Below are 72,089 nucleotides of genomic sequence, written 5' to 3' on the forward strand. Positions count from 1 at the left end.
CTCCAAACACAGCGAGTTGAGTTGATGCTAAAGAGCTCGATTTTGGTCTCATCTGACCACAACACTTTCACCCAGTTCTCCTCTGAATGATTCAGATGTTGGCAAACTTCAGACGGGCCTGTACATGTGCTTTCTTGAGCAGGGGGACCTTGCGGGCGCTGCAGGATTTCAGTCCTTCATGGTGTAGTGTGTTACCAATTGTTTTCTTGGTGACTATGGTCCCAGCTGCCTTGAGATCATTAACAAGATCCTCCCGTGTAGTTCTGGGCTGATTCCTCACCGTTCTCATGATCATAGAAACTCCACGAGGTGAGATCTTGCATGGAGCCCCAGACCGAGGGAGACTGACAGTTATTTTGTGTTTCTTCCATTTGCGAATAATCGCACCAACTGTTGTCACCTTCTCACCAAGCTGCTTGGCGATGGTCTTGTAGCCCATTCCAGCCTTGTGTAGGTCTACAGTCTTGTCCCTGACAACCTTGGACAGCTCTTTGGTCTTGGCCATGGTGGAGCGTTTGGAATCTGATTGATTGATTGATTGCTTCTGTGGACAGGTGTCTTTTATACAGGTAACGAGCTGAGATTAGGAGCACTCCCTTTAAGAGAGTGCTCCTAATCTCAGCTCGTTACCTGTATAAAAGACACCTGGGAGCCAGAAATCTTGCTGATTGATAGGGGATCAAATACTTATTTCCCTCATTAACATGCAAATCAATTTATAACTTTTTTTAAATGCGTTTTTCTGGATTTTTTTACTGTTATTCTGTCTCTCACTGTTAAAATACACCTACCATTACAATTATAGACAGATAATTTCTTTGTCAGTGGGCAAATGTACAAAATCAGCAGGGGATCAAATACTTTTTCCCTCACTGTATATATATATATATATATATATATATATATATATATATATATATATATATATATATTAAACCCTGTTGTATATAGTAATAATTACTTTTTTAAGCAATGTTCTGCTTTTGCGATCAAAAGATGTTTTGAAATTGAAGTCCCTGCTTTAATGATTACATATATATTGCATAAATGAATATGACAGCTGTTGACAATCAACAGCAGGATTAGAGAAGTTGAACAGCAATACGTTTTGAGTAATGCCAGGTGTCTAAAATGTTGATTGTGTAACGTCCGTATTAATAAAGTAACAGAAACAAGGAAACGCTTATGATTATTGTGAATTGTCATAGTAGTAAAGCCATAAATCCTGAAGCCTGGCCCGCCCTGCAGTCACCGGGAAATGAAACTTAAGATCTAAGTCATAGATAAAACTGTACAATGAAGGAGGTGCTTAACATGTGATGCTTTCAATTGACACAATTATTGGTGGATTTTAATGACACGTTGTTCCTAGTTTGAATGTTAAAAAAGAAACCTTTTGAAAACAGGAATGAGAAATGTTGAATGTGTGCAGAGCAATACAGGTCATCGTCAGCAGACAGCAGTGCTTCGTGCAGAGAAGGTAAACAGGGCGCACAGTATGACCGCGGCTGAGCAACATGTCTGTGAGTGTGAATACCGTCTTATCTTCGATGATGCTTTCACTGTAGGTTTGTTTTACGAGTTGTGAACTGTGAAATATATGTTTATCGGCTGTGTTTCAGGAAGCGACAATGTATCCAAGGTAGTTGAAAATGAAAGGAGCCTTTTCCGTTGATATAAGGGGGTAGTTTAAATGCCACAAATAGCGTTATATGCACTACCAAACCAATTCATGTCATGTACGGAACGTCGGGTTATGCTTAGTTTTATTAAAATATATCTAATTTGTACAGTAATTAAATACCTGACCTGCACATAACCCGGTTAAATAAACTCAATCTCTGGGACGTAAAATATCTCGCTCAACATATCCTTGTCTGGTCCACATGCATATGTATAATTTATATTTGTGCACAAGCCTTGTGCGCTTTATTTCCTGTTGATCATTGAATACGCAGCCATTGCACATAATTGCAGGATGTCATTGCAACTTTTGTTTGTAGCACAATGTCCCCCAGTTGTTTTACATTTGAGCACCATGACGTGCTTTTGTTGAGTGGCTTCTCTATTCACCAATCACTTGTCTGTCTTATTTCTTCTTCATTTTTGTGGTACATTTATTGTGAGACGTTCGCCTATTCGGAATATTGTTGGAAACAAGTGTGTGTCGTGCTCTTAGTATAGCTAAGATGTTTAGTGAACAAAGTAGGTGTTAAATTACAAATATGCACTCAACGTTAGAAGAAAGGGAACATCTGCCCTTATCTAATTTTGAAGCCTAGGAGTTCAGAAAAGGCTATTCGTCAATGTGAGGGATGTCTAATCCTACTGACACCACAGACCTATTTTACTGTTATTTACAGTGAGACAGCTCCAGACAGTGTGGCTTCCATGTAATAATTATAATTTATATTCTGTTGCATAGGTGTGGTAAAAATAATTAAAGAAGACACCAGAGTACAGTAACCCCCTTTTTTCTATTGTATTAATCAATCAGAGGGAATATGCAAAATCAGTTAGGTATGTTGGAGTTGTTCCTTTCCACTGCATTTTAAATGGTGCACATTTGTAAGCCATTTCAAGAGGTTTGCACAAAGTGCTTACTCGTGATATGCATGGCTCAGGGGGCAACATGATGGGCCAAGTGCAGACGTAGTGTTGGATTGCTTCTGCTTTCATTTTTCTGCTTTGGGAAAGTAGACCTATCTTTTCACAATTGCAACCAGGTTGTCTGCTTCGCAAAAGAAGAAAGCCTAGATATTGATGGCAAGGGCTATTATGTGGAAAATACAAATCAAATGTATTGACAGATTAACTGTATTGGCTGTTACTTGAGTTAATATACCAGGTATTCATAGACCTGGGAGAACAGACAAGATGTGCAAAACATACTGATCTTTCACATCTGTAACTACAGGTACACTGTCATACATCTTTCTTTACTTGCTATATAATTTGTGTTTGTACATATCAGAAATTTGGGGTAGTTATTCAATTTTACAGCTGAGCTGCTGTAATTTGTTCCTGCGTGTATTACACATATCTTCAGAAGAGCACATAGTTTGGGGTTATCTTTTTTTTTTTTCCAGAGCAATATCAACACAATCAAATGCCTCTGTCAAAACCAAAATAGTATTTTAATAACAAAATGTCCACGCTCAGGAATTTCTGAATTTCTGTGTTTCAATGTTTTTACTGGGGGAGCTCATCTAACAGCTTTCCATCTCAGCCTTTCATTTTCTGTTTTTCTTTTTTGAGTGTGTGTGTTGTTGTTGTTGTTGTTGTTTTTTTTGGGGGAGGGGTACTGGTGATAAATATAGGTCTGTTGTTGACTTTTGAGTGTGGACTGAAGATAAATGATAAGTTGTGCAAAATAAATACACATGGTGTACAGAATACAGGTGTATAGTTGTGTGCTTTTTGATTGTGATGCCTGTGAGTAAATCTGTCGAAGTTTCTTTTAACACATACATTTATTCAATTACCATGCATACTAGTTGTAGGCCTAATTTGTTTTTTATTTTTCTAATTAGTCAAAGCCCAATTTGTTAATTTCTTAATTGGGAATTAAACAACTAAAACTGTAGAGGCTGCAGGAACATTCAGGGCATAGCAGTTGAATTACAATTGGAAAAAAAGGAAGTCACAAATCTCAGGATGACATTTTTATGTGATGAATCTAGTATTCATACAGCTCTGGAAAAAATTAAGAGACCACTGCAAAATGATCAGTTTCTCTGGTTTTACTGTTTATAGGTATGTGTTTGGGTAAAATTAACATTTTTGTTTAATTCTATAAACTACTGACAACATTTCTCCCAAATTCCAAATAAAAATATGAATGGAATGGAATGGCTGCCATACATGTAGAGATGCTGATTTAAGAATGATTTGCAGTGGTCGCTTTAATTTTTTCCATGTATTTACGGCATTGTAAAAACAGCTTGATAATTGCCAGGAATATATTTTCTTCTGAATTTTTGTCACAGAGATTATAGGGGAGTTGTATATGGCATTACATTTGTGCCATATTTTAAACTGATCCAGCTTGTTTCCACCCCATTCGACATCATTACATGTGACTCTAGCGTCCAATCAGAGGATAGTCTAAAACACTTCATTTAGAACACACAAACATACCTTAATGTGCTTAACTTTTCAAAGTTTGTACGTTCATAGTTCATAGTAGCACTTCCTAATACTACTGTAGAATCTGTCTCAGGGAATAAAATTAACACCCGCCACCTGCCAAATGCGGGTAGGTAGCCAGTGGCGGGTAAATCTGTCAATTTTACCAGCCACTTTGGCGGGTAGCCAACAAGTGTACGGGAACTCAACTTGTTTTAATTTCTCATAATGTATTGGTCGATATGTTTCAAAAAGTGTTTTCGAATTATAATAGTTGCGTTAACAAAGTTCATATTCGCACAATTGGTGGAATTCTGCAGGTCTGCGTATATATCTGCGGAACTCTGCGCTACAACGCGCCCCATGGCTTCCTTACAGAGAAGCACATGAGTGTATAATATGTACAGTGCAATTAAACTACCGCAAATCTACAGCTGATATGTTAACCCACCTAAAAGCCAAACAACCTTATGCGAAACTAGCAATGACAGAAAATGAAAGAGGAGCAACAAACACATTATACACACACAGCCAGCTATTGCTGTTGATTCTGTATTCGCTGGAACTCGAACGTACAGGTGTGTTTCCGAACACAGAGCGGCAGTCTGAGTGTGGTGTGGAGAGGAGTCAATCGTTTAGTCAAGTAGATTGTATAAATTAACTAGCTAGATAGGTCTTATACATTTTGTATTTCGCTGGAAAACATTGCCACAAGGACGCTACTGTTAAGGCATTTTTGTTGCAGCTCACATTGCTAAACTGGCAAATGAATGAAAATGTATAAAAATTGAAAAAGAAAAACATATTGGTCGGTCAGTTACAGATGTAATGGCAAAATATTCCTTTATAAACAAATAGTCACAACCTTTATGGTTAATTTGAAATTGTGACAATAAAAGTTGTGATAATGTCGGCAACACTAATAATACGAGAGTTAACAGGTATGGTATTGACCAATGGAAAGGACATTACTATCTGTCATCATTTCTAGAGATTATATTTTTTACCCAATCCAAAGGAGCTCTCTCAGCCCTGGCACTCTCAACTGATAAAGCAGGTGTCAGGTTATGCGCTGCTACGAGAGCAGTGGTCAGAGTGCAGATGAGAGAGAGAAACAGACTTTTACATTGTAGCTTATAAACAATGACTTTTAATTACATGACAACATTAATTTTTATGACTTTTAAGGGCCTTAAGAAAATACTTTGAAATGTAATTACTTTTAATGACCCAGAGAAGGGAATAGCAGTGAAGAGGAAGAGGAGTATGAAGAGTGACAGTGTGTCACCATGTAACACCCTTTCTCATGTGTTAGTTTAGTGTGTTGCTACAGATCCCCATTAGCTGCCATGTTATTTAATATGTGATTGATTAATTTGAAAAAGATGCTCCCGCACAGTCTTTACTAGCAAGTGTTATAATTCAATAGAATGCAGTGTTTTGGTCAAAGACCTTATAACACTTGCAAGTAGAAACTGTGTGGGAGCATGTTTTTTTCTATCCAGATCCTTTTCCCTCATATGTACCTGTCTAAGAGTCTATACAGGTGTGGAATTAGCTTTTGTTATTATGATTGATTAATTACCTGAATAAATGTCCTTTTTTAACATGTTCACCACACATTTATACACCCTCATGTATTTCTGGTGATGTTTGCCTTTGGCTGGTGAAAATACCAAGTGGCTGGTAAGTTTTTTCCTTCAACCAGACACAGTGGCTAGTGGCCAAAAAAATAATTTTATCCCCTGGTCTGTCTGACTGTGGTGTGTGTTGAATGTTGTTACTGTTAGCTGGAAATTGTGGGTTCCGGGGTCATGGGTTAACCAGGAACGTGGGGGGCACCATGATTGGGGGAACCAGTCACGGGGGGCGAGCTGCTATATTGGGGTGCCCTGGTTCCCGCCAGACAGAAGTAGTTTGAGACAGGTAAGAACTGTTGCTCTTTGAAAAAGCTGTTGCTTTGAGAATTAAACTTGTTGGAGGTAACCCGACTCCCTCTCCTATTATTTGTTGACGGACACCCACTACATACAAAAGATTGGATGTTTAAATATTAAAAGCAGAAGTATCATGTTAAAAACTATTGTCGCCAAGTGTTTAGAAGTGTTTAGGAGTTACCCAAGTCAGACACAGGACAGGTGAGAGAGAGAGACTTTTCTTTCAGAAAGTCTTAGCATTCCTAATCTTGTTTTTAGATTTGCCTTAATTGAAGTAAATCTTATTCCTGGTTTGCCTTAATTGTAGTTAATTCAGTCCAGCTGTTGTGTGGTTAGACTAGATTGAAGGAAAGGTGACCTAGTTTGGGAATCTGGAGGTGGAGTCAGTGAGGTGTCAATTGGTGGCCAGAAGCTGAAAAAAAAGGTATTTTAGCAGCTGCAGAGAAACAGCTGTGCTGTTGCTTGATAACAAAAAAAATGCCAAGCAGTTGAATTAGGGGACAAAAACCAAGAGACAGTCTTTAGGGCACCAACAACTTACTAAATTTAGAAGCATGTGGCCACTACAGTGTCAGGTTTGCAGAACAATTGACTTCCTGGATGAACATTTAATTTGTGAACGTTGTCAGCATGTTGAAGACCTAGAGATCAAGGTTCATGATCTTGAGGCTCAGCTTGTTGATCTGCGCTGTATTAGTGATATAGAAGAATTAGTCAATCAGCCCATGAGAGTGATGGTGTGCATGCCAAAACCTAGGAGAGTTGATACCTTAGAGCAGGAGAGTCTAGAGAACTGCTGGGTTACATTAGGTTGTAACCGCAGAAAAGGGCACGCACAACTCTTAGAGACATCCCAAGAGCTAGAAATGCCCAACAGGTTCCAACTGCTGGACACCTAGTTGGACAGTGATGGCTCTGAGGGTGATGGGAGGGCAGTTGAGCACCAGAGCACCATGGTGCCCACTCTTCCCCAGAAGAGGGAGGTAGTCATAGTAGGAGACTCGATTGTTAGAGGCGTAGATCACACAGTGTGTTCTAGTGATAAGGAGACCCGCATGGTATCTTACCTGCCTGGTGCTCAGGTTGCAGATCTCCCTAAACTAGTAGACGGGCTACTGGCCAAAGCCGGGGGGAATCCACTGGTCATGGTCCACATTGGAACCAATGACTTAGGAAAAGGAATGGCAGAGGTTCTGCAAGACAAATTTAAAGAGTTAGGAAAGAAACTAAAGAGCAGAACCTCCACGGTAGTTTTCTTCAAAATACTTCTGGAACCACGTGCATGGCCAGGGAGACAGGCAGAGATTAGAAAGTTTAACACGTGGTTGAAATCTTGGTGTAGGGAACAGGGTTTTAGATTTATGGAGCATTGGTCTTTCTTCTGGGATAGATGGGACCTGTACAAACCGGACGGTCTGCATCTAAACAGAAGGGGGGTAATGCGTTGGGAGAGTGTATGTGCAGAGTAATTGAGAATCTTTAAAACTAGGGACCAGGGGGGCAGAGAGCCCTGACAATGGGACATGTTTCACTAAGGAAAGACATTTCAGTTTCTCAATAATAGACTGGGAAAGCCCAGTTGGGACTACAGAAGCAGAAATAGAAATGGTTGAGATGGTAAATGACTGCTTTCTAACTCAATTTGTCAGGGAACCAACCAGAGAGAGAGCATGCATTGACTTGATCTTTTCAAATGACCAAGATAGAGTCAGAGGGACACTAGTTAGAGAACCAATGGCAAACTGTGATCACAATATGGTTAGCTTTGAAGCATTCTTTCAATCTAAAACAATTATCTACAATTTTAGAAGAGCAAACCTTGAAGGTATGAGGCACACTGGATACAGATTCAGTTGAAAATGCATAGTTATATTTTAAGAATATACTACTTGAGGCTCAGGAGAAGTTTGTACTAAAACTAAGCAAATTGAGGACCAAAAAACAAAATGGCCAAAATGGTTTAATAGAGGTATGCAAAAAATATCAAGAGAAAGTAAATGTTGTATAGCACATACAAAAGGGATAGAGACAAAACAATACAAAGAATATATAGAACTGCAAAGAGATGTTAAGAAAAGGATCAGGAAAGCAAGGAGGGAAATAGAAAGAAACATAGCTCTTGGAGCTAAAACTAATGCAAAGAGCTTTTTTCAATACTACAAGAGCAAGAGGTCAATAAAGGAGGAAGTGAAACAGCTAAAGCGCAAAAATTGAAGTATCTTGGAATACAAACAAGCAAATGTTCTAAATGAGTATTTCACAGAGGCTTTTATAAAAGAAGAAATGGATAACATGTCACAGGTTAACAATCAGTACAGTCAAACCCTAAGAGAGATCAGGATAAATGAGGAACAGGTACTATAGGGACTAGCAGAATTAAAAACAAACAAATCACCTGGGCCAGATGGGATATTTCCAACAGCACTTAAAAAAAATAGGGAAATTATTTTTAGGCTGCTAACTCAAATATTCCAAAAGACACTTAGAACAGGGGATGTGCCAACTGACTGGAAGACAGCAAATGTCATACCAATCCACAAGAAAGGGGACAAAACTGAGCCAGGAAATTACAGACCAATCAGTCTCACCTGCATTAGATGATTAGACAGAAAATAGAGGAGCATCTTAATGAAAACCATATTCTTGGAGATAGTCAACATGGATTTAGATGAGGCAGATCATGTCTCAATACTCATCAATACTAGTTTTTTGAATATGTAACTACAGCTGTGGATCATGTGAAAGCATATGATATGATATACTTAGATTTTGAAAAAAACTTTTGATAAGGTTCCACACCAAAGATTGATCCTCAAATTGGAAGCTGTAGGCATTCAGGGTAATGTAAGTAGATGGATTATGAACTGGTTGATGTATAGGAAACAGAGGGTGTCGATTAGAGGAGTCGCTTCTATCTGGAGTGAGGTTGTTAGTGGAGTTCCACAGGGATCAGTACTAGGGCCTGTGCTTTTTCTCATCTATATTAATGATCTGGACTCTGGGATAGTTAGCAAACTTGTCAAATTTGCAGATGATACTAAAATATGTGGCTCAGCAGATACAATCTTGGTAGCACAGGTTATTCAAAGGGACTTAGATAATATTCTGTTGTGGGCAGATTCAAGGTAACAACAATGTCCACTATAATTACACTATGGGAGGAATAGAACTAGATGAAGTAACGCATGAGAAAGACCTAGGAGTCTACATGGACTCCTCACTTTCTCTATCCAAACAATGTGGGGAAGCAATAAAAAAGGCAAACAGAATGCTAGGGTATATTGTCCAAAGTGTAGAATTTAAAACAGGGGCAGTAATGTTCAGACTGTACAATGCACTAGTTAGACCTCATCTGGATACTGTGGACAGTTCTGGGCTCCACACTTCAAGAAAGATATCGCTGCTCTAGAGGCAGTTCAGAGGAGAGCAACCAGACTTATTCCAGGTTTGAAGGGAATGTCCTACTGAGAGACTGAGGGAACTGAACCCTTTCACCCTGGAACAGAGGAGACTACATGGGGACTTGATCCAAGTCTTCAAAATCATGAAAGGCATCGGCTGTTTCCATTTTTGGTCACCACAGTGGTTTTTATTGGAAATAAAAGACAACACAAGAAGAAAAAACTGGAAATAACCACTATAATAGTATTAGGAACTTTGAAAGTATAACTTTGAAAAGTAATAGTATGTTTAAAGCCAACACGTGAGGAATGTGCCAAAATATGGAGAGCAAAAAAAAACAGTTAAAGCAAAATCAGTAAGTGAAAGCAAAGATCTGGGCCCCATTCCTTGTTTCTGATTTATTCAGGCTAATCAGAAATTCGTCGATTCAGTTAACCAATCTAATTAAATCTCGAAGCCGAACAGAGGCTAAACTTGTCTCATTAACTCGATTCCGATTTAAGAAATCAGGATAATTGCGTGTGCTCGTAGTGCCTCACAAGGGAGGATTGCAGAACACTGAAACAATGATCATCATGGACGATGACGTCAAAACTGAGAGATTTTGTCAGCCTGACTTAGCAAGACCTTCTCATGGAGAGTTTTGAGTAATAAATGCTACACTGCTGCTGCTGCCAAATCCAGAGAGGAAGCATGGCAAAATATCGCTTCATTTTAATATATATTTTATATTACACAGGCTATGTATTTACCCCAATATAATAATTTTACACATCTCCAACCTGTATGCTTGTAGTAATGGGATGTAACATGGACTGAGAGTTGGCTGCATGAGAATGGTTAGCTCTCTATTGTTTTGTCATATTTTGCCACATTAACAGGAAATGATCCCATCATAATGACTTATGACACTGTTAGATCAATTAAACAAATATTAAAGCAATGATTTCTGACAAACAAGATTATTTCCTATACCATTCCTCGAATCTCTGGCACAATGTAGTCGTGGACAGAGACTGGGCACTTGGTGAGGCAGGTGGATTCACAAATCATAGGGGTAATAACCAAGGTCAAATCATGGATGCTGGACATTATTATCCAAAGTCTGATACCCTAATGTCTAGCACTGGCATTGTATAATTGTCATTCAAATGTTGCATTATTTGCATCAGTTGCTGAATTGTAGCTAATTTTTGATAATGTAAAATTCTGAGGGTGCCTTGATGGAGATCTGACTAGTCAATAGCACCAATGACATTGGGGATCTCTGCATAATAATGTAGTCTATTTAATAAAAATGATAACGATGGGATTACCTATTCATTTAATTGTATACAACCTCGTATCAGCAGCTTTGCCGATATTTCCAACCGAGTATAGGAATGCACCACTAGCGTAGCCTTATCATATTATCTGTGAATGCATGGCATTGGGTGGTGTGGGCAATGTACAGCAGTAGATTTATTGGATTAACTATATCTGGCCCAATGTATCTATAGTGCTCAAACAGAAAAACATCTGAATGTTACAAATTTTCTTGGCAATCGTACTTGTTTCCTACAAAAAGCTGATCTAATTAAAATTGCTCCTTCTCTAAGGAAGCGCGTTGACATTTTAGAGGGGTGAGTCAAATGCATTAATTGGGAAAAAGTACAAAATTGTATGCTACCCAGCTACCTTTGAGTTAGTTTGCACTGGGGCAGGTTTAAGATTAAGGATGGTTTTGCTATGGTAACTTACTCAGCTTGCTTCAAGGTACGGAAAAAAACAGACTGCTGCCAAGTTATCCTGAAACTCAGTTAGCCACCTATGAGGAACATTACAGAAGTGCAGCAATAAAATTCAATACCTCCATGAAGTTGGTACCCCATATGTTCAGAACATGAATACAAATATTTTCATTCATTGTGCTGTGTTTGTGCCATTAAACATTTGTGCTATTTCATTTCTCAATTTATTAAGTGATACTTTTTTAATGAGTTACATCACTCAGCACCCCATGAACATTCAAATCACAACAAAATACTATTTTGTTTGTGCCAAGTTTGTGCCGGTTTGTGCCGTCTCAGGAACCATACTGGCACAAATGATGATGTGCGGCACAAACCAGCACAACTGCAGCACAGACTAATGGAAATATTTGTATTCATGTTCTGAACACACGGAGTGCCAACTTCATGGAGGTAAATGACATACACAATTCTAATTAAGCATAAATACAAAGTACAATTTAAGAAATACAATAAAAAAAAAATACAAAACATACACGTGGCAAGTGCAGACAATGCAGTGAAGCTAAAGGAGGGGGGCATAGGATAAATCACAGTAAATAACAGGAGATCTAACAATGTATAAGTAAGCAGGAGTATAATATATGTTATATGAAGTGCAAGAGAAGAGAAGTGAAGAGCTCAGTAGAATTAGTTGCTATATTACAGGCTGAATAGATGAGAAACAAGAAATGTGGGGCAGTGGACTGTGATGTGTTTTGCTTCTGAAACTGGAGTAGTGTTGAGTAACTGAAAGTGAGATGGTTATGTACAATAATTTGTCATGCACGGCAGTTGGACATGAGTACTGGTCTTGACAAATGTGTAAAGATTCATGTTTTATATTGTAACAATTGTAAGTCACCCTGGATAAGGGTGTCTGCTAAGGAATCAAGTAATAATAATAATAATGTTTTAATTTCTTAGGGAAAACCTTAAAACACTGTTACGTCTCAAGTGTTGGATTAAGGAGCGACATGGTCCCCTTAACACAGTAGATATGAGTTCAATGCAGAAGATAGCAAGTCTTACATGATAGGTTTAAAATAGCTCTGTGTAGGTGTTATAATGTGCTTTGTGGGAGATACACATGGGCCCTAGGGCACCAGGAGTCTTCTGTATCTATATCAAATGCAAAGAAAGAGGTTGAATGTTTTGGACTGGTCAGATGTATTACAGTCTGTGTGTGATCTCCTGTTACAGAATCAGTATAGGGGGTTGTGGATTTGTTTATTTAGCTCAGGAAGACTGTGCTATGCAGTGGCTTTGGTTTCCTAATCACAGATGTTTTTGTCATCATATCTGTAATTTCCACCTGATGTAAATATTTGGCAATAAACTAGGGCATGAAATAATCCTTCAGCTTGCAAAACCAATTTTCTTTTGTGTTTTAATCTGGAAATTAAAAAAAATAAATATATATATTTATATATATATATATATATATATAATTTTTATATTTTATAATTTATATATATTTTATATATATAAATATATATATTATTACCTAGGAATTAAAGCAGTCTTAAATGCAATTTTAGGGATGAATAAAGGGTTAAATGAATAAATTGATAATAATTAGCACATTAAAGTCTCACTTAAAAATATGATGAATATAACTGATTTGGTTCAAAAAGTCAGAAACCAAAGCCACTGCATAGCACAGTCTTCCTGAATTTTGAAAGAGAAATTAGTTACAACAAGGGGTGTTACATAGACTAGATCTATCCCTTTTTGGCCTTGCTGTACAGTACTTGGCTGTGTAAACCACTATGGTTCAGTGTTTACACATTTTGGTTTGTCACTTAAAGCACTGCATTTGGCATGGCTGAAAACACAGACCTTGGACCAAGATAAAAATGATGTCCTACAGAAAATAGATATGTTATAAAGATTGTTTTCTTGAAAGTAATGATCCTTCATTATGAATTTCCTTATTAAACATACATAGTAATTTGGCAGTTTTCCAGGATTTTATCATGAATGTAATTAGCTTTCCTTCGGGGAATTTTACATTTTTATGCTTTACCATGATTTTGTGTTGCTTTCCTAGACTTTACAGTGGTTTTCTCATGGTACTCTACAGTGAACTTTTATAAAGGTTACATTCGACATAATAGGGAATACAGTATATTCATCAAAACAAACACACACAAGAGCAAATAAAACTAGGAATTCTTCTGGATTCAGATCTTAACAATTATCAAGATATCTTCTCCAGGGAGCATTTGTTTTTTTCCTGTACGAGTGGAAACCTAGGAATCCAGGCTATTGTTATGTAATGAGCTTTAAGAACCAGTAGTTTGGTTTATTAGTATTAACACAAAGTCTCCCTCATAGTTAAATGTGCACCCTACTTATTTAATTGTTCAAGGTGCTTTTCAAGCAATTTATATGGGTCTTAAGGTGTTGCTGTTTTATTATACATATTGAAACTGAAGCTGCACTTTAACCACTTTAAGGCATACTCCTAAAATATATTAGCATTAGGAAAATTTTGTTTTACTTAATTTCATGTCCATCATGGTAAATTCAAAAGAAATTACTGTGAATGGTGTACACAGTGTAGGTAGCTAACTGCTAAATATGTTTAAGCATTCAGTCAGATTAAATGATGATTAAATGATGATATAAAATAATTTGTGCTTGTTAACAGTGTCATGTCGGTGCCTCATACTGCTCCCGTCTGCCTCCAGAGGTCACAATCTCCTGAGTTTTAGTTCAGTTTTGCCTTTGATTGTCAGTTAATCTCCACATAGTTCAATTAATTGATCCTTGTTTACTGATTAAGTTCACCCATCTGCTCCTCATTGCCCTAGCTCATCAGTGTTACCTGTATATTCTCCTTTGTTTACTATACACCTGTTATCCGGCTCTGAATCCTCGCCTGGTTTCGACTATGCCTTTGCTCATCCGCACCTGGGTCCTACACTCCTGTCCCTGAGTCTCCATTACAAACAGACTGCAGTGTTTACTGTGATGATGTAATAAATTTAAAAAATGATGCCAGAAGGGCAAAGGCAGTGGAAAATTACTGACTAGTGCTTTTTGCAGAGAAAAGTAAATCAGAACTGATATAAATTTGGACAAAATAAATGACAAAACAAGTTAGGAATTATAGCTTGATGTATCTGAAAATAACTAAGTACACTGTGTACTTAAATATACTCTATAACTGGAGATTGGTTGAATTTAGGGAATAACAGGCAAATAATGCTAGCTCTATACAGTATTTATAATGTAGCATAAACCTCTTAATGTAACTGCAACTGGCTGTCAATTAATTTGCATTGCCAACAAGACTTCCTGTTCTCTGCATTCATTTGTACCACATATTACTGCATATAGCCTAAAAGTTCAAGACCAATAATTTGAATACATGAAACTAATTAATCTTGGCCCTTGTCCTATCTTTAGCTAATAAAAGTTTGTTTTCCTGTTTTAAGTAAACAAGAAGGATTGAAGGTCAGCTTTATGCACCTGCTTTTTAAAATAGTTTCCTTGAGGCAATTTGTTTTTGGTGTCATGGGAAGATAATAGTAGTCACATCAAATGTGGGAGTTACTGTAAATGCTCATTTGATTTCAACAACAAACTATTTGATATTATGACTAGAAAGATTATCTTTGAGCTCTAATTGTACCTTGAGCTATTTAGATACATTTGTTGCACAAAAATCCATTTCAACATGGGATACATGCTTTTATTTATTACCTTGAGAACTGCGACTGTATGTTGTGTACTGCATTGCCTTTAATATGTTGTGTTTATGTGCAATTACAACTACATTATGCTTCCAATATTTCTGTTTCATCATCCGCAGTGACTTGCAATTATATTTGTGATGTAGGCCTAAAACTAATCTTCTGTGAACCTATTTATATAATTAAATCACAAAACTAATGCAATTGCTATTTCATTAGGTGCTGAAGATTGTCCCCCTTATCATTAGGTACAAGTTCATGTCAAAACATGGGCCTCAAGTTTAATTTAACTCTGAAGGTTAGACAGTATTTATTTGTTCAAGCATCTCCTTTTAAAAACTTGTATTTTTGAAAAGGATTTGATGATGTTCATGTTTACCATAATGATTCAGTAATAAAGGTGCTTAAAATAGAAATGACTGTTAGATTCTGTATCTGAGCAGTTGGACTCCTGACATCAATTTATTCTTATTTTATTTATTTATATATTTTTTATTTTTTTCAATTAAAAATGGTGCTGTCTACAGTATGTCGATGTCTTCCTGTCATTGACATCCTATTATGTTCCTGTTATTGACTACAATTCAGTGACATCTGATAATGGCAAACAAATCCTTTGCTTTATGGTCATTTATCAAATTATCAACTTATTTTTTTAGAATCAGCTGGCGGGGTGACAGAGAAAAATACATCGACAAAGATGCCTTCACAGCCAAATGAATCCGTTCTCAGTGAACTTTTGCAGACTTATGATTTGCAAATTGCATGTTCCCAGTGCACAACCAGGGAAAATGAAATCACCTATTCTATAAAGAAAGTACGTCACCAGTGCAATGGAGACTTGCTTTTGGCCAGACATAAAGGAGATTCCAGGAAGTGGAAGCCCATCTCCCGGCGGCCTGAATTCCCCAACCCAAGCAAATATGAGGTGTGTCGTTTCTTCGTGGTAGGATCAGGCTGCAGGAAACACCGGAACCGATGCACTTTTGCCCGAAGCAGCGAGGAAGCAGCAGTGTGGAGCTTCCAGAAACGCAAGCACGTAGACCAGAACACCCTGCTGAGGCTGATTGCAGAGAGCAGAATGACAGCCATGGAAAGAGCGATTGCGATAGAGCCGGGAGGGGTGGAAAAGCTCCTTGCTGAGTTTGCCGGGGCATTCCAGGAGCTTTGTGAGTCCTGTTTCTATAGCATTCCCCAGCAGATTGCCGGCAAAAGGTGGAACAACAAATGCATGTCCCAGGTGTCCCATGTTTGGAGACCGCTCTTGGTCCACTTCCACGCTGAAGGCTGGCATAAGAAAGTGTTCAACGAGATAAGACTGCCGCCTCCGCACCATAACCCACAGTTTTGCACCTATGTCACTCAGGGTCTGCCCTGCTGGCATGGGTCCACTCGCTGCAAGTTCGCCCACAGTGAGGTGGAGATGGCAGTGTGGAAGGCTGAGCTTAATGGGCAGGTGAATCGCCTAGAGCTGCTCCAGTTGTCCGAGAAAAGGCAGGCAGTGGCCCCTGAACCAGTCCCAGCTGATCCCCCAGTTGAAATATACTGCAAGGCCTGCTTACTGACCTTCTCCTCTCAGGAAAGCTTCATAAAACACTGCTCCTCATTGGAGCATGCTCAGATGATCAGTGAGGACACCACCACTGAGTGGAAGCACCGTCCCCCACCTCACCAGCGCAAACAGGACTTTGTGCTCTGTGCGAGGTAATGTAGAACTTTATCTTGGCAGATTTGTATAGCCTAAGGAAATACACTATATTGCAATAAACCACTGTTGATTGAACTAAAATTATTGTATTTTCTCAGCTAAAAGTGGTTATTTCACCCAGTACTGTATGCCTTCCATTAAAATAAAACATTAAATGAAAGCATATATTAGCAGGGTAGCACAATCACTTTTAATTGAAGCCTGAATATGCATTTTCATTGATTTTCATTTTTAAATTGATTTAGTTTTATATTATGGTTTTGTGATCTGTACCTCTTGTTGTTTTATAGGCAGGCATGTAAACAAGCTTCACTTCTATATGCTTCCTATATCTTTTCTCATTCCCTTATAGGGCTGGCACCTGTGAATTAGGCGAGAACTGCATTCATGCTCACTCTGTAGAGGAGAGGGAGGAGTGGTTCATGCGGGCCAAAGAAGGTCGGGAGAAGTTGCAAACTGCGGAAGCACAGGGCTTGCTCTCCTACCAGGACATCTTACTGAAGGAGTACAGGAGTAGCAGCAATGAAGTACACATTGTAAGTCTGGGGCAAAGTCTTAAGGCAAAAAACTCGTACAGATTCCCCTGTGTTCAATCATAGATGTACTGTAAGGCAGCCATTTCCAAACTTTTCAACTTCACAGCCCACTTGTACATATCAACATTTTTTTGCACCCCCCCCCCCCCCACCTCACATCCCTTTGATCTGTTTAGACATATCTGTTTCGTGTTTATAACATATGTTAAACATATGACAAACAGTCGCTTTCACTGTGTCATTTGAGCGATCGAAGCAGGGGAAGTGTCCAGGGGAAGTGTTTAGGTTCCTTCATTTAAACAGCACTGCATGTGGGCATGTGATCAATTTGTGTTAATATTCACAACCCCATGTTAATAGTTAGAGAATGTCAATACAAGAGAACAATACACTTGGATGATATTGTTCACAAGATTACTATTAGCACATCATACAAAATAATACAGATGGGCAGCCAGAATACAATAGGTGTCACGGCTATAATAATTTAAAAATAACAGATACAGAACATATTCACAAATTACATAAATAAAACCCCAATAGAGCTATTAATAAATCATAAATAACAGATACATATTCAATTCAATATCTACATAAATAAAACCTGGTCATGTACTGTCTCTTTTGATTTAGATTGAATACTTCTTAATGTCCTACAATGATCCCAAAACAGGATTTTATTAAATCCTACAGTTGTAGTCTGTTTTTCAACTCTTTAATCTCACCTCTTTTTATCGATCACTCCAGCTACATGCCTGTAAGCAGACTTCCTAAATAAACTACCATGCCCAGAATACATCACTCGGCCTGTTTCCATGTGGTGTGTTCACGTCGCACAGACTTCCCTTATTCTGCACAGATTCTGACCATTTAGCCAAAGAATGCTCAGACTTTCCACTAATTCTGTGCAGAATCATTCCATGCCAAACAGGGCAATAGACCTGAAAATGATAAGTGTATGCAATCCATTCTTAATTGATATAAATGTGAGCTAATTTATATATTTACAGCTTTCACTCTACCCATGAAAGCTCTGTGTGGATTTTGCAGAGATTTGTCAACTTATATTTTCCCCCTGCAGATGTCAGAACAGGTCGATGGGGTCTCTGTCACCTGTGATGAAGATTTGATCCTGGAGAGCGAGCAGGAAGAATCAGAGTTGAAATGGCACTTCCAGATAAAATCAGAGGTGACAGACAATCACTGGCTCTCATTCAGTTTTCACAATCTTCACAGTAAATGTTTTTCAAAATGACCATGTGTGATAAACTTTGAGGGGAAAATACAACAACATGCAACACTGAAAAGTGTCACCGCAATTGTTTGTAATCTTGTTTAGAATAATTGAGAGAATACGAGAGAAGTCACAAAATGTTATAACTATCTCTACTTTTTACTTTCCTTTTTTATGCCTTTACATCATTACAATAACAATTCCTAATATTACCCCCAGCCTCTGCAAAGTGTCTTTTTTTGTCAAAGTAATTATGAAATATGAGAGATATTTCACATTATATCAGATATAAATTATATAATTTTAAATGTTTCTAATGCAGTTTTATTATGAAATTGTTATTTCTCTTGATAAAACCCTGTACATGTTTCTATAATATGTAAACAATATTGTATACTATTCAGGCTATTTCTTATAAGTGTAGTGTACAAGGTTTTTTATTACTTTTAGGTATTTATTAATATATATTGAGATGAAGTCATTGCAACAGACCATGGCATGTCAGTGATGTTGCTTTTGTCTTGAATAGCTAAGCTTAATTCAGTCACACTGTTTAACGAAAAGCACTTTTGTGTTTGTCTGTGTTGTGTTGCTTGAACATCCACTCTGACAACCTGTTTATCTTGATTTAGAGTGGCAGATCAAGGTTCACATTGAAAGAATAGTTGACTAGGAAGGTGTAACAGCATAATTTCTCAAGTCATTATATACATTATTGTGACATGTTTAAAAACTGACTAATTTTGCTAGGACTTTTGGGAGGTGTATTTTGCTAATGACTAATTGTATTACTAACTATAATTCAATATCTGTTTATATATTGAAGGATTTTGTCTGGCAGCTTTGCTACTGCTCATTTAACAATTACATTTACTTGTATTTGTTTGGACACGCAACCTAATTAATACATAAATTCACAACCAATTTTCTTTATTGCTTATTTAAAAAAAGCTTTAGTTTCAAGTAATGTAGTTCTCAAAGGTAATGGAATACAGTAACTGTTTCATGGATGAAAGCCAAAACAGCATGAAGATGAATTTGACTTTTTCTTTCTTCCATTCATTCACTATGTTTTGTGTCTTTACAGAGACCACTGGTATGTGTTGCCTTACTGAAACAGGAGCCAGGAGCCTTCTTTGCTTTGCACAGTCCTGCTGGTCCATGTACTTATGCCAGAGGAGACCAGTTCTGTACCACAGACATGACCTTTGACATTGCTGTCTCCTGCAAATCTGTCAATCCGGGCTTCTATGAGCAGTGGGTGGTGTTTGACTTTGACATGAGGCCTGTGCTGCTACAGAAGATCCAGGTGAGAGTGGGTCAGCAGAGTCTGAATGAAGGGGCGCTAGAGGAGAGTAGGCCCCAGTGCCTGGGACTGGAGCGCTGGCACAGTGGCAACAGAATGATCATCCCCTGCCTGGAGAAAACAGAGGCCGAGGAAGACCTGCTGAAGGAGTACAAGCCCCCCCAGCTGAACCTGCAGTTCAGACCTGAAGCAGAGGATCATATGCTCATTATGCGAGAAAACTACAGGGCCAAAATGCACTGCTTCCTTTACAAAGAAGAGCTTGCACAAGAGGAGGTGGTTTCAAGGTAACATAGGAAGCCTTTGTCTGACTGATCCCCTGTGGTACACAATACTAATTTTGGGGCAGCCATATGGCTTCACGTTCACTTTGTGACTAGGGTAGGATTTTAACATTGCCTTGAAATGAAAAGATGTTAACATTTAAATCAGACATTAGTGCTGCTAAATTGGAAATTGTTGCAAAGCAATTCAAATACACGCGGATCACACATTTGTTTCACTTAATTAATTGATCCTTTTTGGTTGTTGTTTGCTGTTAAAAACTTCTCCATTAACTTTGAGAAATTATATTATTTTCCTTCATACTACCTACTGAACTTTTTATCTGATCTGTTATCTAACTCTAGGCTTAGCCTGCAAGTGAAAGTCTCCCTGAATGATAACATCTTTGAGCCTCAGTTTGGGTTGAAGATGTCTCTACCTGGAGAGCTCTTTGCTGAGGTCCCTATTTCCTACATATTGACCCCCGACACCACTGAGGGCTATGTGCTTAGAAGATCCATTCGATCAGCTTTTATTGCCCCACTTCCCCCCACCAACAACAAGGTGTATGAAGCCATTATCCTCCACGATACCAGTGGCGAAAACAAAATCTACCTGCAGCTTTCCAAGAGATGCTGCTCTGACCTTGGTCTCCGGAAGAACTCAGAACATCAGATGGAGGTCCAGTTTCAGCTGAACCGCCTCCAGTTCTGTGAGTGGCACCAAGCTGTTGACATCCTCCCAGCGGTCAGTATAGTGCTGCCAGATGTGACTGCCTGCTCTGTACCTGCGCACAATGGAGAATTCCCCAAGCTCAATGCCAAGCAGAAGGCAGCCATGGCTTTTATCATTGGTGATGCAGTGGGATTAGGCCCTGTGCCACCCCTGCTAATTTATGGGCCATTTGGGACAGGGAAGACTTTCACACTGGCTGCAGCTACTAAGGAAATTGTCCGTCAGCCTGGCACCAAGGTTCTGATTTGCACCCATACAAACAGGTAACTGCCAGTAAATATATGCAAGGAATCATTGAATATCAAATGTCAAACTATGAAGCCCTTAACTGTGCAACTACTGCAGAAAACCCAGGACTTGATAACCTTAGACTCAAAAGACATTGTAATAAATGCTGTTTATCACAGTCCAAGGCAGTCCAAGGCAGTCCATTGTAAGCTACTAATTGTATGAAAGAGATATTAAGCAATGCTGTGTGAATTCTTTGCCCCAATATCTTTGTAACCATCTAGTGGCTTTTCTCTGTTTTCTCCTTCATTTCCATTTGTACCAAGCAGTTAAATAGATTTATATCTATTAGTAACACTATTTCTGGATGGCAAGTTTGGGATAGCAGATTAGCTGGGTTTTACTGTATGGTGGATCTTTTGAGCCAATGAAGGTAGATGAAGCAGAAGACCGATCTTTGTGCTTTGTTTTTTAGTTCTGCAGATTTATATGTGAAGGACCATTTCCACCACTATGTGTATCGTGGACACCCTGAAGCAAGACCATTGAGAATAAAGGCAAATAAAAAAGGAGTGGTTTTGATTGCTACTGATGACATCACTCTACAGTACTGCCTTCTTTCAGAAGACGGTCAATCTTTCCAATTCCCTGATAGGTCCAAATTAGATTCTCACAGGGTCATCATCACAACCACAGTAATGGCCAGAGCTTTCCAGGCCTTAAAGCTCCCACCTGGCTACTTCACTCACATTCTGATTGATGAGGCCTCTCAGATGCTGGAGTGTGCTGCTCTAATGCCGCTCGGTCTGGCTGGGAAAGGAACCCGAGTGGTGCTGGCTGGAGATCACATGCAAATGGGGGGAAAGCTCTTCTCAGTGGAGGATGGACAGCACTCCGACTACACTCTGCTGAACCGCCTCTTCCATTTCTACCAGGGAGAGAAACATGAGATAGCTTCCAAAAGCAGAATCATCTTCAATGAGAACTATCGCTCCACTAAAGAGATAGTGGATTTTGTGTCCACTCACTTCTATGTGGGTAAGAATGATGCCATCAAAGCCAGTGGGAATGTCCCTCCTCACCCTCAGTTCCACCCACTGATGTTCCATCATGTCCGAGGAACTTGCCGTTTGGACACTACAACTATGTCTTGGTTTAACAGCGAGGAGATTGCAGAAGTTTCAGAGACAGTGCAGCACTTAGTTAGCAGCTGGCCCTCACAATGGGGGAATCTAGAACTACAGAAAATCTGTGTTCTTTCTGAAGGCACCCAGGTATAAAAAAAGTTACAAATCTTTGTTTTTTGTTTTTGCAGCTTAGTATATATATATATATTTTTTTTTTGTAAATCCGTTCAGTACAATTCAGGTACCGATATATTTAACTATTTGGTTTTGTAACCGTTTAAACTTAAAAACTTAAAACTAAGGAATCATTAATCTTCAAATTTTCTTTCCTTTTGAAGTTCAAATCAAATCAGTTGCTTCGCAATAACAATCACAAGTGAGCTTTAATTGTATATTACTTGTACATTTTTTTTAAATGCTCAAACTATCCTTTTAATTTCATATTAGGTTGTTCTTATTAGAAAGGAACTACGGAAAAGAAACTTGAGCAGAGTGACAGTGGAGAATATAGCAAATGTACAAGGTACAGTTTGATTTTTAAACTTCTGATTGGAGGCACAGATTTATTATGAAATACTGATGTGCATTTTTTCTTGACAGGGAGACAGTTCAGGGTGGTTGTGATGACAGCTGTTCAGACCCGAGACAGTCTGCTTTCCTCAAACGCATCCACTTTGGAGTTCTTCAGTGAGGCCCGAGTGCTGAACACTGCCATGACCAGAGCACAGTCTCAGGTCATTGTGGTGGGAGATGCCGCAGCCCTGTGCTACTTTGGGAAGTGTTCCAAGATCTGGAAGAGTTACATACAGCAGTGCATCGAGAAGGGCAGTGCCCATCCTCGGTCCCTGGACATGGATTACGTTGAACAAGAGGTGAAAGAAATCGCAAGGTTTGATAGACTTGCAGAGGAAAATGATAGCGACACAGAATCTGTCATATCATGTGAAAACACCAACATTGATGATATTTTGCAAGAGCTAATGGATGACAGTAGTGAGGTATCTTATTGGTCCTCAGAAGGACAAATGATGAAGGATTCTCAAAATGATAACTTTAGTGAACAAATGAAGGCATTTTACAGTAATTCAGAGAAAAGGGAACTGGAGAACTTACTGAAAAAGCACCCGAAGTTGTATAAACGGGGTGAAATAGTAACAGAAAAGGCTAATGCAGGATACATCATACCGCGTGACAACTCAGCTATGCGTATCATATTAAAAGGGAGGAAGAATATGGGCATGACCTTTTCTGGTGATGAGGTCGTTGTGGAAATTGATCAAACATCTGCCAAGGAAAATGTCTCCGGGAAAGTAATAGGAGTTCTCAAGGCATCCGAGTCATCCAGAGTTTTTGTCTGCACCTTCGAGGATGACGATAATCAAAAACAGAAAGGTGAAAGTAAATTTGCCACAAAGGTCATGATACCCATTAACAACACTGTGACCAAAATCCGCGCCATATGTTTGAAGAAGGACCATAACCAAGTTCCAATATGGCGTCGTGAAAACAATGACTGGAAGATAATCAGAACCCAAACGTTTAATGAAGAATCAAAGAGGAGTTATGTGTACATTGTGGAAGTTGTACAATGGAAAATACATTGCTGCTTTCCTTTAGGGAAAGTTATAGATGTTCTTCCTATTGGAACATCTTTGGATGAGGGACTGAAAATTCTGGACATGGAATTCAAGGTGGACCCCTCTCCTCCCAGGTCTGTCCTGCATGACGTAGAGATTTGCTCTCAAGCTGGAACGTTTGAAAAAAAAAGAAAGGATTTTTGTAGTTACTTAACCTTTACCATTGACCCCCTCAAGTCCAAAGACTTGGATGATGCAATTAGTGTTAGAGATTTGAACAGCCGTTATGAAATTGGAATTCACATCTCTGATGTGGCAAGTTTCGTCACTGTGGACAGTAACTTGGACGAATATGCCAAAAGATGCGGGGCTACCTACTATGCCCCTAACAAGGAACCTGTGTACATGTTCCCTCGAGAACTGAGTGCAGAGCTATGGAGCCTCCTTCCTGGGAAAGATCGTAGGGCCATATCTTTATTGGTTGAAGTAGAGAAGAATACAGACATGATTGTCAAACAGGAATTGGATCTGTCTATAATAAGGTCAAACAGAAAGTTTTATTATGAGGAGGCCGAGGACATAATTGGGAGAAACTATAGGGAAGGTGTTTACAAGTTTGGGACTTTGGAGGATTGCCTTACAGTAGCTTATCACTTTTCTAGAGTGCACAGAAAGGCCAGGCTGCTTGAAGACTGGTGCTATGAACAGCCAGACAAAGACAGTTTGCCTGGGAAAAGGAGGTCCCATCAAATGGTTGAAGAGCTCATGATTATGTTCAATAGCTTTGTATCTGATTTTTTGATCAGTAAAGAGATATCGAAGAATCTCACACCCTTGAGATGCCAGGCACATCCTGATGCAGAGAAAGTTAAAGCTCTAAGAGAGAAACACAGAGAGATCATCCCAATGTCTGTGCACTTGTCTTACCACCTAGGCACTGTCCAGACACTTTTAAAAGATTTCTGCGTATTAACTTCAACGTGGGAGGAGTTAGTATCTGCAGCCCAGAGAGGGGATTTTAACAAAATAACTGATCTGATTGCTACAGATGACATCCATCCACAGCTCCTTCCTATAACATCTGAGTTCAGGAATCTGCTTGGAAAAGCATACATTATTCGCTCCAATTCAGCACCAGAATCAAAAGTTGGTCATTATTCTTTGCAGCTCAATTCCTACACCCAGGCCTCCTCACCCATTCGCCGTTACTTAGATGTCATCTTACAGAGGCTTCTCCACGCAGCACTTGGTCGGACTTCATTTCAATACTCACCACCGGAGATTGATATATTATGTGACCAGTTCAGCAAGAAAAATAAAAGAGCCATAGACTACCAAAACAAAGCTGAACTCCTTCATTATGCAACCAACCTGAAAAAGCAAAACACACAGAAGCTGGCTGTTGTTGTCGTTGTGGAGCCAGATGGTGACAGTTTCAAGGTATCATTTCCTTTTGATAAGGTGACCCTGTCTGAAACTAACCCCATTGTTTACAGGGACCTACAACTGGAGGACCAACCACTGTTTGATAAGAAGATGGGGTATATGGTTCTCACATGGCGAAGAAGATTATACTCCATTGAAAACACAAAGACCCACATTGAACTTAAAAAACTGCAAAATGGCAACAAAGGCACAACCTTGATTCCCCAAAAGATCTGGCAAGAGATAGTAGAAGCAGTAATGAAGGAAAAATGGGAAGAGGTCCGCTCTGTTCTGATGAGCGCACCTCTTGGTAGCTATGATGAGGAGCAATCCAAGAGTGAGCCCAAGCCATCATCAAATAAATCTTCAGAAGCTGAAAATATAAAAAACGGAACCACATTAAGCCAATCTGATAAAATTGAAATGGAACACTTTGTTGAACTTCAGCTCAATGTGAAGCCCGGAGACACATTACAAGTCCAAATGACCACTGAAATAAAACGGGGGTTTATGATGCCAGCTGTGCAGCTACTTAATGTCAATCCAAAGTTTGAGGTGTGTGTAGAACATGCTCACAATCCTATCACTTGTTTCTCCAAAGTTGCTCAATACCCTGCCAAAAGATTTTACGAGAGCGTTGAGGAATACGTGCAAATCTGGAAGCCTCTGTGTGAAATGGAGTCTGCATCAAATGCAGTGGATGAAAGTGACAGCATCATCATTGAAGATCTGAGGCTGATGTGGAAGAACATTACAATGCTGGAAGGCAGCTTTTATCTGCCGTTGGATTGTAAAAAAGAATGGGCAATCGAATGCAATCTCGGAAAGTGCTTCTTGTGCATTCGAAAAAGAGGCTTAAAACAGCTCCAGGCCTCAGACGTACCAGATGAAAATATGGATCCCGCATTTTTTACGTGGGTGGCTCATGGTGTCACTGTTACAGCTTATGAGCCTAAGAAGCCTTCGGACAATAACGTTGTAAAAGTCGACTTCTACATCAGTCATAGGTCAATGGAAAATATCCCACCATGTGTCTTCCAGGAGGACACCAAATTTACAGTGGAGCTGATCCCAAAACTCCTCCCGGATATGTGAGTATAGAAGATGATTACTTATCTTATTTCTCCAGAAGAAGCCAGAATTTTGATTGACTGAATTTGAACAGACACAGTTTCAAAAACATTTTCTTCAGATATCGTGGGAAATACAAATATTTCCACCAAATATTTCCTATTTTTCTTAGACGCAAGGAAAGAGCTGTCAAGAGTCTCAATGACGCCAACAACCTTGTCCAGAATATAGCACTGGGAATGCAGATACCACGAGGAAGTAAGACTTGCAGAATGTTTTTGTAATTTTATTTACCATAAGTCTGAATACTCTTTCCACTGATGATAGTCGTGTGTGTGTGTATATATATATACACTCACCTAAAGGATTATTAGGAACACCTGTTCAATTTCTCATTAATGCAATTATCTAACCAACCAATCACATGGCAGTTGCTTCAATGCATTTAGGGGTGTGGTCCTGGTCAAGACAATCTCCTGAACTCCAAACTGAATGTCTGAATGGGAAAGAAAGGTGATTTAAGCAATTTTGAGCGTGGCATGGTTGTTGGTGCCAGACGGGCCGGTCTGAGTATTTCACAATCTGCTCAGTTACTGGGATTTTCACGCACAACCATTTCTAGGGTTTACAAAGAATGGTGTGAAAAGGGAAAAACATCCAGTATGCGGCAGTCCTGTGGGCGAAAATGCCTTGTTGATGCTAGAGGTCAGAGCATTTGTGAAGCCACAACCCGTACAACCTTGAGGCAGATGGGCTACAACAGCAGAAGACCCCACCGGGTACCACTCATCTCCACTACAAATAGGAAAAAGAGGCTACAATTTGCACAAGCTCACCAAAATTGGACAGTTGAAGACTGGAAAAATGTTGCCTGGTCTGATGAGTCTCGATTTCTGTTGAGACATTCAGATGGTAGAGTCAGAATTTGGCATAAACAGAATGAGAACATGGATCCATCATGCCTTTGTACCACTGTGCAGGCTGGTGGTGGTGGTGTAATGGTGTGGGGGATGTTTTCTTGGCACACTTTAGGCCCCTTAGTGCCAATTGGGCATTGTTTAAATGCCACAGCCTACCTGAGCATTGTTTCTGACCATGTCCATCCCTTTATGACCACCATGTACCCATCCTCTGATGGCTACTTCCAGCAGGATAATGCACCATGTCACAAAGGTCGAATCATTTCAAATTGGTTTCTTGAACATGACAATGAGTTCACTGTACTAAACTGGCCCCCACAGTCACCAGATCTCAACCCAATAGAGCATCTTTGGGATGTGGTGGAACGGGAGCTTCGTGCCCTGGATGTGCATCCCACAAATCTCCATCAACTGCAAGATGCTATCCTGTCAATATGGGCCAACATTTCTAAAGAATGCTTTCAGCACCTTGTTGAATCAATGCCACGTAGAATTAAGGCAGTTCTGAAGGCGAAAGGGGGTCAAACACAGTATTAGTATGGTATTCCTAATAATCCTTTACGTGAGTGTATATACATACACATATATACATACATACATACATACATACATTTAGGTCCATAAATATTCGGACAGTGACACAATTTTCATCATTTTGGCTCTGTACACCACTACAATTGATTTGAAAGGAAACTATGTGCTTTAAGTGTAGACTTTCATCTTTAATTTGAGGGTAGTTACATCCAAATTGGGTGAACAGTGTAGGAATTACACCCATTTTCATTGTTGTTCCCTCCAATTTTAAGGGCTCAAAAGTATTTGGACAATAACATAATCATGAATTAAATTGTGAATTTCAATACTTGGTTGTGAATTGTTTGCAGTCAATGACTGCCTGAAGTCTGGAACCCATAGACATCACCAGATGCTGTGTTTCTTCCCTGGTGATGCTCTGCCAGGCCTGTGCTGCAGCAGTCTTTAGGTCCTGCTTGTTCTTGGGGCGTTTTGCCTTCAGTTCTGCCTTAGAAATCAAAACAAACTAATCAATCAGAGAGATTGCAAAAACATTAGGTGTGGCCAAATCAACTATTTGGTACATTCTTAAAAAGAAAGAGCACACTGGTGAGCTCAGGAAAACCAAAAGGCCTGGAAAACTGTCACGGTTGCCTCGTGGGAGGACCGTAAAACTTTAGAGAAAGGACCCAAGTGCAGAGCTAGTACAATGAGCAGACAAAAGCCAAGTAGAGATCAGAGGTGTGGTCGAGGTCACAGGCTAAGGCCGAAATCCAGGAGGTCAAGAGAAACAGATACAGAACACGGAGCGAGAGAGCGAGACACAGGGTTACAGGACAAGGAGCTAAGGAGAACAAGGAGCTAAGGAGAACAAGGAGCTAAGGAGAACAAGGAGCTAAGGAGAACAAGGAGCTAAGGAGAACAAGGCTTGGTGATGCAGGGAGAGCTGACAACACTTTACCCAGAGTGAGGGGTTTATATATATGAGAGCAGAAACTAGGAAGGCAGGAGCAGAACCAATGAGAACAGAGGACAGGAGCAGAAGTGCACAAGGGTGTTGAGGAATGTTAATTGACAGAGTGAAAAAAGGAAAGCAGTGAAGGGAGCAGGAAAAGGCAAGGGAACATTGGTGGCCTCTAGTGGGGAAAGAGGGTCAGGGCTAGGGAACTGTGACAAAAACAACTGTGGTGGATGAAAGAAGAATTATTTCTCTGGTGAAGAAAAACCCCTTCACAACAGCTGGCCAGATCAAGAACATCCTCCAGGAGGTAGTCAAATCTGTGTCAAAGTCAACAATCAAGAGAAGACTTCACCAGAGTAAATACAGAGGGTTTACCACAAAATGTAAACAGGAAACAGGAAGAACAGATTAAAGTTTGCCATAAAACATCTAAAGAACCCTGTATAGTTCTGGAACAAAATCCTATGGACAGATGAGACAAAGATCAACTTGTATCAGAATGATGGGAAGAGAAGAGAATGGAGGAGGGAAGGAACTGTTCATGATCTGAAGCATACCACCTCATCTGTGAAGCATGTTATGGCATGTGCATGTATGACTGCCCAGGGAACTGGTTCCCTTGTATTTATTGATGATGTGACTGCTGACAGAAGCAGCAGGATGAATTCTGAAGTGTTTAGGGATATATTATCTGCCCAGATTGGACAGCACTTCACAGTGCAGATGGACAATGACCCGAAGCATACTGCGAAAGCCACCCATGACTTTTTAAGGTGAAGAAGTGGAATGTTCTGCAATGGCCAAGTCAGTCACCTGACCTGAATCCAATTGAGCAGCATTTCACTTGCTGAAGGCAAAACTGAAGGCAAAACGCCCCAAGAACAGCAGGAACTAAAGAGAGCTGCAGTACAAGCCTGGCAGAGCATCACCAGTGAAGAAACCCAGCATCTGGTGATGTCTATGGGTTCCAGACATCAGGCAGTCATTGACTGCAAAGGATTTGAAACCAAGTATTTAAACTAACAATTTAATTAATGATTATGTTAGTTTGTCCAAATACGTTTGAGCACCTAAAATTGGGGGGACCACCAATAAAAATTGGTGTAATTCCTACACCGATCACCCACTTTGTATGTAACTACCCTCAAATTAAAGATGAAAGTCTACACTTGTTATGCCAGAGGCCAGGGATAAGAGATCCAGGAGCGGGGCTGGAGACTGAGTCGGAAAACAGGTGAAAGGTCTGAGGCCGGCTAACACTGTTATCAAGGATATCTGAGAGGCGAGGTAAGTAAACGAGCAAGAGGTCAGGCGATTGGGCAAACAATGCTAGAGGGGAATATCCAAAAAGCTAGGTCGAGGTAGGGAAAGCTTTGGTCATAAACTGGGGATCTAAACTGGAAACAAAGGCTCAGAGATGCTGCAATGAAGGCAAATGTAAAACTTTGCAAATAATGTAACTAACAGAGGTGTATCGATACTATAGGGAGGGTAGAGGTAACTGGAGACTGGAGATAATTGATAGAAAACTACTGGGCAATAATTCAGTAATGAGGGGAAAGACAAAATTGAGAAGGATCGGAGAAAGAACCTGGTGTATCGGAGACCTCTAGTGGAGAATAGAGGAACAGTCACAGTGCTGGCCTGACAACACTTAAAGTTTCCTTTCAATTCCATTGTGGTGGCATACAGAGCCAAAATGATGACAATTGTGTCACTGTCCAAATATTTATGGACCTAACTGTATATATAAGTAACATTCCTCACCATGCTTTAAATAAATTTTAGCCAGAGTAATGAATGAATGTCCATGTCTTCTTTATGCCTCTTCATATTTATTTGATCATTTACTTGATTCTGTAATAGCTGCATGAGCTTGGTTTTTTCTGTGCTTCTTTTGTTCTGGGTCACCTGATGATTGCAGATTCAGAATCTGGAATTCCAAAACGGAGAATCATGCAATGTGACCCCCTTCCTGGACTTCGGAGTCTAAACGAGAGTCAATGTGATGCGATAGAACAAGCGCTGAAAAATAGTTTTACTGTTATCCAGGGACCACCTGGTAAGAGCCACATGAACTGCAGAAAATTTCCTTTTTGGGTATTATGTCATGAGAAAATGTACTTTCCATGATAGTGTATATTTAACTGCAGACTATATGTGATTTACTTCATAGTACAAAAAAAATTAAATAATAATAATAATAATAATAATAATAATAATAATAATAATAATAATAATAATAATAAGACTGATGTAGCAGAAGGGTTTAAAATGTTAAATGTTATATACTTAGAATGTCTGCCTTAGCACTTAGAATATGCTCACTGTATGTAGCTGTATGTGATTCATAGTATTCCTATTTATAATGCTTTGATTTGTCCTAAATTTTCAATGTATTTATTGTTTTAACTTTCCATAATTATCTTGTTTAAAATATTATAAATTAATTGGAATAAGTATTTAGTGCAACATAAATCAATTAATCATCTAATTAATTAAAAAAACAAATATGTTTAGTTAAAATCAGCTAGATATTTTCAATGAAAGTGTTTTTTGTAGCCTTATAGATTGTAGCATGGGACAAAACCATGTGTGTGAATTTACACTCAGATTTTGTTAACAAACCTTTTTCAAGTGGCTGTCTGTTTTACCAGGAACTGGGAAGACCGTGGTTGGAGTTCACATTGTTTACTGGTTCCTAATACTGAACAGTGAGAATCCCAGGCAGATCACAGACCCTGAAGAGAGGAAGAAGAAGGAAGTTATTCTTTACTGTGGTCCTTCCAACAAGTCGGTTGATGTTGTTGCTGGCAAGTTTTCCCATTTGTTGTTCTTTTAATTGTTCCTTCACCTCATTTCCACAAATAACTCACAAAAAACTATATTTAAAAACGCATTTTAACAGATCCAGTACATTATTATTATTATTATTATTATTATTATTATTATTATTATTTTTATTTATTGGCAGATGCCCTTGTCCAGGGCGACTTACAACATAAGTGCAAACAATGTGCAAAAATACAGAGAAGTACAAGGCATCAATCATTACAAATTCAACTTAGATAAAACATAGCAATTCAAAATAATACATTTTACAAATTCCAATTTACAATTTACACAAGTACAGTAAGAGACTTCCTACATCCTGGACGGTGAAAGCTAAGTGCTGTCAAGATGTAGGGTTACAGACGAGGGCTACGGGAAAGGGAGCAAGGAGGAAAACAATCAAGAACACGAGGAGCATAATAAGCTGAAGTGCTATCTAGCAGGGATAGAGGAATAATATTACAAGTGCTGTCGGAAGAGATGCATCTTGAGTAAGCACCGGAGTGAGGTCAAGGACTCTGCTGTTTTGACTTCGGTGGGCAGGTCGTTCCACCACTTAGGGGCCAGGGATGAGAAGAAGCGGGCTCTGGAGGAAGGAGAGTGGAGAGGAGGCAGAGTTAGCCTTCTGGCACTGGAGGAGCGCAGTGGTCTGGAGGGGATGTATGGAGAGATGAGTGACTGAAGGTAGCTTGGTGCAGTGTGGTCAAGACAGTGGTAGGTAAGGGTCAAAGTCTTGAACTGAATGCGTGCTGCTATCGGGAGCCAGTGGAGGGAGCGGAGCAGTGGAGTAGTGTGTGCGAATCGTGGCAGAGAGAATACCAGACGAGCCGCAGAGTTCTGGATGAGCTGGAGTGGGCGGGTAGTGGATGCAGGCAGGCTGGCCAGGAGGGAGTTGCAGTAGTCCAGGTGGGAGAGGACCAGTGACTGGACGAGTAGCTGAGTTGAGTAATCGGTGAGAAAGGGACGGATCCGGCGTATGTTGTTCAGGAAGAATCTGCAGGTGCACGTCAGCGTAGTGATGTGCTGGGAGTAGGAGAGCGCAGGATCGAGGGTGACTCCTAGATTTTTAGCGGAAGAAGAAGGAGAGAGTGTGGTGGATTCCAAGGGGATCAAGATGGGGAGGTCAGCAGAAGGTGAGGAAGAGTGGGGGAAAAAGAGGAGATCTGATTTGGAGAGGTTGAGCTTGAGGTGGTGTGAGTGCATCCAGGTGGAAATGGCAGACAAGCAGGAAGAGATGCGTGAGGGGATGAGAGGGTCAGAAGAGGGAAAAGACAGGAAGATCTGGGCATCATCAGTGTAGAAGTGGTAGGAGAAACCATGGGAAGCGATGAGGGGGCCCAGGGAGCGAGTGTAGAGAAAGAACAGGAGCGGGCCCAGGACGGAGCCTTGGGGAACGCCTGTGAGGAGAGGTTGGGGGGTGGATGAGGAGCCTCGCCATGTCACTTGGTAGGACCGGTCACTGAGGTAGGAGGAGAACCAGGTGAGAGCAGTCCCAGAGATCCCAAGGTCAGCGAGGCAGGAGAGGAGGATGGAGTGATCAACGGTGTCAAATGCTGCAGAGAGGTCAAGGAGGATGAGGACTGAGGAGAGGGAGGCCGCCCGAGCACGGCTGAGGGAGTCAGTGACTGCCAGGAGAGCCGTCTCAGTGGAGTGAGCTGTGCGGAAGCCGGATTGCAGAGGATCAAGTAGTGAGTGTTGGGACAGAAAGTCCGAGAGCTGACGGTGGACCGCCCGCTCAAGAGTCTTGGAGAGGAAGGGAAGTAGGGAGACAGGGCGGTAGTTCTGAGGAGAGGTGGCATCAAGGGTTGGTTTCTTGAGCAGTGGGATGACAGCAGCTTGTTTAAATGCAGAGGGGAAACAGCCAGAGAGGAGTGAGGAGTTGAGGAGGGAGGAGATGAAGGGGAGAAGATCAGGAGCGGTTGCTTGGAAGAGACGAGAAGGGAGAGGGTCCAGGTCACATGTTGTGGGTTTGTGACGTAGGAGGAGAGCAGAAACTTCAGCATCTGAGAGAGGTGAGAATGAAGAAAAGGAAGCTTGGTCGGTGGGAGGTTTCGGTGTGATGGGAGATGAGGGTGGAGTATTGAAGAGCCTGCGGATGTCTTCAATCTTGGAGGAGAAGAAGGAGGCGAAATCATCAGCAGTGAGAGATGGGGGAGGAGGAGGGGGAGGGGGGGCAAGGAGGGAGGAGAAGGTGGAGAAGAGTTTGCAAGGGTTGTTGATAGTGGATTTGAAGAGAGATTGGAAGTAAGACTTCTTGGCTGAGGTGAGAGAGGACAAGAATTGTGGACAGTAGGGAGCGGTAGAGTTCAAGGGCAGCTGGGAGTTTGGTCCTTTTCCACTTCTGTTGGGCGGCACGCAGACTAGTTCGGGTTGCACGGAGAACAGCAGTGAGCCAAGGCTGAGGAGGGGAGGGACGGGCAGGACGAGACGTGAGAGGACAGAGAGAGTCAAGGGAGGAGGTGAGGGAGGAGAACAAAGAGGAGGTAGCACAGTTGACAGATAGATTTGAAAAACAGTCAATGGAAGGCAAGAGAGTGAGGGCAGTGGAGGCAAGGGTGGAGGGGGAGACAGAGCGGAGATTACGGCAGAAGGTGACAGAGGGAGTGGGTGGAGAGGGGAGGGAGGGGAGGGAAAGGGAGAAGGAAATGAAGTGGTGGTCCGAGATGTCCATGGGTGTCACGGAGAGTGTCGAAGGTGAGCAGCCTTTTGCGAATATGAGGTCTAGCTGGCCACTAATTCAGGTGGCCACCCTTTAAAAGCACTGACCTTAACCTAGTGTATTATAAAGGGAATAATTACTAGTCCTATACAAAGAAAACGGGGACTTTTCAAAACATGCGTGAATTTCATTGGTTGACATTGACACCTGTGTTTTGTGATTTTGGCCTCTGAACTACAGAGTACCTGCTGGGGTTTGCCAACAAATTGAAGCCTCTGAGAGTGTACAGCCGGCAAATGGAGATGTTGGAGTATCCTTACCCCGGGAGCATCCTACAGCTCTCTCGTAAATCACTGCGGCAGGAGAGATCAAAGCCAGGACTCAGGTATTATTGTTAATAAAATGAAATGAATTGCTGCCATAGCATCTTCACCCTTATCCAAGATACAATGCTACATGAGATCAACAGAATGCATCACACATTGTGCGAAATCCTGCCAAGAGTGCATTTTGTTTTGGTTGATTTTATATTTCCATTTGTCACATTGTAAAAAAATCATACTTATCCTGTCTGCATGATTGTTTTTTTCCTTGGTTCAGGTCCATCACTTTACATCATCGCATAAGAGAACCAGACAATCCATTCTCACAGCAGATCAAAGATTATGACAAAAGGATTGAGAAAAAGGAGGTCCTGGATGAGGAGGAAGTGGAGAAGTATGTCAGAGTCAAGCTTGGAGCATTGGAGGATAATTCTTGGAGGATAATTATTCTTATTATTCAGTTTATTTCATAACTGATTTGGCTAGACTGACTACACAACTAGAAGTGATTGGTTTCAAATTCCTGATGATTATTAGATTAGCAAAAGCTGACAAAGATCATAATCATCATGCAGATGATAATTCGGATGTTCGTAACTGAAATCCATGCGAAATCCCACTTGACCAGCAGCTGGAATGTTGCTCATTTGCTTTCATCTATGTATTCTGTTTATTTACTTCTAGATACAAGAAAGTGGTGAATGATGCCAGACTGTATGAGCTAGAGCATCACGATGTCATTTTGTGCACCTGCACTGCCGCCTCCACCCCGAACCTGACCAATAAAGTCAGTGCACGGCAGATTCTGATTGATGAGTGCGCCATGGCAACGGAGCCCCAGGCTCTCGTCCCATTGGTCGGCCATCAACCTGAGAAGGTCTGTTGGATATATTTTTACTTAAAAATGACAAAGCAGCTATTCGTATTGGTTTCTGCAGAAGTTTTAAAACTGTTTCTATAAAGGCCATCGCCAACCACATTTAGATTTTTTCAGCTATAGGAGGCCCATCAAAGAATCAAAAACATGCTATAAAATGTTAAGCCCCTTTTACAGCATAATCATTTGCAGGAACTATTCTAATTTGTACATTTCTATAGCTGGACGTTACCCTTGAAATGAGAATTTGTTACTCTGACTCTTTTCAAGCTCGGTATTAACCGATGCTGCATTTTAATTTTCTTTGATTACTGATTGTGATTGTTGATAGAAAAATGGGCAATTCAAATATTATTTACTATTATTTTCATTTTTTTCTAAATGGTTTTTAATTGGTGTTTCAACAATGCCACATTTCCAAAGTACATATAAATGCATCTGGGTCTTGTGTGCCATAAACCCCCAGATTAAAATGTGTCTTGTAAATTGCATTAATATGAGCTTGTATTTTATACTGTTACTGACATGCTCCCCTATGCCCCAATGAGAGAAAATATATATAAAATATATATGAATGCATACATGAATGAAAGGAATTTAAGGATTCATTGAAGTGTGTTTTGCAGCCCAATGTTGATAATTGGCATTGTGGGTATACATACTGTTGCATTGTATCAGTCAATTGCTTATTTGCCAAAACTACTCTCCTTGTTGGGCTTTCAGTAAGATTTCCATATTTATATAGTATATACTTTTTGCAACTTGATTCACACACTAATTTTAGTTTGTGAAACTAATATTTTGTGTGTGTTACCAGACATGCATGTACAAATGCACTGATTTGACAATTTAATTTGTATGATTTTATTTTATTGTAATGAGCTCTTTTTAACTGTTTTAGCTTTGAAACCCCTTTAACACCGATCTTCAGCTGAGACCTGCGTGGATAATATGCCTGTAAAGCATGTGTTGGCCTGTCCTGGCTGGTCAACACAGATTAAATAAAACAATAGTTGGGTTAAGTGCCACTGACTGGGGATTCCCTTTCAGATCGTGTTGCTTGGTGACCACAAGCAGCTTCGACCCATTGTGAAGAATGAGCTGGTTCGAAAGCTGGGCATGTCCAGATCCCTCTTTGAACGCTACATGGAAAAGGCAATCATGCTTGACACGCAGTACAGAATGGTAAGTTTGTGTGCATGGAAAGAATCAGAGAGTTTAGGCCCAGCATTGATTGCCATAGCACACTGTTTCACGAATTACAACTATATTAAATGACAGAGATAGCATGAGATATTAGACTGTTAATATTCATCCCCTTTTTAAGTCTAATACAGTTCCAGTGGTTTGGCTTGTTGCCTTGGCTTTGTTTGTGGAATTAGTGCTGCTAAAAGTATTTATCATACAGTATAAGCAGGGGTGTAGGTTTGGTTTCAGGATTCGGGGGGACATGAATTGCGAGTCCGAGGGCGGGGGGTGGTTTGCGCGTAGTTGCCGACCGGGATCGGATTCGTCGTTCATATCGAGCAAACAGGGAAGCAATCAATATTGGGGGCGCTAATTGCATATCCCAAACAAGACCTACTTGTTAATACAGAATGCAAAAATGTCAGCCCTTGTGCCAAATAAATTTTGAGATACAAAATAAACATTGTGCAAGCAGAGATCTTAACTCACATTAATAAGCCCACGGTAATGAGTTTTCATTTGATACTGTATGTCAGGTAGTTAGTTCTAACACAAAGGTTATAAAGCAGAGCTGTCCTATTTTAAGTGTTTCTTTGACTGATTTCATATTAATGAAGAACATCATACTTTTTATTAGCTGAACATTAAAATGTTACAGTTCACATGATACTGTGTGTGTGTTCTCTGTACAGTGTTTACAGTGAACAGTCTCATCATATGTATTTAGCTTGATAATCGTTTCAGACCAGGTCAATATGCTTTTCAATCAAACTAGCCTTGCCTACTGCTAACTTCATCATAAACAGACCCATTTGATTGTAAAACTAACATACAAGTTATAAACCCTGTGTGATTGTGAACTGATCATGCTACTTTATAAGCAGTTGCATCTCCTGATTAACAACCTCAAAACTACTCACTATCACTTTACTAACAACAACGCCAACTCTTTGTAAGAAACACTCCCTCCTCTTCTTTTTTCTCTTGCCTTTTATAAAAAGGTAATTGGCCACATAAAAAATTACTGACAAGTTCAGCAGACATAAATAAATTATTGACAAGTGTTTCCTGCAATTTGCTGCATACAATATGATTGACAATTACCCAATGACCAATGCCAGCATTTGGAATCCTGTGTGGGCATGTGTGGGCGTAGCTTGCCTGGAAGAGGAGTGGATTTCAAAATAATGCCACGCTACCACTACGCCTATGGAGCCAAGCAGACAGTATTCGGGGGAGAATTTAATGTTCTCTCAGCCCCCATTCCTCCCTAAACCTACACCTATATGTAGAATAATTGTTTTTGGTACTTGAATAAATACAGTTACTGCAAAGAAGAATTCCAAACTTCCAAAAATACTGCAGTTACACAAAATGGGTGGTAGGGGGAGCCAACACTCCTTTTCATTTAGCATAAATGAAAGGCGGGAAATTCACATTTGTGAAGGGCTGTATCTGGGCTGGGAAAAGCCTTACGATTTCCTGCATTATACCCTGTTAACACTAACTGATACTTTATTCTCTTTCATTGCAGCATGAGGATATCTGCAAGTTTCCATCTATGGAGTCCTATAATGGGAGTTTGAAGACAGCAGTAGAACGCAAAACCAGTGTCCTACAAACAGCCTTTAATAAGAACACTCAGATACTCTTTACACACATCTTGGGAAAGGAGAGAAGTCTGGTGGTGACCACAGAGAAAGGAAATGAAAATTCAAAAGCAAACATGGAGGAAGTCAAAATGGCTGTTAGTATAATTTATCTAAAAAAAATGTGTTAGTAGTAGTAGTAGGATGATCAACTACTTTACTTTATCACTACTTTATCACTAATGTTAGGGATTCTTTGGATCTCACTTTCCAGTTCCTTATATCATAAAGGGGTATTGTGCTTGAAGAGGTTGGGTCAGAACATTAAGATTCATATCTACTCATAAGGGCCACACGGAGGAACTGAGAAATGGCTGTGTAGTAAACTCCACAGAAATAAATAAATAAATAGTGTGTAACCAGCTTTCTGAAAAAGTATAATTCTTGAGCCTGTGCATAATCATTTTTAAAGCAGTTACAAGATTGCCACCTAGAGTATATCCAATGCACCAATACAATGCTTTCAATGCCTCAAAAGCTATTGCACTTGGGCTTCATTGTCAAATTAATTGAAGCACTGACTTATGACCTGTTTGCTCACTGAACCTTATTGTTACTCCACAGGTCCATTTTGCTGATCTACTGATAACAAATGGCAGAATCAGTCCAGAAAGCATTGCTATTCTCACACCCTACAATGCCCAGGTGGCAGAGATCAAGAAGCAACTGAAGAAAAAGAAAATGCATACAATTACTGTGAGCACCATCACAAAAAGTCAAGGTCAGTTTTCTTTCATTTGTTTTGCTTTCAAAATTCTCAAAACATCCAGCAAGATTTTGTTTGTGATCAGTGCATATGACTGAGAGGAGTTTGAGGAAGTTAGTCCTCAAAGTGATTTATTTCTCTGAGGGGCCACAAAACCCTAAGAAAGAAACCAAACAAAACAAAAGAAACCCAAGACAATAAACAAAACCAGTGATAGGTATGTTTTCAACACTACTGCTTTTAGTAAACGTGCTAAATAGTGAGCTCCTTCTCCCACACCAGGGAGGATGAGAATGAGGCCACACCCTTGTAGCTCCTCCCACCTTTTACGAAATACCAAGTTATACCCTTATGTAAACATATAATTAACAAATACATCCTTTAATCTTCCAGATAGCATATATACATAATTACACACACATACACTACCAGTCAAAATTTTTAGAACACCTCCATTTTTCCAGTTTTTATTGAAATGTATGCAGTTTAGTGTCTCAATGTACTCTGAAACTAAAGCATAGAACACATAAACAATTGAAAATAAAAAAGAAATCATGGAATCATTTTGTTTAACAAAATTTTATCTAAATGTTTGACTCATCAAAGTAGCCACCTTTTGCAGATATAACAGCTGACACCCTAGTGACTGCAATGGAAATCAAATATTTTTCGGAAAATGTGTTGCAATTGTAGGTTGCTTTGCTTTCACCATTCTGTCCAGTTCATCCCAAACCAGCTCGATGGTGTTTAAGTCTGGAGACTGTGCTGGCCATTCCATGATTTGAAACCTACCGTCTTGTTCTTTTCATCTAAGGTAGTTCTGACATAGCCTGAAGGTATATTTTGGGTCATTATCTTGCTGTAGGATGAACGCCTGACCAACTAGGCGTATACCAGAGGGTATTGCATGGCGCTGCAAAATGCTGTGGTAGCCATTTTGGTTCAGGGTGTCACTCACTCTGTGCAAGTCGCCGACTCTGGATCCAGCAAAAGAGCCCCAGACTATCATGCTTCCTCCTCCATGTTTGACAGTTGGTGTCACACACTGAGGAATCATCCTTTCACCAACTCGACGGCATACAGAAACCCTGCATGGTGAACCAAAGATTTAAAATCTTGATTCAACGGTCCATAAGACCTTCTCCCAGTCTTCAGTAGTCCACTGGTGGTGCTTCATGGCCCAGGCAAGCCTCTTTTCCTTATTTTGCCATCTTAGCAATGGCTTTCTTACTGCCAATCGACCTGTCAAACCTGCAGCTCGAAGTCTTCTCTTCACAGTTGAAACTGAGACTTGCTTGCTTCGACCATTATTAAGCTGTGCTTGAAGCTGTTGTCCTGTGAGCCGTCTATCACGCAAGCTTTTGACTCTCAGAAACTTGTCTTCTGATTCTGTTGTGGCTTTGGGTCTGCCAGACCTCTTCCTGTAAGAGTTTCCTGCCTTTTGATGGTGTAGGAAACTGTACTCACTGACAGCTTGGCTTTCTTTGCAATTCCTCTAAAGGAAAGACCTACACTTTTAAGGGTTATAATGGTCTGTCTATCTTCCTTTGTTAATTGCCTTTTGCTCGCCATTATCATAGCAATGTATTACTTCCTGCAGTACAATACTGTCCAAATAATGCTTGAGGGTGTAGTAACACAGTCTGTTCCAACAATGCTTTTATACAGACAGAGGGTTTGTAAGTAATCAGCAAAAGTCGAGACACCTGTAGGAATTGTTAGCATCAACTTTCAAGGCTTAATTTACTTCCATTGCTGCAGAACAGCTGTAAGTTGTCAACCCATTACTTGTTCCCTGAAAAAGGCCTTTTTTTATAACTCTGAAATGTACATTATTTTCAGTTTTGGAAACCTAAACTTTTTTTTTTAACCTCTGGCAGTTTACCGCTTACCTTTGTATCATTTCAGGTTATTCACTGGACTTTAACTGCTTAAATTTCAATAAAAACTGGAAAAATGGGGGTGTTCTAAAACTTTTGTATGGTAGTGTACATTTAAACATATAAACATATTGTTATATGTTGTCCTTATGTACTGTACCCATACATTCTGCAATCAGATTATAAAAAGAACAATATTGCAAGTTTCTGTTAGACATTGTGAGACTCAGAGATTGTACCCTGTCCACAGGAAGCGAGTGGCGCTATGTCATACTGTCCACAGTACGTTCCTGTCCAACAAAAGAGATAGAGACTGAACCGTCCAAAGGCTGGCTTTCAAAATATGTGGGATTTGTCGGGGACCCCAATCAAATCAACGTGGGCATCACACGAGCCCAGGAAGGCCTGTGTATTATAGGTAAGGTGTCATGAAGGACAATACGGATGGAGTTCTGTTTCCATGATAGCTGTTTTGAGATTTTGTATTGTGGGTGTTTATACTGCATGTGCCATTACTGTTTTGTTTTCTCCTCTTCAGGGAACCAAATGTTGTTGAACTGCAGTACTGCCTGGAAACATCTGTTGAATCACTACAGAAAAAATAACTGCATTATAAATGCAGAAGACTTCTCCATACATGGAAAGAGATAAACCTAGACTTGCTGTACTACAATCTCCTGCAGAAAGTCAACAGAAAAAGCATTAAAAAGTCATATCACTGGATCTTCAAGATTCTGTTAACGTTAGCAATGGTGGAAATAACAGGTAGAGATAACACTTCAATCCAAAAAGTGATCCTTTGTGTCTGTAGTGTTATCTAAATCACAAACATCCATTTATCTACCATTCTTGTTTATGTTCCTCTCAGACTTTGACTCAAGTCTTCATCAGTTCCTAGCAACAATTCTCTCTTTACTGATTAACTAATTTTACACTTGCTGTTACTTGGTAACAAAACTGATCTTAAAACCTTGCATATTTACACCCAAAACACAGTCACATGAAGCACAATTTAAAAAAGCAGGACCAAAAGAAATGTTGTGTTGCTAGCTATTGATGAAGACACGTGAAAACAAAACACCAGGAATTTTTAAATCGTCAAATGATTTATACTCCAGAATGTGTATGTTGTTTCTAAAACTAAACAAAAAACTCAGGTAAAGTTGAAGAATACATTAATATTAATAATAAGTGAATAAGTATTAATGCAGATATTTTTTATTGGTGCTAAAAAAAATTAAATTTTTTGGAGATTTTGATGATTTTCCTTTCTCATGGAACATTCCAAATCAATTTTGTATGTGGAACACAGTAAATTGCAAACACAAGTTCTTCTCTTTGGTACCAGGATAATACTTTTTAAATCTTCGAATGCATTCCTTTTTTAGAGGTCAGAGTTTTTAATCACTATATTTAAACATATTTTACTCCTTGTGAGTAAATGCTTGTGTCAGGTAAGGCATTATCGTAATGTGCAGTGAAAAGGGAGCCATTAACTTAGATGGATACATCAAACACAAATACTATTACAATAGCTTAGGGATAGCAGTCTCTGTGAAAATGTCTAGTATTGATCAGCAACTATATTGAACTCATCCAAATTAATTCATTTTGGCTCATACAGGGCCTGTGTGTACAGTATCTGCCTTTCTTTTTGTGTCTTGAGAAGTCTATAGCAGACAAAATCAGTTCTCAAAACATCTGCAATTTCCCTTGTCTTGACACTTTCAGGGGATGAGGTAAACATGGCATTGGTTACAAACCTCCCTGTTGTTTCTGATACTTGTCCACAAGGTTACATAAGTAGTGTGCGGAAATTGTACCAAATGGCATGACAGAGGGGCATCATATTAACTAACATATTACAAAGCTCAAGATATCCCAGATGGGTCAAATGGCCTCCCCTCGTTTGTAAACTTTCTTTCTTATCTGAAATAAAGCAGGGCCCCGTTCCTCATACCTGGTTTAACTAATTCAGGCTAACCGTATTCAATGAATCCGATAATTGAAGTAAGGCTATATCCATTCCTCGAAGCTGAATAGAGGCTAAACTTGTCTCATTAACTGGATCCCGACTTAAGAAATCCGTGTGTGTGTGCAGGCTCATGCCGCCTCACAGGGGAGGATTGCGGAGCACAGAAACACTGATCTGTACCAGAAATTACATCAAAACAGAGAGCAACTTGTGCCAGCCTGACTGAGCAATGGAAAGTTTTGAGGAATATAAAAACATTTTTGCAGCTAAATTCAACAGTACTGCTGCTGCCAAGTCCAGAGAGGAAGCATGGCATCGCTTCATTTTAAATATATGTTTTATTACACAGGCTGTATTTACCCCATTATAATAATTTCACACACATCCAATTTAAATCTGCACGCTTGTAGTAATGGAATGTAACATGGACTGAGAGTTTGCTACATCAGAATCGTTTGCTCTTTATTGTTTTGTCATACTTTGCCATTGTTCTTTTTAAAATATAGAATACTTTAGTATTATGTTGTACTAATTAATGTTTGATATAAATGGTCTCTTCGCCTTTTTAGCCAAATTAACCGGAAATTATCCCATCATATTGACCTATGAGATGAACACTATTAGATCACTTCATAAAATAAATATTTAAGCAATGATTTCTGACAAATAAGATTATTTCCTACACCTTCCTCTGACACAATGTTAGACTCTGAGTATTCTTGAGTTGGACAGAGCCTGGCCACATGGGTTCAATACTTGAAATGAGGCAGGTGGAGTCACAGATCACATGGGAATAACTGAGGTCAAGTCATGGATGAGGTTCAGTATTATCAACAATCTGATACCCTACTGTCTAGCACAGGCATTGTATAGGCCTAATCGTTGTTAAAATTGTCATTAACATAATTTGGTCCTGAGGTGCCTTGATGTGGATCTGACTGTGCGCCACTAGCAAATAAGTGCAGCGCTGCATATAGTCTGCGTTTCTGTCAAAGAACAGCTGTGCCTGGTGGTTTGGTGAAAGTAGATTTATTAGGTAAATTATACCTTGCCGACTGAATCTGTAGCGCTCAAATAGGAAAACATAAGAATGATGCAAATTATCTTTGCGATCTCTCGGTACTTGTTCCCTACAAAAAGCTGATCTAATTAAAATTGCTCTTTGATCTCTAAGGGAGGGCGTTGCAATTTCAGAGGGGTGTGTCGAGCACTCATTGGGTTGAAATACAAGCGTTTCTGCACAGATCCGGCTAACTCAGAGTGCACCTGCACTGGAGCAGGTTTGGGATGTGTTGCTTTAGTAACTTACTATAAGCTTGCTTCGAGGAAAGGAAAAAGCCTGACTTCTGTCAAGTTATCCTCAAAGTTATCTGTCTAACTCGGTAAGCCAGCTACGAGGAACGGGGCCCAGATCACTTTGGTGGGGCCAAACAGGGTTATGGTTACAAGGCAACCATAATGAAGCACCAGCCTGGTTCTGAAAGGATAACAGTGTATTAGATAATCTAATCAAGCTTGCCCAAGCATTCATCCCTTTCTGTGTTGGAAAATGTCTCCTCTAGGTTCTGTATCTGCTTTGGCTAAAGATGTCTTGACATTATGTATTCATGCAGAAGAAATTCAGTGTAATGAAAGGAAAGGTATAACTTAATGGAAAAGTTAAGATTCAAGGATAAAGGTAGATCAAGGTTGTTGTTTGTTTTAACAAAAAAGCACATTATGCAGTCTGTTTTAAATCACTGAAAAAATACAAACACATGTAATTATTTCATCCATAATCCTTATTTATTCAGAATTGTGTGAAATGTTTCAGCAATATTGCTGTATATTCCATTTTACATCAATATATACCTTAATTATCTTTAATTAGAGATATCTGCAGTAGAATATGTGAATCATGACAGATCTGAGGCAAACTGTGTTATGAAATATGTGAAGGATGCTTTATGAAGTGGTGGAACGACCTGCCCACCAAAGTCAAAACAGCAGAGTCCTTGACCTCATTCCGGCGCTTACTCAAGACGCATCTCTTCCGACAGCACTTGTAATATTAGTCCTCTATCCCTGCTAGATAGCACTTCAGCTTATTATGCTCCTCGCGTTCTTGATTGTTTTCCTCCTTGCTCCCTTTCCCTTTCCCTTTCCTTAGTCTGTAACCCTACATCTTGACAGCACTTAGCTTTCACCATCCAGGATGTCGGAAGTCTCTTACTGTACTTGTTTCAATTGTAATTGGAATTTGTAAAATGTATTATTTTGAATTGCTATGTTTTAGCTAATTTGAATTTGTAATGATTGATGCCTTGTACTTCACTGTATTTTTTCACTTATGTTGTAAGTCACCCTGGACAAGGGCGTCTGCCAAGAAATAAAAATAATAATAAAATTAAGAATTATTTGTTTTCTTGCTTTCATTGGGCTTTTTATTGGTCACTTTTTTGTAATTGTTTTATTTTTCATGTACGTCTTTGTATTTTTTTAAATATATATAAAGCATGTGAATATACCTTTTCTAAACCAGCTACTGTGTATACTGAGCTAAGAGATTTATAAGAAACTTAATATATAGCAATATATTATATGTAATATGTATCAAACTAAAAGAAAATTTTGTTTTTTTTCTATTGGAGTTTGGAATTTGATTATATATATAAACAATATTTTTTATCAAAAGTGGGTCTGCTTTGTAGCCTTGTAGACTGTTTAATAAACATCCATGTGCATTCACAAATGTCGATTTAGTTAACAGTTTTAGTAACATGAGCTTTCAACTTTGTGTTAATGTTTGGAATATCACACCAATTCAGTAGTGACTCTAGTATAGTGTTAAGTAGAGCTCAGAACAATTTTCATCAACTACACTAAGACAGTGACTTAACCACTATCCATGGACTTACTGGGGACTAAAACAATTAAGCATTTCAGATGTCTGGACTCCAATAATGATTTCATTAGACCCCCAGATCAATTCATGCATTTAATGACTTTGACAAAAGTTAGAAGAAAATGAAAACTAAGTTTGCACTGTTTACAAGAATAAGCTCTGTTGATCATCATGTGAAATGCACTGTATGTAATTCTCCATAATTTACAGTGAGGGAAAAAAGTATTTGATCCCCTGCTGATTTTGTATGTTTGCCCACTGACAAAGAAATTATCAGTCTATAATTTTAATGGTAGGTGTATTTTAACAGTGAGAGACAGAATAACAACAAAAAAATCCAGAAAAACGCATTTCAAAAAAATTATAAATTGATTTGCATGTTAATGAGGGAAATAAGTATTTGACCCCTTCGACTTAGTACTTGGTGGCAAAACCCTTGTTGGCAATCACAGAGGTCAGACTTGTAGTTGGCCACCAGGTTTGCACACATCTCAGGAGGGATTTTGTCCCACTCCTCTTTGCAGATCCTCTCCAAGTAATTAAGGTTTCGAGGCTGACATTTGGCAACTCGAACCTTCAGCTCCCTCCACAGATTTTCTATGGGATTAAGGTCTGGAGACTGGCTAGGCCACTCCTGGACCTTAATGTGCTTCTTCTTGAGCCACTCCTTTGTTGCCTTGGCTGAGTGTTTTGGGTAATTGTCATGCTGGAATACCCATCCACGACCCATTTTCAATGCCCTGGCTGAGGGAAGGAGGTTCTCACCCAAGATTTGACGGTACATGGCCCCGTCCATCGTCCCTTTGATGCGGTGCAGTTGTCCTGTCCCCTTAGCAGAAAAACACCCCCAAAGCATAATGTTTCCACCTCCATGTTTGACGATGGGGATGGTGTTCTTGGGGTCATAGGCAGCATTCCTCCTCCTCCAAACACGGCGAGTTGAGTTGATGCCAAAGAGCTCGATTTTGGTCTCATCTGACCACAACACTTTCACCCAGTTCTCCTCTGAATCATTCAGATGTTCATTGGCAAACTACAGACAGGCCTGTACATGTGCTTTCTTGAGCAGGGGGACCTTGCGGGTGCTGCAGGATTTCAGTCCTTCACGGCAGTGTGTTACCAATTGTTTTCTTGGTGACTATGGTCCCAGCTGCCTTGAGATCATTAACAAGATCCTCCCGTGTAGTTCTGGGCTGATTCCTCACCGTTCTCATGATCATTGAAACTCCACGAGGTGAGATCTTGCATGGAGCCCCAGACCGAGGGAGACTGACAGTTATTTTGTGTTTCTTCTATTTGCGAATAATCGCACCAACTGTTGTCACCTTCTCACCAAGCTGCTTGGCGATGGTCTTGTAGCCCATTCTAGCCTTGTGTAGGTCTACAATCTTGTCCCTGACATCCTTGGACAGCTCTTTGGTCTTGGCCATGGTGGAGAGTTTGGAATCTGATTGATTGATTGTTTCTGTGGACAGGTGTCTTTTATACAGGAAACGAGCTGAGATTAGGAGCACTCCCTTTAAGAGAGTGCTCCTAATCTCAGCTCGTTACCTGTATAAAAGACACCTGGGAGCCAGAAATCTTGCTGATTGATAGGGGATCAAATACTTATTTCACTCATTAACATACAAATCATGATCAAATCAATTTATAACTTTTTTGAAATGCGTTTTTCTGGATTTTGTTGTTATTATTCTGTCTCTCACTGTTAAAATACACCTACCATTAAAATTATAGACTGATCATTTATTTGTCAGTGGGCAAATGCACAAAATCAGCAGGGGATCAAACACTTTTTTCCCTCACTGTAGGTCTAGATTCAATTGCAGTCCCACAGACCCACCCTGTAGTAATGGGATTTGATTAAAGAATATGGCAAGCAAAAAAAAACCCACTGTAAATAGTAAATTGTTAACTGGTAATTAATTGATAATTGGTGGATGTATTGCAGCTTTATTTTTTTAAGGTCATATTCTTAGTTGATTTCTCTGTATCTTTCCTTCTTGATTTAATAAACAAAACATTGCAAAAGGTGTCTTTCTGTGTGTGAGATACTCTTGTGATTTTAGGCCTATTAGAACAATTGCAATGTTCCATCTCCCTTTCACAAAGTTCTAGCAGAAAGGTAATTTTGCTGACACTGAAAACCATGCAACTTACTAAGATTAAAGTTTATTTGCTCACCTTCTAAATTTGTATTGTATTTTGATAGTTTGTGAGAATCTTTTGGAAACATTTTCTTTCATTTTTCATTATTATTTACTGTGTTTTTATCAGACAAAGCTGCTGTTAATTAAGCAAAACTCAACGTCAGCCCCATCTCCATCGTTTTTGTTTGTTCATTTTGTTTTATTTTATCTTAAGAATTATAAATGAGGCATAATACATTAGTGTTTCAACCCCATGTCCAATCTGAGCATTTCAAATTTCATTTGGAAATATATTACATTGATCCATCCAAATCATGTTGGCAGGATTAAGGGCCAGAACAAAACAAAATATTTCACCTACCCATGAATCACAAAATAGGGCTACAAATCTGTATCAGTAATTCATAATTAATATCATATATTAAATGTTCTACTTTCTACTATTTATGAATCAAAATGCCATATGGTGTAACTTTGTAATTTTTTATTAGAAGGTGGGTAAAACTGTGCTAACTGTAAAACTCTGCAGATTAAAAGGTCTGAAACACTGTTTTCTAGTTCAGTAATGTAATAGTGTGGTTTTCTACACAAAGAAAATATGAATTAGTAATTATAAGAGTAGGTTAGTTAATACAGTTGTAGAACTGGTATATAGGAAGCATCAAAAATGTAGGTAACTGAATGTATAAACTGAATGTAGGAGGATTTACTGGTGTATTTGGGATTAACTTTCTCTGTGGCCAAATACCTTAATGAAATGCTTTATGGTTGCTCTGGTTGAGCAACCTGCTAACACACAACGTTGCCCCAAGTTGTAGCAACATAATTTATAGAACGTTGTGGCAATGTTATGTGTTAGCTTGGAAGTGGGTTGAAATGACATGTGTGTAAGAAGACAGCCAGAACTTTGTTTTGATACTAAACATCACCGGCATGACACACAACTATTATGCTTAAGTGACTGAATTTAAAATAATAATCGCTAGCTTGTTTAATGGATTTAGGTCACATACAAGCATCACTGACACAAGTGAGGTGAAATAAATTAAGCCATGAGGTGAAATAAATTATGAATAACATCTGCAGCATTCCTCTACCTTGCACCTTCTTGTCCTCCTCCTTGTCTCCTCTTGCTCTTTTCTGCACCTGACGGGTACTTTTTTAAAATATGCCATTTCTCTCTCCACTTCGTAGCACTGGCGCATCAGCAGCACCGCTGTAACCTGTAACTCGTGCTACATCAGTCACTCCACTCGCAGCCGGCACATTGTGCGCAGTGCACAAGCACTTGGTCGGACCTTTTTATTTTTTTAATATTATTTATGTCATTTGTTAGGGGACCCTTGATATTCTGGGGCCCTAGGCGACCGCCTAGTCTGCCTGTACCTCGGGCCGGCCCTGAGGGTAAACTTTTCAAAGAATGGTGTTCCATCCCTCCAGTAGAGTCCAGAGACTCGTAGAATCTGTGCCAAGAGCTTTGAAGCTGTTCTGGGGGCTTGTGGTGACCCAACACCTCACTGAGACACGTTATGTTGGTTTTTCCTTTAATTTGTCACCTGCCTGTATATGTCACCGCCTATGGGTGCTAGGGGTGACCACGCAAATGTGACAACTCCACTCGTTTCAATCGAGTGAGGAACTCTTTACACCCATTAATATTTTTCTCAGGCAGGCTCAAAAGGACCGCAAGGCACCACAACACGGATGGTAAGGAAAGGACAACAATTTATTTTCACTCTTGTTTAAACTGTTCAGTTTAAAGCACACACAGGATATATAAATATATTAATACTAAAACTAACTAAAATTCCATTAAGTAGATCTGGGCACCCTAAAGTCCTAAAACCTTAACAAATAAAAATAACAAAGGAATAAATAAAGATAATAAAAATACCAAGCTAAAAGATATACTAATTGAACTCCCAATCTTGCTAAAACATCCAATTTATTGATAACGGGGCACCGCACACAAACCACTCAGGTGTTGAATCAGTGGACCCTTCGCCCTTCTAGTAGCTGCCTGGAAAGACAAAAATGGGTAAGTCCTGCAGAAGGGAGATCAGTAAGCTAAGTCCTGTGCAAAGCAATCAAATAGAAATAGATCTCTGTGCAAATAAATCAGTTTAGGTATGTCTTTGTGCAAAGATCGCAATGAGTCTTTAACAATGTCTGACTTTTTCTTTCTCACTGCCAGGGGGGAGAAGACAGTCTCTACAGCCAGAGGGAATGGTATCAGTATTATTATTATTATTATAATTTCTTGGCAGACGCCCTTATCCAGGGCAACTTACAACATAAGTGCAATACAAGGTGCAAGAATACAGTTAAGTACAAGGCATCAACCATTACAAATTCAAATTTACATTAAACAGAGCAATTCAAAATACATTTTACAAATTCCAAATTACAGTTTACACAAGTACAGTAAGTGAGGTCCTACATCCTGGACGGTGAAAGCTAAGTGCTTTCAAGATGTAGGGTCACAGTCAGGGGTTATGGGAAAGGGAGCAAGGAGGAAAACAAATCAAGAATGCAAGAAGCATAATAAAAAACTGAAGTGCTATCTAGCAGGGATAAAATGACTAATATTATAAGTATTATAATTATAATTATAATGAAAAGATGTGTCTTGAGTAAGCGCCGGAATGAGGTCAAGGACTCTGCTGTTTTGACTTCGGTGGGCAGGTCGTTCCACCATTTAGGGGCCAGGGATGAGAAGGAGTGGCTCTGGAGGAAGGAGAGTGGAGAGGAGGCAGAGTTAGTCTTCTGGCACCGAAAGACCGCAGTGGTCTGGAGGGGATGTATGGAGAGACGAGTGTCTGAAGGTAGCTTGGTGCAGTGTGGTCGAGACAGCGGTAGGTGAGGGTCAATGTCTTGAACTGAATGCGTGCCGGTATCGGGAGCCAGTGGAGGGAGCGGAGCAGTGGAGTAGCGTGTGCGAACCGTGGCAGAGAGAATACCAGACGAGCCGCAGAGTTCTGGATGAGCTGGAGTGGGCTGGTTGTAGATGCAGGCAGGCTGGCCAGGAGGGAGTTGCAGTAGTCCAGGCGGGAGAGGACCAGGGACAGGACGAGCAGCTGAGTCGAGTAGTCGGTAAGGAAGGGACGGATCCGGCGTATATTGTTCAGGAAGAATCAACAGGTGCGTGTCAGTGTGGTGATGTGCTGGGTGTAGGAGAGCGCAGGATCACGGGTGACTCCTTGATTTCTAGCGGAAGAAGGAGAGAGTGTGGTGGATTCCAAGGGGATCGAGATAGGGAGGTCAGCAGAAGGTGAGGAAGAGTGGGGGAAAAAGAGGAGATCTGATTTGGAGAGGTTGAGCTTGAGGTGGTGCGAGTGCATCCAGGCAGAAATAGCAGACAAGCAGGAAGAGATGCGAGAGGGGATGAGAGGGTCAGCAGAGGGAAAAGACAGGAAGATCTGGGCATCATCAGCGTAGAAGTGGTAGGAGAAACCATGGGAAGCAATGAGGGGGCCCAGGGAGCGAGTGTAGAGAGAACAGGAGCGGGCCCAGGACGGAGCCTTGGGGAACGCCTGTGAGGAGAGGTTTGGGGGTGGATGAGGAGCCTCGCCTATTAGTATTAGTAACACAAGATGCACGATAAAATGTTGTGAAGTGCTATCTAACGTGGAGTAAAAGGACTAATATTACAAGTACTGTCTGAAAAGATATACAAAGACAATGCCTTCTCCAGACCATGGAGAAATGGATGAGGATAATGATCACTTTAAATAAAGCTTTCTTCTCTCAAACTGTGTTTACACTTATTTCATTTAATGCTGCAATGTATTTATAAACTAAGATTCCAATACTCAGCCTTTCCAGGAGCTTTTGAAGTGCTGGATTCTCCGGTCCTGTCCAGTTTCCTTTTAGCAATTTGAAATCCACAGTATAGGAAATCTTTCAAAAGCTGGGTCTCTACCATCACCCTCTGCCTTCCCCTCTTTCCTTGGTCATTGCAGGTTGCTGCTGCTGCTGCTGCTGCTGCTGCAGCCAATCATAGGCTGAGTTACTGTCCACGCTCCTGTTCTTTCAGTAATCTGCAATAAACTCAACTCAAAATGTCCAAGAAAAGAAAAAATCGACAAGGAAGGTAGAGTGTTTCAGGAAAGGTGGGAGTGGGAATATCCATTTGTGGAGCAGAGTTTAAAACCAGCATGCCTTGTTTGTAAGGAGAGTTTAGCCGGGATTAAATAATTCAATATACGGCGGCACTACGAGACTAAACACAAAGAGAAGTACTGGGTGTTTGGAGAGAGAGCAGAGGCTACACAAAGTGGCTGAATTAAAAACATAAACTGCAGCAAACCATGTGTAGCAGGTGGCTACAGTTTAAGACTAATAGGGTTTCTCAGTTTGATGCATTGCTCCCTAATTTCAACCGGTGTCCTAATTGACTAATTGTCAAGTTGTTGCTAAACTTGCTGTTATTTTAAGCAAGAGACGCTATACACGGGGCCTCTAGCAGTGCAGGTTTGTGCTGTTGTTGGTAAGCCTGGCTGCATCGCCTAAGTATTGTATTATATTCTGTTAAATCACATCTATATACTAGGATCGTAATGTTGTCTATTTATAGGGCAAGACTGGGTGGCGCATTTCGCATCCTGGCTGTGGTTGCCCGAGGTCAATGTTTTATTCTCTTTAGTGATGTTAAGCAGTTGCATTTGAGATCTGAATGTATTCAATTGTTAATTGCATGTGTTTTTATTCTAGCGAGCATCAGTCGCTGTTTTCATACTATTGGGTTGTTTCTGTTATTGGTTTTGTTTTTTACTTTGCACTATTTCGTTGTTCTTTTGTATTTTTACTGGTGTTTGGTTCACGTATGGTTTTATTTTATGGTCTTATATTGTGATTAGTTTGTTCTGTTTAAACTCCTATTTTCAATTATTCTTTTGGTTTGATGAAGATTGCTGCTTGCTGTGCAATTACAAAGGAGAACTTGCTTTACTCTTAACAAGACCTTTGGAGATGGACGCAGTGTGCACACGTTCTCTGTGTGTTGGGGTAAAATTGCTTTCCAGTAAGATACTAGTTAAAACTTGCTCTTATAAGGGTTTCCTTGTTCTTATTTGGATTTCTCTGCCCTGCCGTGGACATTCCTTAGGTAACGAACTGAAAATATATATATCACGTTTTTATCAGTATAGTGTGTGCTGTGTCCTTGGTACCAGTGCTTCCATATCTGGATGAAATATTGTTTCCCCAATTAGAAAGAATACCTTATCAATTATTGCTTCCCATGTCTCGGAACTGCCCCAGGACATATGCCAAGAAAATATCCAGGTTCGGGACGGCCCCGAACCTCCTTTGAAATATTGCTTGTAGATGTATAAAAGGCTGTGTGAAACGTTCAATAAACGAAGATAAACAAACAGACATTGTGTCAGTGACTTTACTTCCCGGGCCTGTCTCCTGCTGAGAGTCTAAACTGTTACTGGAAGCGCTCACTGGGGTGCCTGATTCACTGGGACCCGAAGGGTTGCTTCAACTGAAGCGTTGTACCTTAACAATGTGTGAAGCGCAAACCCGCGTGGACAGCTGTGTCACTGATGAAGCTCAGCAAATCCGCCCAGACATCACGACTGAATGACACTCTGTACTGATGATAGCTTCACATTACACTGGACATTGACAAGCTAACTAGGTCAGATGTGTGTTTTGAATAATCATAAAAGTATACATCTAACTATGAGTGTTACCAATTTTTCAATTGACAGTGAATTATAAATAGGGATGAGCAAATATTTATGCGGCCTTCAAATAAAATTTGAAATGATCATATGGCCCGTGGTGAAATTGAATTTGACACCCCTGATCTACAAGCAGCTTGATGTTCCTGTGACAACAGTTGCAAATATTATTAAGAAGTTCAAGGTCCATGGAACTGTAGCCAAAATCAACCCCAGATTGAACAGAAGAATAGTGCGAATGACAGAAAAAGAACCAAGCATAACTGCCAAAGAGATACAAGCTGAACTCCAAGGTGAAGGTACGTCAGTTTCTGATCGTACCATCCCTGGCTTTTTGACCAAAAGTAGCCTCCATGGAAGAAGATCCAGGAGGACTCCACTTTTGAAAGAAAAACATAAAAAAGCCAGACTGGAATTTGCTAAAATGCATATTGACAAGCCACAATCCTTCTGGGAGAATGTCCTTTGGACAGATGAGTCAAAACTGGAGCTTTTTGGCAAGTCACATCAGCTCTATGTTGGCAGATGAAAAAATGAAGCTTTCAAAGAAAATAACAGCATACCTACAGTAAAACATGGAGGAGGCTCAGTTTTGCTTTGGGGCTGCTTTACTGCGCCTGTGCAGGGCACAATGAAATCTCAATACTATCAAGGCATTCTGGAGCGAAACGTACTGCCCAGTGTCAGAAAGCTTTGTCTCAGTCGCAGGTCATGGGTCCTCCAACAGGATAATGACCCAAAACACACAGCTAAAAGCATCCAAGAATGGATAAGAACAAAACATTGGACTGTTCTGAAGTGGCCTTCTTTGATTCCTGATCTGAATCCTATTGAACATCTATGGAAAGAGCTGAAACTTGTAGGCAACCATCAAACCTGAGACAGCTGGAGCAGTTTGCTCAGGAAGAGTGGGCCAAACTACCTGTTAACAGGTGCAGAAGTCTCATTGAGAAGACATACAGAAAACGTTTGATTGCAGTGATTGCCTTCATTCATGGTCCCATCATTTTTGTCCATGCCATTTTCATTTGTTTTATTATTTACAATATTATGTTGAAAACCAAAATCAAAAGGAAAGTCTGATTTCTGTTCAATATGGAATAAACAATGGTGGATGCCAATTACTTTTGTCAGTTTCAAGTTATTTCAGACGAAACTGTGCATTCTTTGTTTTTTGTGGAGGGGTACCAACAAATTTTAGCACATCTGTATATATACACATACATAAACTGTTGCAATTATTATACATGTATTATCAATTTATTTTTTATGTAATTTGTTTTACATTTTGGTGTCAGTTACTTAGCTCATAAGCCAAGTGCAGATGAGGTTTAGAAGGTGGCGTATCTCTCACAGCTCTGTATTGGCAGTCCCTGCTGGCTGGCTGAGAGCCGCGGCATAGCTGTATTCGGCCTACTAGTGCTGCTGGGCTGGTTGTGCAGGATGGTGTACTGGTCCAGTCCTGGCTCTGCTGGATTGGGCTGGTTGTATAGGGTGGTGTGCTGTGCCGGTCCTAGGTCTGCTGGGCTGGGCTGGTTGTGAAAGGTGTTGTTTTGGGTGTGAGGTAGTGGGCCAGGTGAACTTTCATAAGCAGAGTGCACCCTCTGGAGATCTCTGCATTAATTTTGTTGACTAATTGTGGGTGGAAATCCTTTCTTTACAGCAGGGTCGAAATTATAATTTCAGTATTGAGGAATTCCTGTGTAGCTATTTTGGCTACTCTAACTACTGATTTGGCCATGTTGTCTTGCTGGGCCCACAGATCATTGGTTCCCGTGTGTATGATGATGTGGCTGGGGGAGCCGATAGTGGCGCTGACAGCTCTTGCAGGGCCCTACCCATTGTCGGGCATCATATTTTTGAAACCTTGCATCTGGGGAAGAGACGCTACTCACTGATGAACTTCCCATTTGAGTCCATCAGCAGGACTACTTCAGCGTGGTGGTGTTGTCTGTTTGAAGGGGTTGGTGCTGTTTCTGGCTCTGGTTCAGTGTCAGACTGTCTCCTCGTTCTGTGTGAGGTCTGTGCTTGGTGTTGGTGTATATGGTTTGGGTGTGGCGTTGTGTCTAGCTGGGGTGATGGGTGTTTATATCTTTGTTTCTCTGCAGTACTCAGTTGTTACTTGGTTGACTGTCCTCCCTGTGCTGCTGTGGGGGATGGAGCTCCCTGTGCTGCTGTGGGGGGCTGTGTGTCTCCTTCGGTTGGTGCATCTCCTCTCGTATTCCTGCTACCTCCCTCTGTAGAGCCTCCCTATCCCGTTGCAGCTCTGTCACCTCTTCTTTCAGTTCTCTGATCGAGACTTTGTATTAATTTTTGACTTGGATGAGCTGGTCTCTGAACTGCTGTAAAGGGGGGTCATTGTCTGGGAGTATGGTCAGCACCAGTCGTCGGAGTTCCACCAACTCCCCCTCCAGCAGAGCAAGGCTCTCCCTAATCTGTGAGAACGAGCTATGGTTAGGGTAGGGGCCTCTCTGCTGCTCAATGTATCAATTTTTCAAACAGACCAACTGCCACTTACACTCTACTCTGAGTTTGAATTTGAACTGTATTTACCGTGCAGTATTTCTTAATTTCGATTATTTATATAATATGTAAACCTTTTAATTTGAGTGGCTTACCTTGTTCTGGTTTTCTATAGCTGACAGGCTACTCTGGTCTACTTTTTATTTAATTTATTTTCTTCTTACTTTTTTATTTTCTTATTTCTCCCTTTCCTATTTTCTGCTTTCTGCTTTCTTTCCTTCTTTTCATGTTTACCTTTTTCTACTCTTCTCATTTATTTTTATTATTAATTAAAAAATTTGTAACAATTGTTTTTAAAGTTTAAATAACTTTTACTATTTTCTTTTTTTGTTTAGCTGTTATGTTCCTCTTGCTTTTAAATATATTATTTTATTCAATTATCAGGTTTTTTTATTTCATTCTGATGTAAAAAAATAAACTGGTTGATTTAGGAGCTTAAGTTAAGCATGGCTGTTCATGAGAACACAATCTCTCCTCAATATCTATATCTTTGTCCATCCTGTCGATCAGGCCGTCAGTTGCAGCATCACAGACAAGCCTGTAGGCAGTAGGGCTCCTGCTTCCATTCCTCAGGGGAGATCCTGATGAGGACAGGATGCATGTGTAACACAGTAATTAACCTTTTAAGGGTAACCAATGGTCCTAATAGAGGTATCAAATCTTTATTTGAATCTTAGGTTCGAAGGAGGCTGGTTATCTAGTCCCGTTGTACCCTATGGGTTCAATTCTCAAGGAAAAAAAAATTGAATAGTTAGAAAGCAATTCAAATGAACAACAGGACTCATGTGATCAGTTGGCCAAAATTGTCCATGTATTTCAATAAAATAAAATATTTGTACAATATGCAATAGCAATAGGATTGAGATCTAAATAAAATTTTAAAAAAAGCACTTTATTCAACTATTCCTACCTCCTGCCAGGCTGGAGCAGTGTTGTTTTTTCAAGGTTTGTCCAGGCTCATAAAGCAGGAATGACACTGAAGACAGCTGAAGTTGGCCGAAGTTGTAGTAGTCCAACTTCTGGAGTCTTCTTAAATCTCAAAACAAAACCAGCCTGTACAACATTGTACAGGACAATTTATTTAATGCAGATCACTAACCGGTTAATACATCAATCCATATCAAATAAATCACATTCATTGTGTTACTCTTATTCAGAACAAAAGACTACAATCTTTCCACAACTTATCTAAAAGTTAACTTTTTTTTATTTATTTTTCATTATATGCACACACATCTATATATGTATATTCCTGAAGGCATAAAACGTATGTGGTATGCATTCTAAAAAAAACAAAATTATAGAAAATGCATTCTGCATTATTTTAAGCAAAAAACTAAAACAAAAAAAATAACAGCAATCTGCACTCTGCAAAAAAACGACCAATACACAAATAATATCGTTTGCAATTATTCTTTTTTTTTCTTTTACAAAAAAACTGTATCTGTATCTAATTACATGGTACTGTGTGCATTTCACATACATTCTTAAATAAAAAAATCAAGGAAAAAAATAAAATACAAGTCTTCCCTTATTTCTCTTCATTTACTTATATATTTTATAATATCCTGAATGGTTTTAATATTTAATCTTCTCATTGCTAGCGTATACTATATACAGAGAAAAACACATGCGGTAAACATAACTCACCAGGATTCTCTATTTTCTTTGTTCATCAGACAAAAAACCACTCGAACTTGGCTCCAGTTTCAGTATCCCCGATCTCTCTGGTACTCTATTTCTCTATAATCTTGAATACTTATTCAATATTTTTAAAATAAAAAGAAAATATTGAAATCTCTAGGCCGCCGCCTTGTCTTTTCTGCTCACCACACGCTAAGGAATCGGAAGTGAAGTACTAGACGTTTTTTTCCTGTAAGGGACCATCAATAAAGTACGGACTGCAATGAAAACTCTGGTTACTTAGGGATCGTCTCACAAGCACAAAATAACCAGGGTTACACATGCTCTTCGAAGCACAATGTGCTCCAAGGGGAAGTTTAGCCCGTCAGGAGCTCCATCACCCAGTTTATAAACCGAGTGTCAAGATATTGACAGCTACTCAATTCACCGTGTCAACTTCGACCACTCGATTGACGGCCCGGCGTGTGACCCTCTCTTCCGCAATACTGACTTCCTTGTCGAGGTATCACCTGCTAGCAGGAAGCTCTCTACCAATTTTCATACGATTCTGTTGACACGCGACATTGACCTTGGTCGACCTTGACATCATCAATTGTCCGTCTGTGGAGGCTTGGCTGACTCCTTTGATCGCGAGAACACTGGCGAGATAGTGTGATCACCTCTGAGGTACTGGGAGAGCTGCCTTTACCTCAGGATCTTGTGTCCTTCCTGGAAGGTCTCCGTGAGGAGGACATAGGAACCGACCTCCTCTTACCAGCTAGAAGGGCCCTGTGTTACGTGCCAAAGCAAGCTGCCCTCTCACGATCGTCACGACCGCTGTACACATTGTCTGGGCATGGAGCATGCCCTCAATGCCTTGCAGGACAACTCACTGCGATTGCCCTCACTGCGCGGCTTTCACGGACACCACCCGCTGCAAGAGGACGAGGACCTCCCCTTCCTCTTCCAGAATGAGCGGAAGTGGGAGCAGGGGATCAGCCAGCCGCTCCTCATCTGTGTCAACAAGGCGCTGAGCCTTTGAGGCAGCTAACACCACCTCGAGCACCCTCTCCCTCTTCCTCCTCCACCAGCCCTAAGCCTTCCCCCACGAGAAGATCGCCCTCTGCCACCCCATCGCCTACACTTGAGCAGTCTCAGGAGAGACACCTGCGTTCTTCAAGGATAAGATCTCCACACAGGTGCTCGCACTCATGCTCATACTCCCCCAGACACACTCCCCTGATTGCCACTCCACCCCACCGGCCTGAAGACCGGGAGCATTGTCCTTCTAGAGGGACAAGGAGGCTGAATTTAAGGCAACGTTACTTCATCAGATGACGAAGACAATGTCCAAGCAGCAGCGGATGCTGGACACAATGTGGGCGGAGAGACGAGCACGACCCAGACAGGAGGCCCCACCTTTGCCTAATCTACCACCACCACCACCACCAGAGGAGACACTGTCATTTACAGCATCGCACTCTGACGTGTCGGACCCACCCACGTTCGCTGGGGATACGGAGGAGATGGGCTCACTACCACAGCTTTTCACAGGGCTGAAGGCAGATTTCCATGCTCTCATGAGGAGAGCAGCAGAGGTGGTGGAGGTCCCGTGGTCCACCAAGGAGGAGGTGCCACGCAACCGGCTTATGAGGGAAGCCACATCCGAACCCTCAGAAGCCCTCCCCCTCTTCCAGGACTATGTGGACACTGTCCAGTCCACATAGTCACACCCAGCCACAGCACCTGCAACCTTCAAGAGTGATGGCGGGAAAGTGTCAATGCATACTTTTTGTTGTTGTTGCACATGACTGTGGGAGTCATTTGAAGTGTGCATTTTTATTATTGCCCATATTATAATGAAAAATGCATAATTGTATATGACCGACAGGAAACTAATAAACTGAATCCTATTTGTGGATTTGTCTTGCTTTTATTTAATATCTGTTTTGTTAAAAACCAAAGCCAATAAGCACAGGTGTATAATTGCTGCCGATGGTTGCTGTGAGATGATCTGGGTTTTACATGGATTTTATCAGGCGTGCAGTTGTCTAACATGATTGGTTGAAATTTAAACCAATAATATGATTAGCATCTCCAGGTATTTTTTCATATTTCATATCCAATAAATATCCAGTGTGTTGTGATACTGTGTGTTGTGGGCGTGGAATAATTAGAAGCACCTAATATAAAGTTTTCGAGTTGTCAAAAGCAGACTCCACTACAGCTACAGAAAACGTGCAGTATCAAGACAAGACGTGACAAGACAGAACAAAGTAAGAAATTAAACGAAATGAAAGAGAGAAATTGAAAGAAAAAGGATGGAAAGCTGACAGAACACTGAACCAGGGATGAGTGGCAACATTCCAAAACAAGGTAAGACGCTGAAAATGGGGGAGCAGCAATCTTTTCCTTATTATAAAAAAATAGGGATTGATTTAGTGCCGAGTTCTGTGTTTCACAGAGAAGACAAATTGGAAGTTAGAAGGCTGAACAATGGTGCAATGTTAGAAATGTACAGATTTGTGAGAAGGAAACAGAGAGGTAAACCGGTTAATCGCTCACTTTGTACAATTCTGATTAATAACTTCAATTTGGATTTACAAATCGAAGAGCAAGAATTGTTCTTTAAAAGTGAGCTATTGAAGTATGTAAAGACATTGGAAGCAAAGTATAGAAAGACAACATTCAGTAGAAGAGCAGAATTAGAGGTGGCAGGATTCACAGTGCCGTTTGCAAGAATCGTGCATGACTCAGGAGATGGCGAGGCTTCAGATGCAGGTGCAGGAAGCCCGGAGAGCCATTTGATTAATTTGCAAAATGTGGATTCTGTAGTTGACGGGATACAAAAAGAGATGAGGAAAGGGAATGACTTGACCTCACAATGTAAAGCTCTGGCAGATGAAAGAGACACAGAGAGGTAAGAGAGGGGGGTTCGGTTGTATGAGGCTGAAGTGAAGATAGTTAAACTGAAAAAATAATTGAGAACCGTTTCAGACAAATTAGACCAGATGAGTGTTAGAAATGTCAATAAAAGGGTTAGCTGTAGAGATGACAAAAATCAAGAAATGCAGAGAGAGGTGCTTCAGCTTAGGAAGGAGAAAGATCAGCTTGCATGGGCTAATGTTAATTAGAGCAGAACATTGAGGTGCAAAAGGAGGAGATGCAGAAGCAGGTGCATAGTAAAAAAAAACAGACCATGAAACTGAATTACTATAAAAGAAAATCTGCAATGGATGATAAACCGAGCTTAAGTGTGGCAGACAAGGTTAGAGAGTTAAATGAAGAGGTAAAATGTAAACATGTAAAATGTTATATTGTATGTTATTTAATAGAAAAGCTTTATTTTGTATTTAAATATGTGGAATTTCAATTTGGTAAATACATAAACTAACTAGTGTTTCACAAAATGCCATAGGAGCTCTTGCCCAATGATGAAATATCCCAAATATGCCATGATTGAAAGGCATCTGACAACGTTTAGAAAGAGGGGGAATATGGGAAGTCTGAGGGCAGTTTACATATTTGTCAATTAGCTTCTGTATGTGAGATCTCTTTAAATAAAATGCATAGAAATAAACCAATTTCCCATTTATTTTTCAGGATAAATGAAGTTTATGTCCTCTCTGACTCTATGTTGAGGGGTCTAGAGCAAAGGATGCCAAAGCTTAAAATTTGTCTACTTCCTGGAACCGCACTGCAACACAGCACCCACCAACATATGTACCACTTCAGGGATCTGAAGGATCGTGTTTTTCTGAGCCATAAGCATCCCATTGGAATGCTGTACAGGCAAGATGGTCTGCATCTTTCGTTTTGATGTAATTTGTAACTTTTTACATTTTGCTAGACAAAAATAATTTTTCTATTTACTTTTTCATTTTTATTTCTTACTTTTCCTTCTCCCGTACAACATTAAAAGGCTCATTCCTTATTTTGTAATTTGACAAAAAGTGGTCAAATTACATGGAGGTAGAGCAACATTAACTTTATCAAATGTGATGTTTGTTTTTTTTCTTTCAGAAAACCTTGAAAGTAAGTGTTGATTAAATGCAAAGTTTCCATGGTTGATTTTTATTTTCTGGGAAGAATTCCCTGCTGTTTTTAATGTATATATTTGTGTTTAATATTTTCTGAACTGTCTGCAATTACATTGTAAGCTATTTACAATAAAGTTGGTATTTATAAAACACTGATATGTGAAAACAGCCTTCCATTGTGCCTGCAGGTATTTTTCTTGGTACTTGATCACGTTACAGTAATGTTCTGCAAACATTTTGCAATTCTGCTGGCAATATACGCAGTTTTAAGAGGACACGATGATGACCAATAGTAAACCGATTTATTGATCAGTTCAAAAAATGAACTTGCGTTTGCAGTTCATACTACATATGCACTGAATATTATGCTTATTATGTTTTACTTTCTAGTATAATTTAATTACTATACTGTAGGAACATTTTACTGTGTGGTATAAATCGGTATTTGTGTTGCAATACTAACAACACTGCGAATCAGTGTTAAAGTCCCGGCTTGCAGTGGTATGGTACCGATGTGCACACAGCGCACAGCCGCAGCTCAGCGCTGCTCAGTGTGTGCATGGCGGCGGCTCTGGCAGCGGAGTGTGCAGGTCAGTGTCCACTCTGAACACTCGGAGCTGCGCCGAGCTGCGTTTCGGTGCCGTTTCTGCCCAAACGCTGGACTCGCATGTTTTGTGATGTAGTTCACACAAATCGATACAAATGTATCAACTATCACATCCAAACGTTAGACAAGGGTCTCGTACTATGATACACGTGGTCGTTCTTAATATTTTTACTTTTCTTAAGTTTAAAACATCTTTTTAATGACGATAGGTAAAGAAAATCCATGATGGCGGATTTGAAAAAAAAAATAACAATACACGTTTTTGGTGCCTAAATTAAGGCATAATCTAACCATTTACATGTATAACAGCTTTAATTAATTATTTTTTAAAAATCAGTCGAGTTGAGTTTAAAGCGAATGGCAGGGAGGGACACAGTTCAGCCCTGACCTGTTGTAAGCAGAGTCTTTGCTAAGCTTTATTTTATGTTGCGATTTGTTCTTTCCACCAGGCCAGAGCTCTGAGGGTGGTAGGGGATGCTGATTTGACAGGCCTGTTTCATAATTTTACCCATGAAATGTGTGCCCTGCTTGGAGTCCATCTGTTGGGGGAACCCCAGTGTGGAATCACCTCGGCTGTGAGAATGTGGGCAGCAGTGGTTGTAGAGCAGTCCCTGCTGCAGTGTTAATTTTGGCAGCTATTTTAGATTTAGTTTTAGACTTACTCTTTTGACTAAAATGCTGGTCAGTTTTAGTCATTTTTTTGTCATTTCACCTGTCATTAGTTTTAATTAATATTAGTCAATGAAAAATCCTGTCATTTTAGTCTAGTTTTAGTCAGTGTAATTTTACTTATTTATTTATTTATTTATTTATTTATTTATTTATTTGTTTGTATCACCATTATGCATTATGTTTGATGCCAAATGTTTACATCAATTAGTGGATAGTTGCAAAACAAACATATTGATTGACTTAATTTGAAATGTATTTGAAATCAAGTCACAAACAACTATCGTAAACTTCATGGTCACAAATTCAGATTGAAGTCTCTCTTGAAAATGTGTGAAATAAGAATAGAGTTACAAGAACAGTACAGAAGCATATAGTGGACTTTATTCAGTTGCAAATGCAATCCCACAGTTGCATTTTAATTTATGCACATGCTATTTAGATCAAAATGCAAATACAATCATCCCATTTGTATTTTTATATTCCAGTGCGCACATTCGCTGACAATATAAAAATGTCCAATGGCTTTTGCATTAACATATTATTTTCAAACACTTCCCCTGGGGTCTGGGCTGGTAGTGTTTCGAGATTTGAATTAGTTTACTTGGGTTTACCTGGGCGCAGGCGGGACACTGTTGGCACCATTTTCTGACATCGCAGCCCATACCAGGCCACCACCAGTACATACGCATTTGTTGTAACATGGGATTGTGACGGGTCAACCCAGAGCCGACTTTCATAGATAGCTCCGCCATTTGCAGATCTCACAAGTTGAACTCTTTTTCAGATGGCGCTACTTTTTTAAAGAATGTTGTAACATTCACAGAATCAGAATGTGCAGTCGTGACAGATATGTGTTGAAGGCAGATTTCCATGCTCTCATGAGGAGAGCAGCAGAGGTGGTGGAGGTCCCGTGGTCCACCAAGGAGGAGGTGCCACGCAACCGGCTTATGAGGGAAGCCACATCCGAACCCTCAGAAGCCCTCCCCCTCTTCCAGGACTATGTGGACACTGTCCAGTCCACATAGTCACACCCAGCCACAGCACCTGCAACCTTCAAGAGTGATGGCGGGAAAGTGTCAATGCATACTTTTTGTTGTTGTTGCACATGACTGTGGGAGTCATTTGAAGTGTGCATTTTTATTATTGCCCATATTATAATGAAAAATGCATAATTGTATATGACCGACAGGAAACTAATAAACTGAATCCTATTTGTGGATTTGTCTTGCTTTTATTTAATATCTGTTTTGTTAAAAACCAAAGCCAATAAGCACAGGTGTATAATTGCTGCCGATGGTTGCTGTGAGATGATCTGGGTTTTACATGGATTTTATCAGGCGTGCAGTTGTCTAACATGATTGGTTGAAATTTAAACCAATAATATGATTAGCATCTCCAGGTATTTTTTCATATTTCATATCCAATAAATATCCAGTGTGTTGTGATACTGTGTGTTGTGGGCGTGGAATAATTAGAAGCACCTAATATAAAGTTTTCGAGTTGTCAAAAGCAGACTCCACTACAGCTACAGAAAACGTGCAGTATCAAGACAAGACGTGACAAGACAGAACAAAGTAAGAAATTAAACGAAATGAAAGAGAGAAATTGAAAGAAAAAGGATGGAAAGCTGACAGAACACTGAACCAGGGATGAGTGGCAACATTCCAAAACAAGGTAAGACGCTGAAAATGGGGGAGCAGCAATCTTTTCCTTATTATAAAAAAATAGGGATTGATTTAGTGCCGAGTTCTGTGTTTCACAGAGAAGACAAATTGGAAGTTAGAAGGCTGAACAATGGTGCAATGTTAGAAATGTACAGATTTGTGAGAAGGAAACAGAGAGGTAAACCGGTTAATCGCTCACTTTGTACAATTCTGATTAATAACTTCAATTTGGATTTACAAATCGAAGAGCAAGAATTGTTCTTTAAAAGTGAGCTATTGAAGTATGTAAAGACATTGGAAGCAAAGTATAGAAAGACAACATTCAGTAGAAGAGCAGAATTAGAGGTGGCAGGATTCACAGTGCCGTTTGCAAGAATCGTGCATGACTCAGGAGATGGCGAGGCTTCAGATGCAGGTGCAGGAAGCCCGGAGAGCCATTTGATTAATTTGCAAAATGTGGATTCTGTAGTTGACGGGATACAAAAAGAGATGAGGAAAGGGAATGACTTGACCTCACAATGTAAAGCTCTGGCAGATGAAAGAGACACAGAGAGGTAAGAGAGGGGGGTTCGGTTGTATGAGGCTGAAGTGAAGATAGTTAAACTGAAAAAATAATTGAGAACCGTTTCAGACAAATTAGACCAGATGAGTGTTAGAAATGTCAATAAAAGGGTTAGCTGTAGAGATGACAAAAATCAAGAAATGCAGAGAGAGGTGCTTCAGCTTAGGAAGGAGCAAGATCAGCTTGCATGGGCTAATGTTAATTAGAGCAGAACATTGAGGTGCAAAAGGAGGAGATGCAGAAGCAGGTGCATAGTAAAAAAAAACAGACCATGAAACTGAATTACTATAAAAGAAAATCTGCAATGGATGATAAACCGAGCTTAAGTGTGGCAGACAAGGTTAGAGAGTTAAATGAAGAGGTAAAATGTAAACATGTAAAATGTTATATTGTATGTTATTTAATAGAAAAGCTTTATTTTGTATTTAAATATGTGGAATTTCAATTTGGTAAATACATAAACTAACTAGTGTTTCACAAAATGCCATAGGAGCTCTTGCCCAATGATGAAATATCCCAAATATGCCATGATTGAAAGGCATCTGACAACGTTTAGAAAGAGGGGGAATATGGGAAGTCTGAGGGCAGTTTACATATTTGTCAATTAGCTTCTGTATGTGAGATCTCTTTAAATAAAATGCATAGAAATAAACCAATTTCCCATTTATTTTTCAGGATAAATGAAGTTTATGTCCTCTCTGACTCTATGTTGAGGGGTCTAGAGCAAAGGATGCCAAAGCTTAAAATTTGTCTACTTCCTGGAACCGCACTGCAACACAGCACCCACCAACATATGTACCACTTCAGGGATCTGAAGGATCGTGTTTTTCTGAGCCATAAGCATCCCATTGGAATGCTGTACAGGCAAGATGGTCTGCATCTTTCGTTTTGATGTAATTTGTAACTTTTTACATTTTGCTAGACAAAAATAATTTTTCTATTTACTTTTTCATTTTTATTTCTTACTTTTCCTTCTCCCGTACAACATTAAAAGGCTCATTCCTTATTTTGTAATTTGACAAAAAGTGGTCAAATTACATGGAGGTAGAGCAACATTAACTTTATCAAATGTGATGTTTGTTTTTTTTCTTTCAGAAAACCTTGAAAGTAAGTGTTGATTAAATGCAAAGTTTCCATGGTTGATTTTTATTTTCTGGGAAGAATTCCCTGCTGTTTTTAATGTATATATTTGTGTTTAATATTTTCTGAACTGTCTGCAATTACATTGTAAGCTATTTACAATAAAGTTGGTATTTATAAAACACTGATATGTGAAAACAGCCTTCCATTGTGCCTGCAGGTATTTTTCTTGGTACTTGATCACGTTACAGTAATGTTCTGCAAACATTTTGCAATTCTGCTGGCAATATACGCAGTTTTAAGAGGACACGATGATGACCAATAGTAAACCGATTTATTGATCAGTTCAAAAAATGAACTTGCGTTTGCAGTTCATACTACATATGCACTGAATATTATGCTTATTATGTTTTACTTTCTAGTATAATTTAATTACTATACTGTAGGAACATTTTACTGTGTGGTATAAATCGGTATTTGTGTTGCAATACTAACAACACTGCGAATCAGTGTTAAAGTCCCGGCTTGCAGTGGTATGGTACCGATGTGCACACAGCGCACAGCCGCAGCTCAGCGCTGCTCAGTGTGTGCATGGCGGCGGCTCTGGCAGCGGAGTGTGCAGGTCAGTGTCCACTCTGAACACTCGGAGCTGCGCCGAGCTGCGTTTCGGTGCCGTTTCTGCCCAAACGCTGGACTCGCATGTTTTGTGATGTAGTTCACACAAATCGATACAAATGTATCAACTATCACATCCAAACGTTAGACAAGGGTCTCGTACTATGATACACGTGGTCGTTCTTAATATTTTTACTTTTCTTAAGTTTAAAACATCTTTTTAATGACGATAGGTAAAGAAAATCCATGATGGCGGATTTGAAAAAAAAAATAACAATACACGTTTTTGGTGCCTAAATTAAGGCATAATCTAACCATTTACATGTATAACAGCTTTAATTAATTATTTTTTAAAAATCAGTCGAGTTGAGTTTAAAGCGAATGGCAGGGAGGGACACAGTTCAGCCCTGACCTGTTGTAAGCAGAGTCTTTGCTAAGCTTTATTTTATGTTGCGATTTGTTCTTTCCACCAGGCCAGAGCTCTGAGGGTGGTAGGGGATGCTGATTTGACAGGCCTGTTTCATAATTTTACCCATGAAATGTGTGCCCTGCTTGGAGTCCATCTGTTGGGGGAACCCCAGTGTGGAATCACCTCGGCTGTGAGAATGTGGGCAGCAGTGGTTGTAGAGCAGTCCCTGCTGCAGTGTTAATTTTGGCAGCTATTTTAGATTTAGTTTTAGACTTACTCTTTTGACTAAAATGCTGGTCAGTTTTAGTCATTTTTTTGTCATTTCACCTGTCATTAGTTTTAATTAATATTAGTCAATGAAAAATCCTGTCATTTTAGTCTAGTTTTAGTCAGTGTAATTTTACTTATTTATTTATTTATTTATTTATTTATTTATTTGTATCACCATTATGCATTATGTTTGATGCCAAATGTTTACATCAATTAGTGGATAGTTGCAAAACAAACATATTGATTGACTTAATTTGAAATGTATTTGAAATCAAGTCACAAACAACTATCGTAAACTTCATGGTCACAAATTCAGATTGAAGTCTCTCTTGAAAATGTGTGAAATAAGAATAGAGTTACAAGAACAGTACAGAAGCATATAGTGGACTTTATTCAGTTGCAAATGCAATCCCACAGTTGCATTTTAATTTATGCACATGCTATTTAGATCAAAATGCAAATACAATCATCCCATTTGTATTTTTATATTCCAGTGCGCACATTCGCTGACAATATAAAAATGTCCAATGGCTTTTGCATTAACATATTATTTTCAAACACTTCCCCTGGGGTCTGGGCTGGTAGTGTTTCGAGATTTGAATTAGTTTACTTGGGTTTACCTGGGCGCAGGCGGGACACTGTTGGCACCATTTTCTGACATCGCAGCCCATACCAGGCCACCACCAGTACATACGCATTTGTTGTAACATGGGATTGTGACGGGTCAACCCAGAGCCGACTTTCATAGATAGCTCCGCCATTTGCAGATCTCACAAGTTGAACTCTTTTTCAGATGGCGCTACTTTTTTAAAGAATGTTGTAACATTCACAGAATCAGAATGTGCAGTCGTGACAGATATGTGTTTTTTCCATTGTTGGTGCTCAATAACAGTTGTTCTCCCTCCACTAGCAACTGAAAAAGATGCATTACAAATGGTGCAGTGAAGCATTGTTTCATCATGGTCTACAGGATGTATAAATGGAAACTCTTTTTCCATTTGCCCATTTTAATGACATTTTTGTTTCTTAGAAAGAGAGTGAAGAGGAAGAAGGAGGTATGTCTTTCTCCTCTTTCCCTTTACTCCTCTTCATGCTTTCTCCTCTCCTTCCTCTCTTTACATTTACTCCTCTTCCTCTCTGGTCTTTTCCTTCTCTAGCAGTCTTCCTCCTCTCATTAATGTTCTTCTCTTTTTCACCTTTCCTGTCTTACTCTTCTCAACCCTCCTTGCTTAATATTTGTCACTAAAATGGAAATTAGATTTTTTTTTATTTTTTATTTTTTAAACCTAGGATGCAAATACTGGGTCAAAATGACTCAGCCTAATGTTTTTTGTTTGCTGTATTGACTTACCCAAAAAATGTCATCATCTAATATTCCAGGAATTCCGTAAATAATTTGTTTTTATGTTCCAACATCATAGTTTTGTTTTTTAATTTCTTATTTTTTGCATGACTTCCCCAAGTCATATTGTAATGGGGAGGCTACCGTAGGAAGGGGACCCAGATGCAGAGTGAGAGGAATCCGAGGACAGATCTGAGGTCAAATGGCCAGTAAACGTCAAATGTCAAAGGAGAATCTGAGAGGCTTGGTCAAAGAGGCAAGCAAGAGGTCTGAGATCAGGCAAACCGGGAGAAATTGGGAGACGTGAAAGAGTAGCAAAGGTCGGTAAAACAAAGGCAATAAGGAGACAAAAGTCTTGGAATTGATACTGGAGCATAAACAATACTTCACGAGAAGTGAAGGGCATGAAGTGATTATATGAAGTGGATGTAGGGCAGGAAAACAAGGGTCAGGTGCGGTGATTAGTGCAGTTAGGGAGAAGCAATGTTTCAATAAGTGAAAATACTGGAGAAAGGGAGCAAGGGTGACATCTAGTGGCGACAGGGGGGAGTGTAGCAAGGGAAAGTCAAACAGGGGACGTGACAGTACCCCTCGCCTGAGACACGGCTCTAGCTGCTACAGACTGGGGACGCCAGGGATGACCACGGGACCGGGGGGCAGGATCTCCGGGATGGGCCTGATGGAAGTCTGTAATGAGGGACGGATCAAAAATATCAGACGCAGGAACCCAAGAGCGCTCCTCAGGACCGTATCCTTCCCAATCAACCAGGTATTCAAGCCATCCTCTACGGCGACAAGAGCGGAGCCAAGGGCGGAGGAGGAACCGGAGGAGAGCTGAGAGCGGGATTGGCGGGCGGAGCTGGGTAAGATATTACCGGTTTCAACAGAGAGATGTGAAAAGTTGGGGAAATCCAGTAATGTGGTAGCAATTGCAATCTATAGGAAATAGGGTTAATTTGTCTCAGGATCTTGAAGGGTCTGATATAACGAGGGCTTAGATTATTTGAGGGGAGTTTAAGTTTGATGTCGTGGGTCAATAGCCATACTGATATTGAGGAGCCAGTCTCCAGTGACGGTCTGCCTGTGTCTTCTAGTGATGGATGGCTCTATGGGGTGCATATGAGCTGTTTGCCAGACTGCGGCACTTCGGCGAAGCCAGTTGTCAACAGCGGGGATATCAGATGCGTCTTTGGTCCCAGGAAACAGTGGAGGCTGGTATCCTAGGACACATTGGAAAGGAGAAAGGCCAGTAGAGGAACTTATTAGAGAGGTCTGGGCATATTCTGCCCATGGTAAAAACCTGCTCCAATCTTTCTGGTTGTTGCTGCAATAAGTCCATAGATATCATCCAATCTCTTGATTCAGTCGTTCAGTTTGGCCATTGGACTGGGGATGGTAGCCTGAAGTGAGACTTATGTTAACATGCAGAGCTTTAAAGAAGGCAGACCATACCCGGGAGGTGAATTGAGATCCCTGATCGGACACGATGTCCTCCGGCAAACCGTAGACTCTGAAGACATGATGGAACAGGGCTTCGGCAGTGTCCAGTGCAGTAGGAAGACCTTTAAGGGGAACAAACTTGCAGGACTTAGAAAATTGATCGACTGCCACGAGTATGGTGGTATAGCCCAGGGAGTTTGGCAGATCAGTAATGAAATCAATAGCGATATGAGACCATGGTCGATGAGGTATAGGGAGAGGTTCAAGGAGACTGACAGGGCTTTGATGGGGGGATTTAGATTGAGCGCAGGGTTGACAGGCAGCAATAAAGCGGGTGACATAAGTAAGCAAGGTGGGACACCAGAACTTTTTTCTGACCAGAGTGACTGGACGATTAATCCCGGGATGACCGGAGGCAGGGGTTGAGTGAAGCCACTGAAGCAACTGGAAAGGTACAGAGGCAGGGACATATGTGCGGTTAGGTAGACAATTAGATGGAGCTGAATCTGATCCATTATATCCCAGTGGATGGGAGCAACAATGCAGGTGGAAGGAAGGATGGGTTCTGTAGATAGCGAGACCGTCTGATTGTCAAATTGTCATGATAATGCGTTTGCTTTTGTATTCTTGGAGCCGGGCCGGTATGTAAGAATGAACTGGAATCGGTTAAAGAATAAAGCCCAGCGGGCTTGTCGGGGATTGAGTCGTTTTGCGGACTGTATGTACTCTAGATTATGATGGTCAGTAAGTACAAGAAATTTATGTTTTGCGCCCTCTAACCAGAAGTTCACAGTTTCCAATGTCATAATTTCGCTCTGCGGGAGAGTTTCTTGGAAAAGAAGGCGCATGGGTACAGTTTGGATGGCTGGCCATGGTGTTGAGATAGCACAGTGCCCACTCTGGATTCAGAAGCATCAACCTCTACTACAAATGGAAGGGAATGATAGGGTTGCTTTAAAATAGGAGCCGAAGAAAACAACCTCTTGAGTTTGTTAAAGGCATCAGTAGCTGTCTCGGACCAGGTTAGGGATGGGGCAGAACCTTTCAGCAGAGATGAGAGAAGGGAGGCAATCGAACTGAAATTATGGATAAAGCGCCTGAAAAAGTTGTCAAAGCCGAGGAAGCGTTGCAGTTCCTCGATTGCCCGGGGCTGTGGGCAGTCTGTGACGGCTTTCACTTTGTCTGGATCCATATGGGCACCATCACCATCTATAATGTAACCCAGAAATGCAATGCGTTCACAGTGAAATTCACACTTTTCAGCTTTTACATACAGGTCATTCTGCAACAGACATTGGAGTACCTGGCAGACATGGGAAATATGCTCAGAAAATGTAGGGGAATAGATTAGAATATCATCAATATAGACGATGACAAATTGATTTAAATAGGGTCTCGGTACCTTGTTAACGAAAGCCTAAAAAACAGAAGGGGCATTGACAAGAACAAAGGGCATAACAAGGTATTCATAATGGCCGTTGTCAGTAATGAAAGCTGTCTTCCACTCATCCCCCTCTTTAATTCTGATCAAGTTGTAGGCGCTTCTCAGGTCCAATTTCGTAAAGAATCGAGATCCACATTCCAGAGAGGTGAGTACCAAGGCCAGAGGGTAATGGTATTTAACAGTGACAGAATTAAGTCCTCTGTAATGAATACATGACTGAAGTCCGCCATGTTTTTTGGCAACAAAAAAGAAGCTCGTCGCAGCTGGTAATGTGGAAAGTTGAATGATGCCTTGTTCCAGAGCTTCCTTAATGTATTCCTCCATGGCCTGAGATTCTGGGAGGGAAAGAGGATAAATACGACCCCTATGAGGAGTCGAGCCTGGGAGGAGATCAATGGCACAGTCTCAGGGCCTGTGCGGTGGCAACTGGGATACTT

The 72,089-nt window shown here is 40.1% G+C and overlaps 1 protein-coding gene and 1 long non-coding RNA gene across 3 annotated transcripts; one reads left to right on the forward strand and one right to left on the reverse strand.

Moving 5' to 3' along the window:
* Nucleotides 1–1,349: 1,349 nt before the first annotated feature.
* LOC136748783 (3'-5' exoribonuclease HELZ2) lies at nucleotides 1,350–45,036 on the forward strand. Of its 2 annotated transcripts, none has more exons than XM_066702829.1 (20): nucleotides 1,350–1,480; nucleotides 15,600–16,644; nucleotides 17,001–17,184; nucleotides 18,266–18,373; nucleotides 19,506–20,011; nucleotides 20,354–20,986; nucleotides 21,427–22,225; nucleotides 22,526–22,601; nucleotides 22,679–26,171; nucleotides 26,324–26,409; nucleotides 30,470–30,607; nucleotides 31,203–31,358; nucleotides 34,277–34,421; nucleotides 34,637–34,753; nucleotides 35,044–35,236; nucleotides 36,287–36,421; nucleotides 37,959–38,171; nucleotides 38,638–38,794; nucleotides 40,910–41,077; nucleotides 41,198–45,036. In XM_066702829.1, exons 1-20 carry the CDS (start codon nucleotides 1,423–1,425, stop codon nucleotides 41,308–41,310), a joined length of 8,523 nt encoding a protein of 2,840 aa, XP_066558926.1. In that variant the 5' UTR covers nucleotides 1,350–1,422; the 3' UTR covers nucleotides 41,311–45,036. The 2 variants fall into 2 exon arrangements, with proteins under 2 accessions (XP_066558926.1, XP_066558927.1); XM_066702830.1 differs by having other exon boundaries at nucleotides 1,401–1,523.
* Nucleotides 45,037–49,380: 4,344 nt separating this feature from the next.
* Nucleotides 49,381–58,563, reverse strand: LOC136748784 (uncharacterized). The gene is made up of 3 exons (XR_010816622.1): nucleotides 57,535–58,563; nucleotides 56,795–56,937; nucleotides 49,381–56,465 (listed from the first exon to the last, which is right to left on the reverse strand). It is a non-coding gene; the product is annotated as an uncharacterized LOC136748784 (long non-coding RNA).
* Between the last annotated feature and the right edge of the window lie 13,526 nt (nucleotides 58,564–72,089).

This window comes from Amia ocellicauda, chromosome 4, assembly GCF_036373705.1.
Source record: "Amia ocellicauda isolate fAmiCal2 chromosome 4, fAmiCal2.hap1, whole genome shotgun sequence".
In the NCBI taxonomy this organism is placed as follows: domain Eukaryota; kingdom Metazoa; phylum Chordata; class Actinopteri; order Amiiformes; family Amiidae; genus Amia; species Amia ocellicauda.

Excerpts from the sequence above, each read along its gene's own strand:
- LOC136748783 (XM_066702829.1), top strand. The coding sequence starts at position 1,423 with ATGTGTGCAGAGCAATACAGGTCATCGTCAGCAGACAGCAGTGCTTCG. Across the intron at positions 18,374-19,505 it reads ACTTCCAGATAAAATCAGAG|AGACCACTGGTATGTGTTGC; the intron begins GTGACAGACAAT and ends GTGTCTTTACAG. Across the intron at positions 30,608-31,202 it reads TGTTATCCAGGGACCACCTG|GAACTGGGAAGACCGTGGTT; the intron begins GTAAGAGCCACA and ends CTGTTTTACCAG.